The following is a 58085-nucleotide window of genomic DNA, read 5'->3' as shown; positions in this document are numbered from 1 at the left end:
AGGCAGCAGAATCGCTTGAACCTGGAGGCAGAGGTTAAAATGATCTGAGATCGCTCCACTCTACTCCAGCCTGGCGACAGAGCGAGCCTCCGTCTCAAAAAAACAAAACAAAAACAAAAATTAGCCAAGTGTGGTGGCGCATGCCTGTAATCCCAGCTACTCAGGAGGCTGAAGCTCGGGAATCACTTGAACCTGGGAGGCAGAGGTTGCGGTAAGCAGAGATCATACCACTGCACTCCTGCCTGGGTGACGGCGCGAGACTCTGCAAGCAAGAAAGGAAGGAAGGAAAGAAAAGAAAGAAAGGGAAAGAAAAGAAAAGTCCTGGGGTCTCTGGTCCTAGAATACTAGCAGGAATGTGGGAGACAGAGTGGTCTGCGGAGGTTCAGGCCAAGGTGGGGTCCAGAACCTCCCCAGGAAGAGGTCATGACCAGTTATTTTTCTGGGACCATGCCTAGGAGACACTCAACAGCTGGTGTCTGGGGGATAAAACCAAGCCTAAGGCAAATGAACAGAACATTTGACCCCCTCTTTGCACTACCATTTTCACACAAAAAATGGTTTCATTCCCAGGACACTTTGATTCCATTTTTATAAGCGCAGTGGGAAAAAAATAAATCCAACACATTTCTGTTGGAAAAGACTTTTCCATCAAACACTGCATTAAGCCAGTCAAATTCCTGGATCCCTTTTCTATACAGTGCAGTGAAACTGTTTCCAAAGTTTTTTGATTTTTGTTTTTATTTGATAGAAGTCATTTTTATCAGGAACATTTTGCGGGGTGTTTCTTACAGTAAACATTTGATGCACAAATCAGGCTGTTTTCATACAGTTTTTATGAACTGTTGATTTTACCATTGTGAAGTTTTCTTAGGATGAGTGTCATTTCTTTGGAATCAAACTTTGCGCATGGAAGTTTATTAGAAGACTCTTCTGCCAGGGTTTAGCCAGATTAATAACAAATTTTATGATCAATTTTTTTTTTCTGAGTTAAACTTTTTTTTTTTTTTGAGATGGAGTTTCATTATTGTTGCCCAGGCTGGAGTGCAATGGTGCATCTTGGCTCACTGCAACTTCCGCCTCCCGGGTTCAAGCGATTCTCCTGTCTCACCCTCCAGAGTAGCTGGGATTATAGGCGCATGCCACCACACCTGGCTAATTTTTGTATTTTTAGTAGAGATGGGGTTTCATCATATTGGTCAGGCTGGTCTTGAACTCCCGACCTCAGGTGATCCACCCACCTCAGCCTCCCAAAGTGCTGGGATTACAGGCGTGAGCCACTGCTCCTGGCTAACTTTTTTTTTTTTCTTTTTGAGATGGAATCTGCTGTGCAGGCTGGAGTGCAGTGTCGTGATCTCAGCTCTCTGCAACCTCCTCCTCCTGGGTTCAAGCGACTCTCCTGACTCAGCCTCCCGAGTAGCTGGGATTACAGGCGTGAGCCACTACGCCCGGCCCTGGCTTATTTCACTGAGCATATTGTCTTCAAGTTTCATCCATGTTGTAGCACATGTCAGAATTTCCCTCCTTCTTAGTTTGTTTTCGTTTTTTTTTGTTTTTGAGATGGAGTCTCGCTCTGTCACCCATGCTGGGTGCAGTGGCATGATCTCGGTTCACTGCAAGCTCCACCTCCCGTGTTCACTCCATTCTCCTGCCTCACCCTCCCGAGTAGCTGGGACTATAGGCACCCGCCACCATGCCCAGCTAATTTTTTTTTATTTTTAGTAGAGATGGAGTTTCACCGTGTTAGCCAGGATGGTCTCGATCTCCTGACCTTGTGGTCCGCCAGTCTCGGCCTTCCAAAGTGCTGGGATTACAGGCGTGAGCCACCACGCCTGGCCAGAATTTCCCTCCTTCTTATAGCTGAATAATATTCTATCATATGTATAAACCATGTTTGGTTCATTCATTCATCTGTAGATGGATATGTGGAGCAGTTTCCACCATTCGTTATTGTGAACAATGCCTCTGTGAACCTGGGCACACACAGATATCTGTTTGCATTTCTGTTTTCAGTTCTTTTGGGTAGATATCTAAAGTGGAATTGCTGGATCATATGATAATTCTATGTTTAGCTTTTTGGTTTTTTTTTTTAGACGAAGTCTCGTTCTTGTCCCCCAGGCTGGAGTGTGATGGCACAATCTCAGCTCACTGCAACCTCTGCCTCCTGGGTTCAAGCGATTCTCCTGCCTCGGCCCCCTGAGTAGCTGGGATTACAGGCGCCTGCCATCATGCCCGGCTAATTTTTGTATTTTTAGTAGAGACGGGGTTTCACCATGTTGGCCAGGCCGGTCTAGAACTCCTGACCTCGGGTGATCCACTGCCTGTCCTCCCAAAGTGCTGGGATTACAGGTATGAGCCACCATGCCTGGCCCTGTGTTTAGCTTTTTGAGGAAGCACCAGCCTGTTTTCTGCAGTAGCCACACCATTTTACATTCCTACCAATTAACGGGAGTTCCAGTTTCTTCACATCTTCTCCAAGAGTTTTTTTTTTTCTCGAAAAAAAAGTGTCTCGTTTTGTCACCCAGGCTGGAGTGCAGTGGTGCTATTACAGCTCACTGCAGCCTCGATCTCCCAGGCTCAGGAGATCCTCCTGCCTCAGCCTCCTGAGTAGCTGGGATTACAGGTGCCCACCAACACACCCAGCTAATTTTTTTTGTTTGTTTGTTTGTGAGACAGAGTCTTGTTCTGTCACCAGGCTGGAGTGCAGTGACATGATCTCCACTCATTGCAACCTCCGCCTCCCGGGTTCAAGTGATTCTCCTGCCTCAGCCTCCCGAGTATTTGGGACTACAGGTGTGCACCACCACCACGCCCAGCTAATTTCTGTATTTTTAGTAGAGATGGGGTTTCACCACGTTGGCCAGGATGGTCTCGATCTCTTGAACGCGTGATCCACCTGCCTCGGCCTCCCAAAATGCTGGGATTACAGGCGTGAGCCACCGTGCCCAGCAAAATTTTTGTATTTTTAATAGAGACAGGGTTTCACCATGTTACCCAGGCTGGTCTCGAGCTCCTGACCTCAGGTGATCTGCCAGCCTCAGCCTCCCAAAGTGCTGGGATTACAAACGGATTACACCATGCCCGGCCTGACTTTGTTTTTATTAAAGACTGTTTTGCTTTTTATTTTTCTTTCTTTTTTGAGACGGAGTTTCGCTCTTGTTGCCCAGGCTGGAGTGCAATGGCACGATCTCGGCTCACTGCAACCTCTCCTCCTGGGTCCTGCCTCAGCCTTCTGAGTAGCTGGGATTACAGGCGCCTGCCACCACGCCCAGCTAATTTTGTATTTTTAGTAGGACGGGATTTCTCCATGTTGGTCAGGCTAGTCTCGAACTCCTGATCTCAGGTGGTCTGCTCGCCTCAGCCTCCCAAAGTGCTGGGATTACAGGGGTAAGCCTTCGCACCTGGTCCCCATATACAGTCCTTACTATGTTGAAGTAGTCTTCTGAATGTGCACGTGTGGTCTCAGCTACTCAGGAGGCTGAGGTGGGAGGATTGCATGAGCCCAGGAGTTTGAGGCTCTGGCAAGCCATGATCATGCTACTGCACTCCAGCCTGGGTGAGTGAGACTCTGTCTAAAAAAAAAAAAAAAAAGAAAGGCCGGGCGTGGTGGCTTATGCCTATAATCCCAGCACTTTGGGAGGCTGAGGTGGGTGGATCATGAGATCAGGAGATGGAGATCATCCTGGCTAACACGGTGAAACCCCATCTCTACTAAAAATACAAAAAATTAGCCGTGTGTGGTGGCACACGCCTGTAGTCCAAAGAAAAAAAAAAGTCTCCTTTTTTTTTTGTAATTTTATTTTTAATTTATTTTTTGAGACAGAGTATCACTCTGTTTCCCAGGCTGGAGTGTAGTGAGGCGATCTTGGCTCACTGCAACCCCCACCTCCCAGGTTCAAGCAATTCTCCTGCCTCAGCCTCTCGAGTAGCTTGGATTACAGGCATGTGCCACCATGCCTGGCTAAGTTGTGTATTTTTAGTAGAGACGAGGTTTCACCATGTTGTTGAGGCTGGTCTCGAACTCCTGACATCAAGTGATCTGCCTGCCTCAGCCTCCCAAAGTTTTGAGATTACAGGCGTGAGCCACCACTCCTGTCCTTTATTTTATTTTTAGAGATGGGGGTCTTGCCCTGTTGCCCAGTCTGGTCTGAAACTCCTGGGTTCAGGCAATCATCCTGCACGTGGCTCCCAAAGTGCTGGGATTACAGGCTTGAGTCACTGCGCCCAGCCTTTGCTACGGTTTTATTGAGGATTTTTGCATCAATATTCATCAGGGATATTGATCTGTAGGGTTTTTTGTGTGTGTGTGTGTCTGTATCTGGCTTTGGTAACAGGATAATGCTGGCCTCGTAGGATGAGTTTGGAAGTGTTCCTTCTCTTCAATTTTTTGGAAGAGTTTGAGAAGGATTAGTGTTAATTCTTTAAATGTTTGGTAGAATTCACCATCTGGTCGTGGGCTTTTCTTTGTTGGAAGGCTTTCTTTTTTTTTTTTTTTTTTTCTCAGATGGAGTTTCACTCTTGTTGCCCAGGCTGGAGTGCAGTGGTGCGATCTTGGCTCTCTGCAGCCTCTGCCTCCAGGGTTCAAGTGATTCTCCTGCCTCAGCCTCAGTGCTGTTTTTGCTGCATCTCATAAGTTTTGGTGTGTTGTCTTTTCTCCCTTTTCCTCCCCTCCCCTCCCCTCGCCTCCCTCCTCCCCTCCCCTCCCTCCTCCCCTCCCCTCCCTCCTCCCCTCCCCTCCCTCCTCCCCTCCCCTCCCTCCTCCCCTCCCCTCCCCTTCCTTTCCATTTTCTCCCTCCCCTCCCCCTCCATCCCCCTCCCCTCCCCTCCCCTTCCTTTCCATTTTCTCCCTCCCCTCCCCTCCCCCTCCATCCCCCTCCCCTCCCCCTCCACCCCCTCCCCTCCCTCCCCCTCTATCCCCCTCCCCTCCCTCCACCCCTCCCCCCTCCATCCCCCTCCCCTCCCTCCACCCCCTCACCTCCCCTTCCTTTCCCTTTTCTCTGTTTCTCTTTCTTTCTTTTTCTTTTTCTCTTTCTCTGCCTCCCTCTTTCTCTCTTTCCCTCTCTCTTTCCCTCCCTTCCTTCCTTCCTTCTTTCCTTTCTTTTTTTTTTTGAGACAGAGCCTTGCTCTGTTACCTAGCCTGGAATGCATGATGCGATCATGGCTCACTGCAGCCTTGCCCTCCTGGGCTCAAGCAATCCTCTCACTTCAGCCTCCCGAGTAGCTGGGACCATAGGTGTGCACCATCATGCCTTGCTAATTTAAATATATATATTAAATTTAATATATATATTAATTTATATTAATATTAATTTAATATATATTAAATTTATATTATATATAATTATATATATTAAATAATAAATATTAATTTATATTAATATTAATTTAATATATATTAAATTAATATATATTTAAATTATATATATAAAATTAATATATATTTAAATTATATATATATTTAAATTATATATATTTAAATATATATAATTTAAATATATATATAAATCCCAGCCACATGAAATATCTTTTTCATCATTTCACTTTCAATCTGTTTGTATCTTTGCATCTAAAGTGAGTCTCTTGTAGACAAGACATAGATCATGTTTAGGCCGGGCGTGGTGGCTCATGCCTGTAATCCCAGCACTTTGGGAGGCCAAGGCAGGCGGATCACCTGAGGTCAGGAGTTCGAGACCACCCTGACCAACATGATGAAACCCCGCCTCTACTAAAAATATAAAAAATTAGCTGGGCGTGGTGGCAGGTGCCTGTAATCCCAGGTACTCGGGAGGCTGAGGCAGGAGAATCTCTTGAACCCAGGAGTCAGAGGTTACAGTGCATCACTCCATTGCACTCCAGCCTGGGCAATAAGAGTGAAACTCCCTCTCGAAAAAAAAAAAAGACACAGATCATGTTTTAAAAAATTATTCTGCCAATCTAGGCCGCACGCGGTGGCTCATTCCTGTAATTCCAGCACTTTGGGAGGCCGAGGTGGGCGGATCACGAGGTCAAGAGATCATGACCATCCTGGCCAACATGGTGAAACCCCGTCTCTACTAAAAATACAAAAAATTATCCAGGCATGGTGGCAGTCGCCTGTAATCCCAGCTGCTTGTGAGGCTGAGGCAGGAGAATTGCTTGAACCTGGGAGGCGGAGGTTGCAGTGAGCTGACATCACACCATTGCACTCCAGCCTGGGCAAAAAGAGGGAAACTCTGTCTCAAAAAAAAAAAAAAAAAAAATTATTCTGCCAAAATCTTTTTTTTTTTTTCTTTTTCTTTTTGAGACAGAGTCTCACTCTGTTGCCCAGGCTGGAGTTTAGTGGCGCAATCTTGGCTCACTGCAGCCTTTGCCTCCTGGGTTCAAGTGATTCTCCTGCCTCAGCCTCTCGAGTAGCTGGGACTGCAGGCGTGTGCCACCATGCCCAGCTAGTTTTTGTATTTTTAGTAGAGATGGGGTTTCTCCACGTTGGTCAGGTTGGTCTCGAACTCCTGATCTCAGGTCATCCTCCCGCCTTGGCCTCCCAAAGTGCTGGATTACAGGTGTGAGCCAATGCGCCTGGCCTGAAAGAGTTTTGAAAGATGTTGAATTATTGGTTGATTTTTTTTCTTTCAGCAATTTAAGTATGTCATCACACTGTCTTCTGGCCTTCATACTTTTTTTTCTTTTTCTTTTTTTTTGAGACAGGGTCTCACTCTGTCACTCAGGCTGGAGTGCAGTAGCGCAATCTCAGCTCACTGCAGCCTCCGCCTCTTGTGTTCAAGTGATTCTCCTCTCTCATCCTCCTGAGTAGCTGGGATTACAGGTGCCTGCCACAGTGACGGCTAATTTTTATATTTTCAGTAGAGATGAGGTTTCCCCACGTTGGCCAGGCTGGTCTCGAACTCCTGACCTCAAGTGATCCACCCAACTCAGCCTCCTAAAGTGCTGGGATTATAGGCGTGAGCCACCACGCCTGGCCATTTCTTTATTGATAGTCTCATTTTATTCATACATTGTTTCCCTGGTTTCCTTTAGATTTTTGTCCATGTTTTCCCTTAGCTCTTTGAGCATATTTAAGACAATTGTTTTAAAGTCTTTGTCTAGTAAGTCTCAGATCTGGACTTTCTCAGGAATAATTCCTGTCAATTTGCTATTTTTTTTGCCCTTTCAATGGGCCATAATTTCCTTTTTCTCTTTATACCTTGTGATTTTTCTTGTTAAAAACTGGACATTTGAATATTTGTAATGTGATAAATTTGGATGTCAGATTCTCCCACTGTCCCAGGGTTTGCTGGTTTGTTGTTTGTTTTATTGTTAAAAACCGTAGTAGTTTTGGCTTAATGACTTTGCAAAACTATTCTTGCAAAGACTATATTACTTGTCGCATGTGGTCACCGAAGTCTCTATTCCTTAGCTTGTGTTCAGCTAGTGTTTTGACAGATTTTCTTGAACACCAGGAGCTAAAAAAGCAAGCAAACCAACCAAACAAAAAATCTTTCCCTCGCTCAGTCTTTGCAGATTGGCCCTGTGCTGGAGCACTCTTTCAACATTTAACCCGGCTTGCCCTGAGCCTAGGGATCAGCTGAGCATAACTTAGGGTCTTCTCAGGTCTTTTCTGAGCATGCATCTTGCTGTTGGCATAACCCTGTGTTTATAAATCCCCCTATACATGCAGGTGCTTCTAATTTCCCCAGGAAAGTCTCCCCAGCTTTTGCTCCTGAGCCTTAGGCCGTCTATTGTGTGTTTTGATTGTAATCTTTGGAACAGACATCTGTGGTTTGTTAGTTTGGCTTGCAGTGTTTCTGAGCAGTGCCACCACTTTTCCAGCCTGAGTTCCGAGGCAGGAAAACCAGAGATGAGCACCTTGTCCTTCAGGTGGATCCCAGACAGCTTAGAGCGGACATACACTATCATCTACAAATAAAGTCTGCCCTGCTCCCTCTGGAAGGAGGAACGAGAGTCTCATGCTGGGAGTGTGGGCTTCCCTCTTCCCACTACTGCTGTCACACAAGGGAGGGCAGTGGCAAGTGGGGCAAAGGCAAGTCGAAATATCAAAAGCTTTTGATCGTTTTGAAGTTGTCTTTCTTCTTGATTCAGCATTCACTGGACTACCGTAAACCTTTGACTGTTTCCCAGAGTTCTGACAAAGTTGTATCTGACAGTTTCTGCTTGTTTTTTGATGTTTCTGTGGGGAACGCGGGCTTGGAACTGCCTACTTTGTCATTTTGCACTGATCTTGCCACTCTTAACCATCATGTGAACAAGCCAGAGGTAGCCTGAAAGGTGAGAGGCACATGGCTCAGTCACCCTCATGGCCTAAACTGTCAGCCGACCAACCTCCAGCTGTGAGTGAGGTTATCTGTTCCAGTTTCCTTTCTTCTTTTCTTTTTTCTTTCTTTCTTTCTTTTTTTTTTTTTCAGATGCAGCTTCTGTCTCATTGCCCAGGCTAGAGTGCCATGGTGTGGTCTTGGCTCAATGCCATCTCTGCCTCCCGGGTTCAAGCAATTCTCCTGCCTCAGCCTCCCAAGTAGCTGGGATTACAGGCTCACGCCACCACGCCTGGCTAATTTTTTGTATTTTTTTTTAGTAGAGATGGGGTTTCACCATGTTGGCCAGGCTGGTCTTGAATTCCTGACCTCAGGTGATCCACCTGTCTCAGCCTCCCAAAGTGCCGGGATTACAGTCATGAGCCACTGCACCCAGCCGTGTTCCAGTTTTCTATTGCTGTGTGAGAAACCATCCGAGAACTCAGTGGCATAAAACAGCAATCATTTTTAATATGCTCATGGTTTTTGTGGGTCTGAAGTTTGGACAGGGCATAGTGGGGATGGTTTGTCTCTGATCCATGACATCTAGGGCTTAAGGTGGGGAGACTTGAAGAGTGGGGGAGTGCCTCCAGTGGCTGGGAGCTGGTATCTGGCGGCTGGGATTATCAGGTAGCTTCTTCATTCACATGTCTGGTTCCTGGGCTGGGATGACTCAAATGATGGAAGTCTCTTGGGGGATCGATCTCTTTCTCTCTCTCTCTCCCTCTCCTCCTGTAGCTTCAGGGACTTTCCATGTGGTCTCTCCACATGACATCTCCATCACTGCAGTCTCAGGGTAGTTGAACTTTTTACATGTTGTCTCAAGGCTCTGGAAGTGAATCTTCCTGCAAACAAGACAGAAGCTTGCATGATGTGTTATGATCTAGCCTTGGAGGTTATATAATATCACTTCTGCTCTACTCTATTGGTTGAAGCAATCCAACCCTGCTCAGATTCAAGGGGAGGGGATAGTGAGTTTGCCTCTCAAGAAGAGCTTTGTTAAAGTATTTTCAGCTACATTTTCAAGTTGCCAAAGCATTCAAGAGTAGCCAGATTTAGCCAATCCATCAGCTGACCACAGATGCATAAATGAGCCCAGCTATACCCAGAAGAACTTTCCAGCTGAATCTGACCCAAATTGGTGAACCACACAATCATGTACCAAATAAATTATTAGCCCAAGCCATTAATTTTGGGAGCATTTTGTTATGCAGCAATAGCTAACTGATACATCCTTGTAGGTGTATGCCTACAAGCATACTCACTAAGCCTAATATTGGCTGACCACATCCAGGACCCCTACACAGTGATGCAAGCCAGCAGATTTATCCAGTGACTCTTCTATGTCTGTGTTCACCCCACAGTTTATCACCCCTGGTTTTACCTGTCATGACAATTACACCCATCCACTGCTCCTTGACTATTCTGTGAATAGAATTCCTGAACGTAATAAAAAATTGTTGAATTGAAGCAATCTCTAGCTATTCCACTCTAAGACCACATAGCTTACCCCATTGAATCTTTCATTTTACCAATATTAATTTATCACCTACTATATGCCATTCACTCTTTTTTCAGTTTGTTTTTTGAGACAGAGTCTCACTCTGTCACACAGGCTGGAGTGTAATGGCATGATCTCAGCTCACTGCAACCTCTGCCTCCTAGGTTCAAGTGATTCTTGTGTCTCAGCCTCCTGAGTAGCTGGGATTACAGGTGCACGCCACCATGTCTGGCTAATTTTTGTATTTTTAATAGAGACAGGGTTTCACCATGTTGCCCAGGCTGGTCTTGAACTCCTGACCTCAGGTGATCCACCTGCCTCAGCCTCCCAAAGTGCTGGGATTACAGGTGTGAGCCACTATGCCCAGCCTCCATTCACTCATTAAAACACTGGAGAAGTGATGGTTAACATGAACCAAAGTGTTCCTGCTCTAATAGAACTTATATATTTATATTCTGGTGGGGTGTAGTAAGTAGCTTCTGAAATGGTCCCCACCTCCTAGTATTCATGGCCTTCTGTGATCCTCTACTGGTGATTATCTTGCTTCTAACCAATAGAATACTTCATCATTGAGAAACTGTCACTTCTGAGATTATATTCCAAAATATTCTGACTTCTATCTTGCTAGCAGACTTTTCCCCTTGATGGCTTTGACGAAGCAAGTTGCTATGTTGGAGAACCCCATGTGGCAATAAGCTGAGGGTGTCCTCTGGCCAACAGCCAGCTAGGAACTGAGATAATTTGCCCAACAGCACAAAAGGAACTGATTCTGCCAACAGTCACATGAGTGAGCTAGGAAGTGAATCCTTCCCCAGTTGAGCCTTCACATGAAACCTTAATCCTGGCCATCTCCTTGATTGCAGTCTTATGAGATACCCCAGGCAAAGGATGCAGGCAAGTCATGCCCAGATTCCTGACCCATAAAAACTATAAAATAATAAATGTATGTTGTTTAAGCTGGGCCATTTGTGGCAATCAATAACTATTAGGTGTGGGGTGGGGGGAGGTGGAGTTGAAACAAACATAGTAATAATTTGGAAATTAATCACAGAGTGATACAAATCATCTGAAATAGGAAACCTGAACAGATTAGATATTATAGGAGCCCATCTGTGGTCAGCTTGCAGGCTGACTAGATCTGGCAACTTTGTGGATGCTTTGGCAATTTGAAAACAGCTGAAAAGAAGGTAATTAGAGATCTAGTAAGAAGAAAGGCACCAGGCCCAGATAGTTTTATGGGCTCACCCTGGTTGTCTCCATACCCTACCTTGTGGCCATTTAGTTTCTTTCTTTTTTCTTTTTTTTTTGAGACAGGGCCTCATGGTGTCACACAGGCTTGAGTACAGTGGCACAATCTTAGCTTGCTGCAACCTCCACCTCCCAGGCTCAAGTCATCCTTCCACCTCAGCCTCCTGAGTAGCTGGAACTACAGGCATGCACCACCATGCCTAGCTAATTTTTGTATTTTTAGTAGAGATGAGGTTTCACCATGTTCCCCAGACTGGTCTCAAACTCCCAAACTCAAGAGATCCACTCGCCTTGGCCTCCCAAAGTGCTGGGATTACAGGCATGAGCCGCTGCACCCAGCCATGGCCATTTAGTTTCTACAACCAGTTTGGACTTTCACTCTTGGCTGATTGGAACTTGGTTGGTTTCTCACTTAGTTCCTGCCTTGGCTCCTTCCTCTGACTTTGCTACCCAGTGTAGCCTCACTGACTCCAGCTCTGGAGAAACTTGAAAGACAGTCCAGCTGTGACTGTCCTTCCTTCTTGCCTTCCCAGTAGCAGGAGTGAATCTGGATAGTAAAGACTTGTAAATGACAGGCACATTTCGAGGTCAGGCAGAAGAGGAGCCCATGAAGGAGATGGAGAAGGAGCGGTCAGGCAGACAGGAGGAGAACCAGGAGGTGAGGCCATCAGGGAAGTCTTGGGAGAGAGGAGTTTCAAGGAGGAGGGAGGGAGTGGCCACCCCATTAATGAGTGGAAACAAGATAGAAACAAGTCTGGTTGGCTTTCACAAAGGAACGGTAGTTACTCTCCTTGGTCATTTCAGGAAAGTGGTGGCAGGTGAGGCAGCCATCAGAGGGTTAGAGGGAGCAGATGAAGGCAGAAGTGACAACCCTTTTTCTTTTTCTTTCTTTCTTTCTTTTTTTTTTTTTAAAGAGTAATGATGTGATTTTTTTTAAACTTTAAGTTCAGGGGTATATGTGTGGGATGTGCAGATTTGTTATACAGGTGAACATATGACATGTACAGATTATTAGTTACTTTTCCTGATCCTCTCCCTCCTCACTCTCCACCCTGCAATAGGCCCCAGTGTGTGTCGTTCCCCGTTATGTGTCCATGTGTTCTCATCATTTAACTCCCACTTATAAGTGAGAACATGCGGTATTTGGTTTTCTGTTCCTGCATCAGTTTGCTAAGGATAATGGCCTCCAGCTTTATCCATGTCCCTGCAAAGGACATGATCTTGTTCTTTTTTATGGCTGCATAGTACTCCATTGTATATATGTACCACATTTTCTTTATCCAGTCTATCATTGATGGGTTGATTCCATGTCTTTGCTAGACAGCCCTTTTTCTTTTATTTCTTTCCTTTTGTAGAGACTGAGGTCTCACTTTGTCACCCAGGCTGGAGTGCAGTGGTGTGATCATAGCTCACTGCAGCCTCAAACTCTTGGGCTCAAGTGATCCTCCCACCTCAGCCTCCCAAGTGGCTGGGACTACAGCCACCACTCCCAGCGTTGTATATGGGTTCAGAAGATGGAGGAAGTGTGTGAGCCCAAGGGGCCAGGCAACCCTGGTGAGGCTTCCCCACCCCTTCTGTGGGATGTTGACAGTGAAACAGAAAAGCACCTCACTGAGGGCTACCACCACTCCATAAAAAAACTTGCACCCACCCTCCAATCGGATCACCCGATTGGATCACATGGGATCCAATTTTTCCAGTTCACTAAGGCAAGAACCCTGGGAGAGAGAAAGTCGTCTGTCCTTGCAATAAGGCAGAGCATCTAACTGAGCTGATGAACATCAGCCAACTGCGGACGGCAAAACTGAAAGAGCACACTGTAACACATGCCCACGGGGCCCTCATGAGCTGTAAGCATTCACCCCTAGACGCTGCCGTGGGGTTGGAGTCCCACAACCTGCCTGTCTGCATGCTTCCCCTGGAGGTTTGAGCAGCGGGGCATGGAAGATGTGAGCCACACCCCCCGTCACACGCCCTGCAAGGGGGACAAGGGAACCTTTTCTGTTTCACTACCAACATCCCACGGAAGGGGTGGGGCAGCCTCACCAGGGTTGCCTGGCCCCTTGGGCTCGCACACTTCCTCCATCTTCTCCTCTCTACTCCCTTCTCTCTCCATCCCCTCTCTGGACTGTGGGTTTTTATAACCCCATGCATTGCAGCCCCTCCTCAGAATCACATCTCTCCAAGCCAGGAAGAAGAATAAGGAACAGGATGGAGACACACCCTTCCTGAAAAGTGGGGTGAGAGATGAAGCACCTGACACAGAGGAGAGTCATTTAGAGGGCGGGCAGAAACTATCCAGTAAATTCCAGTGCCAAAAGACTCTATCTGAACCCATATACAACGCTGATACCTTGAGCCTCACTTTTTGGGAGTCTCAGTTTCCTCAGCTGTGAAATGAGACAACTACATTGCCTCACACTGCTATTGTGAGTTTTATTTATTTTTTATTATTTGTTTATTTATTGAGATGGAGTCTCGCTCTGTCTCCCAGGCTGGAGTGCGGTGGTGTGATCTCAGCTCACGGCAACATCTGCCTCCCGGGTTCAAGTGATTCTCCTGCCTCAGCCTCCAGAGTAGCTGGGATTAAAGGCATGCACCACTATGCCTGGCTAATTTTTGTATTTTTAGTAGAGACGGGGTCTCACCATGTTGACCAGGATGGCCTTGAACTCCTGACCTCAGGTGGGTCCACCTGTTTCGGCCTCCCACAGTGCTGGGATTACAGGTGTGAGCCACCATGCCTGGCCATGTTACTATGAGTTTTAATACAGTGCACTAGTAATAGGTATAAATTGCCTATTTGAATGATGGATACTCAGTAATTACAGCACTTAAGATTTATCACGCTGGGCCCGGTGGCTCATGCCTGTAATCCCAGCACTTTGGGAGGCTGAGGTGGGCAGACCACTTGAAGTCAGGAGTTCGAGACCAGACTGGCCAAAATGGTGAAACCCTGTCTCTACTAAAAAATACAAGAACGAGGACTGGGAAAGCTGAGACACCGCCGGGTTGGAAGTGCTGCAGCCCCGGGAATGAGTATGTTCGAGTGAAAGGAGACCATGTGATTGGCATAGTGACAGCTAAATCTGGAGATAGATTCAGAGCTGATGTTGGAGGGAGTGAGCCAGCTTCTTTGTTTTACTTGGCGTTTGAAGGTGCAACTAAAAGAAACAGACCATATGTGCAGGTTGGAGATCTCATCTATGGCCACTTTGTGGTTGCTAATAAAGACACGGAACTAGAGATGGTGTGTATTGACAGCTGAGGACGAGCCAATGGAATGGGTGTCATTGGACAGGATGGTCTGCCTTTTTTTTTTTTTTGAGACGAAGTTTTGCTCTTGTTGCCCAGGCTGGAGTGCAATGGTGTGATCTCGGCTCACCGCAACCTCCGCCTCCCAGATTTAAGCAATTATCTTGCCTCAGCCTCCTGAGTAATTGGGATTACAGGCATGCGCCACTGCACCCAGCTAATTTTGTATTTTTAGTAGAGACGGGGTTTCTCCATGTTGGTCAGGCTGGTCTCGAACTCCCGACCTCAGATGATCTGCGTGCCTCTGCCTCCCAAAGTGCTGGGATTACAGGCGTGAGCCACCGTGCCTGGCCCTGATGGTCTGCTTTTTAAAGTAACTTTGGGCTTAGTTAGAAAGCTATTAACTCCAGGTTGTGGAATCATGCAGGAAGTGGGAAAACTTTATTCCCTGGAGATAGTATTTGGAATGAATGGAAGAATATGGGTCAAAACAAAAACCATCCATCAAACTTTAATTTTGGCAAACATTTTAGAAGCTTGTGAACACATGATGTCAGATCAAAGAAAACAAATCTTCTCCAGACTGGCAGAAAGTTGATACAGGTGGATTTTTTTGTTTTTTTTTTTTTTTTGAGACAGAGTTTTGCTCTTGTAGCTCAGGCTGAAGTGCAATGGTTTGATCTCGGCTCACTGCAACCTCTGCCTCCGGGTTCAAGCAATTCTCCTGTCTCTGCCTCCTGAGTAGCTGGGATTACAGGTGTGTGCCACCATGCCTGGCTAAATGTTGCATTTTTAGTAGAGATGGGGTTTCACCATGTTGGCCAGGCTGGTCTTGAACTCCTGACCTCAGGTGATCCACCTGCCTTGGCCTTCCAAAGTGTTGGGATTACAGGCATGAGCCACTGAGCCCCGCCTAGGTGGACTTGTTTTTTTTTTTTTTTTTTGAGACAGTCTTGCTCTGCCACCAGGCTGGAGTGCAGTGGCATGATCTTGGCTCACTACAATCTCCACTTCCTGGGTTCAAGCGATTCTTCTGCTTCAGCCTCCTGATTAGCTGGGGCTACAGGTGTATGCCACCACGCCCAGCTAATTTTTGTATTTTTAGTAGAGACGGGGTTTCACCATGTTGGCCAGGATGGTCTTAATCTCTTGACCTTGTGATCTGCCGGCCTTGGCCTCCCAAAGTTCTGGGATTACAGGTGTGAGCCACCGCACCTGGCCCTAGGTGGACTTTCCTAATGGCTCAGTTGAGCCAAGAAACTATGGGTTTCCTGGGGAAAACTTTTTTCAGGTGAACCTTTCCCCATTTAAATACTCAGAAGACAAGGTATGAATGTACATATTATCTTATTAGAGTCCTAAATAAAATATTTTTATAGGTAAGTTACTGGTTTTCACCCATGCTTTTGTGGGAGAGAAAATCATGCAGATTCATGATGTATTTTTTTTTTGTTCTGTACAACAAAGTTTGCTAAAACATTAAAAAAATAAAAAATACAAAAACTATCTGGGCATGGTGATGCATGCCTGTAATCTCAGCTACTGGGGAGGCTGAGGCAGGAGAATTGCTTGAACCCAGGAGTCAGAGGTTGCAGTGAGCAAACAGCCTGGGTGATAGAGTGAGTGAGACTCCATTTCGAAAAAAGATTTATCAGACATTGTTTTACATGCTCTACATAACTAGCTAGTTTAATCCTGAGAGGAGAAGAGTGGTCAAGAGCAGGCCTGAAGCTCACAGCTGGCTTTGGTGTTGCTAGGAGCTGCCCTGGCCTTCCTAGGTGGCCAGAGTGTTCTAGGAGCTGGTCTGGTCTTCCAGCTGATCATGGCATGGCTAGAACTTTACCCAGCACTTCCACCTAGGTTATGATGTTGTCCTCTTGAATATAAACAATTTCACAGAACATCAACATCAAGCAAAAACGTTTGTAGCTGTAAATGTGTACAGAGCAAGACAACAGTGAGATCACTCTGTAAGCATGTCTGAACACAGACAAAATGTGAGCACTGTCCAAACCAGACATAACCAAACATTCCTATATTCTGGCTAATTGGAACAACCTTTCTCTCTCAGTCTGTTGGGGCTGCTCTAATAAAACATCATAGGCTGGGTGGATTATAAACAGTAGAAATTTATTGCTCACACTTCTGGAGGCTAGAAAGAGCAAGTCTCGAAAAAAGATTTATCAGACATTGTTCTACATGCTCTACATAACATAGCTAGTTTAATCCCGAGAGGAGAAGAGTGGTCAAGAGCAGGCCTGAAGCTCACAGCTGGCTTTGCTGTTGCTAGGAGCTGCCCTGGCCTTCCTAGGTGACCATGGTGTTCTAGGAGCTGGTCTGGTCCTGCAGCTGATCATAGCATTGCTAGAACTTTGCCCAGCACTTCCAGCTATCAAGGTGCTGGTACATTTGGTGGCTGGCGAGAGCCTGCTTCCTGATTCATAGATGGGGCCTTCTTGCTGTGTTCTCACATGGTGGAAAGGGTGAAGGAAGCTTTCTAGGGTTTCTTTTATGAGGACACTAATGAAGGCTCTGACCTCATGACCTAATTACTAACCCCAAATTACCACCTCCTAATAACATCATCTTAGGGGTTAGGATTTCAACATATGAATTTCAGAGGTAATTAAACACTGAGCTCATAGCACTCTCTTTTATCAATCATGGCTTTAGCCTCAGTCTAGTCTTTACTCCTTGCATATAAGATTTATTTGTTCTTCAGTGGCTCACGTGTGTAATCCCAGCACTTCAGAAGGCCAAGGTGGGTGGATCACTTAAGGTCAGGAGTTTGAGACCAGCCTGGCCAACATGGTGAAACCCTGTCTCTACAAAAATACAAAAAATTACCTGGCCGTGGTGGCAGGAGCCTGTAATCCCAGCTACTTGGGGGGAGGAGGTTGCAATGAGCTGAGATTGCCTCACTGAACTCCATCCTCGGCAACAGAGCAAGACTCTGTCTCAAAAAAAAAATTAAATTAAAAGACTTATTAGAATGCCTAGTCATAAGATTACCCCCTCTTCCTGATAGCATCCAACCTAGAATCCTCCCCTAAAGAACTTAACACAAGCCCCAATCATATAATAAGTCATTTATTACACTCTCCTACTGAGATACCCCATGGTTATGAAACTAGCCCCATCGTCCCATAGAACTTATATTAATAGTTTCTTTCAATAAACATAGAATTGACTTGAGAAAGTTACATTTGTCTTATCTGAGTTCCTTTCCCAGGAAACGAACCATCAGGACTCCCAGATAGTATCAAGGAGCTGAAACTTAGCAGATCACACCTGGACAATGAGATGTCAGACCCCTCACCCATCATGATTGCCCAATTGACCATCTGCTTCCTGTTGACCAACTTCTCTTCCTTACCCCTACCTAACTGTTGTTTTCTCACATATTGTCACATTTCTTCCCTGCTATATAAACCCCTAATTTTTAATTAACTAATTTATTTTTGAGATGGAGTTTCGCTCTTGTTGCCCAGGCTGGAGTGTAATGGCACGACATCAGCTCATCGCAACCTCTGCCTCCCAGGTTCAAGCGATTCTCCTGCCTCAGCCTCCTGAGTAGTTGGGATTACAGGCATGTGCCACCACCCCTAGGCTAATTTTGTATTCTTAGTAGAGATGGGGTTTCTCCATGTTGGTCAGGCTGGTCTCGAACTCCTGACCTCAGGTGATCCGCCTGCCTTGGCCTCTCAAAGTGCTGGGATTACAGGCGTAAGTCACCACATCCAGCCTAAACTCCTAATTTCAATCAGTCAGGGAGATAGATCTGAGACTGATCTCCCATCTCCTCGGTTGCAGCACCTAATTAAAGCCTTCTTCACGGGCAATACTAGTGTCTCAGTGATTGGCTTTCTGTGTGGCAAGCAGCCGACTGAACTGGTGTTTCAGTAACAGCTACCCGTGGTGTGTATTCTCCTTTGCTGTGACAAGTAATACATTGAAATTTTTTCAACTGGCTGGGCATGGTGGCTCATGCCTGTAATTCCAGCACTTTGGGAGGCCGAGGCAGGCAGATCACTTGAGGTCAGGAGTTCAAGACCAGCCTGGCCAACATGGTGAAACGCTGTTTTTACTAAAAATACAAAAACTAGCCGGGCATGGTGGCACGCATCTGTAGTCCCAGCTACTCAGGAGGCTGAGGCAGGAGAATTGCTTGAACCTGGCAGGTGGAGGTTGCAGTGAGCTGGATTGCACCACTGCACTCCAGCCTGGGCAACAGAGCGAGACTCTGTCTCAAAGAAAAAGGAAAAGAGAGGGGAGGGGAGAGGATGGGAGGGGAGGGGAGGGGAGGCAAAGACATTTGTTCAACCACATGTGTGATTCTGGTGTTTTTTGACTGGGTGGGTGAGGGAGACACTAACAGTCTTCACAATAACACTACAAGAAAAGCACAGTTATTATCCTGCTTTACAGAGGAGAAAATTGAGACACAGAGAGGTTAACAATTGACCATGGTCACACAGCTTGTAAGTGGTAGGGCTAGGATTCGAACCTAGGCAAGTTGCCACAAGTCCATGCTTAATCAGTACACTAAGCAGACCCAAATTTGAGGACAAGAGGAATTTATATGGGAGGCAGTTGCGGAAAATGCCAGTGGTGGGAAGGGGTTCTTTATTTCTTCATGTGGACTTTTTTTTTTTTTTGAGACAGGGTCTCACTTTGTCGCCCAGACTGGAGGGCAGTGGTGCGATCTCAGCTCACGTCAACGGGGTTCAAGTGATTCTCCTACCTCAGCCTCCCAAGTAGCTGGGACTACAGGCACACGACACCACACCCAGCTAATTTTGTATTTTTTGGTAGAGATGGGGTTTCATCATGTTTAGCCAGGCTAGTCTCAAACTCCTGACCTCAGGTGGGCCTCGGCCTCTCAAAGTGCTGGGATTACAGGCAAGAGTCATCACGCCTGGCCTTTCATATGGATTTGAGTTACTGTCTAGTGTTCTTTCATTTCATCCTAAAGGATTCCCTTCATTTCCTCTATTGTAGTAAAATACACATAACATAAACTTTACCATTTAAAGCATACCTTTTAAAGTATACAATTCAGTGACATTTAGTACATTTACAATGTTGTGCAACCATCCCTACTACCTAGTTCCAGAACATTCTCATCTCCCCAAAAGGACACCCCATAGTTATTTATTTATGTATTTATTTATGTATTTATTTATTTATTTATTTATTTTGAGACGGAGTCTCACTCTGTCGCCCAGGCTGGAGGGCAGTGGTGCAATCTCGGCTCACTGCAAGCTCCGCCTCCCGGGTTCATGCCATTCTCCTGCCTCAGCCTCCTGAGTAGCTGGGACTACAGGCGCCCGCCACCATGCCTGGCTAATTTTTTTGTATTTTTGGTAGAGACGGGGTTTCACCGTGTTAGCCAGGAAGGTCTTGATCTCCTGACCTTGTGATCCACCCGCCTCGGCCTCCCAAAGTGCTGGGATTACAGGCGTGATCCACCACGCCCGGCCTATTTATTTTTGTTTTTGTTGAGAGAGGGTCTTCTTCTGTCACCCAGGGTGACTGCAGTGGCACAATCATGGTTGAGTGCAGCCTCACCCTCCTGGGCTCAAGCAATCTTCCCACCTCAGCCTCCTGAGTAGCTGGGGACGTGGGCATGTGCCACCATGGTCAGCTAATTTTCAAATGTTTTGTAGAGATGGGGCCTTGCTATGTTGCCTAGGCTGGTCTCAGACTCCTGGCCTCAAGTAATCTTCCTCCCTTGGCCTCCCAAGGTACTGGGATTACAGGCGTGAGCCACCATGCCCAGCCCCCCATACTTACTAAGCAGTCACTCCACATTCCTGCCTTCCTGCAGCCTTGGAAAACCCTAATCTGTTTTGGCCTCCCAAAGTGCTGGGATTACAGATGTGAGCCACTGTGCCCGGCTAACAAATTGTTTTCTGCCCATGCATTTATGTATTGTATGTGATGCATTTGTGCTAGAATAGCAGAGTTGCAGCAGAGAGCCCTCGAGGCCCAAAAATATTTACTATTTGGCCCTTTTCAAATGTTTGCCAACCTTTGGTCTAGAAGGTTACATTCTGGAGCAAACAGATCATAGACAGATAAAGAAAGGCAGATCCTAAAATTAGCCGGGCGTGGTGGCGGGCGCCTGTAGCCCCAGCTACTCGGGAGGCTGAGGCAGGAGAATGGTGTGAACCCGGGAGGTGGAGGTTGCAGTGAGCCGAGATCGCGCTACTGCACTCCACTGGGTGACAGAGCAAGACTCCGTCTCAAAAAAAAAAAAAAAAAAAAGAAAGAAAGAAAGAAAGAAAAGCAGATCCTGAATCTGGTCCCCTCCACTCACCCGCGCTTCCCAGTTATGAAAGGCAACACAATCTCCACATCTTCTTTCTGGGGTTTTGGGTTGGTTTGAGTTGGGGCCACGAAGGGAAGTGAAAATGATGTGGTCCTCATTGCTTTCACAGTTTCAAACCCAATTCCAGTGTTTATCAGCTGACGGGCTGTGGGCAGGTGACTCATCTCTGAGCCACTATGCTCATAGGTAAAATGAGAATGAGGGCGGCTGTGTTACCGGATTCTTTGAGGTCATGTCCAAAAAACACATAGCACAAAATAAATGCTCATGAGATGCAGAGGCCGGGTGTGGTGGCTTATGCCTGTGATCCCAGCACTTTGTTTTTCTGTTTGTTTGTTTTGTTTTGAGACAGAGTCTTGCTCTGTCACCCAGGCTGGGTGCAGTGGCACGATCTCGGCTCACTGCAAACTCCACCTCCCAGGTTCAAGCGATTCTGCTGCCTCAGGCTCCCAAGTAGCTGGGATTACGGGCTCCCGCCACCAAGCCCGGCTAATTTTTGTATTTTTAGTAGAGATGGGATTTTGCCATGTTGGCCAGGCTGGTCTCGAACTCCTGACCTCGGGTGATCCACCTGCCTCGGCCTCCCAATGTGCTGGGATTACAGGCGTGAGCCGCTGCACCCGGCCACTGTAATCCCAGCACGTTGGGAGGCCAAGGTGGGAGGATCACCCGAGGTCAGGAGTTCCAGACCAGCCCAGGAAACATAGTGAGACCCTGTCTTTACAGACAAAAAATTAGCTGGGCGTGGTGCCGTGAGCCTGTGGTCCCAGCTGCTCAGGAGCCTGAGGCAGGAGAATCCCTCAAGCCCAGCAGGTCGAGGCTGCAGTGAGCTGAGACTGCCAAAGATTGCGCCACTGCACTCCAGCCCAGGTGACAAAGCGAGACTCGGTCTCAAGAAAAAGAAAAAGAAAAGATACAAAAAAAAAAAAGAATAAACCCTATTGAATTGGAGGTACTGATGTGAATTCATGGTTTTCAAAATATAAAGATAAATATAGAAATAAGTTTGTGTGTGTGTGTGTGTTCCCATTTATCTACTAAGAGGACCTGGGAGCCACATACCCCAGTAACAATGGGCACACTTAACACCCAGATCATTTCTAACTGCCAATCTCCACCTAGCCCAGGGCTTTTTGGAAAAATGAGAGCAGCCTGGGCAACATAGCAAGACCCATTTCTACAAAAAATTTAAAAATTAGCCAGGCGTGGTGGCGTGCTCCTGTAGTCCTAGCTACTTGGGAGGCTGAGGCAGGGTTGGGGGGGAAAAAGGCCTAGAACATCTAGTTAGGCCAGAAAGGAAGAAAAAACGATCAGCAAAAAACCAATAGGAATATGTCAAAAGGACCCAGAAGCCAGAGAGAAAAGCTTTCACTGGCCAAATTAAAGATAATTTAAGCATCGAAGGGGAAAAAAAAGAACGTCAGCAAAATGGCAGAGTAAAATTTGCCTTTCTACAAAAGCAATGAAAAAAACTGGTAAAATTTGACAGAATCAACATTTTCACAACTCTGGAAATTAACCAAAAGCTTACGGTAATTTGCAGAGCATTTAATTTAAAAAAAAAAAACACATAAAAAACCAGCAAGCTCTGTAGAATTTTAACTCACTCTAGTCTTATTCCTGGCTCTCCAGCTCAGAGGGTAGCCTTGAAAAATAACAGCCCACAATCTTGATACCATACGGAAAAGAACAGAGGTGCGGCTCCTTCAAAATCTCATTCAGGATCATTCAAGAAGAGGTGTGTGTGTGTGTGTGTGTGTGTGTGTGTGTGTTTGAGACAGAGTCTCGCTCTGTCGCCCAGGCTGGAGTGCAGTGGCGTGATCTCGGCTCACTGCAACCTCCTTCTCCTGGGTTCAAGCGATTCTCCTGCCTCAGCCTCTGGAGTAGCTGGGATTACAGGTGCCCGCCACCATGCCTGACTCATTTTTGTGTTTTCAGCAGAGACAGGGTTTCACCATGTTGACCAGGCTAGTCTCAAACTGCTGACCTCAAGTGATCCACCCACCTCGGCCTCCCAAAGTACCGGGATTACAAGCGTGAGCCGCCGCACCCGGCCAAGAAGAGTCATTTATTGACCTATTTATTGGTACTCTGGAAGACCCTGCTCTGAAAGACCTGACCTCACTTGAACTTGCCCGATGCTAAACATTTCTCCCCAGGGGCTACTTGTTAAATGTTTTAACATCACAGCTGCCTGTGGCAATACTTAACAGTGGGGGAAATAATAGCCTAACTAAAAATCTTAGAAGGAAAAGCGCCAGGCGCGGTGGTTCACGCCTGTAATCCCAGCACTTTGGGAGGTCGAGGCGGGAGGATCACTTGAGGTCAGGAGATCGAGACCATCCTGGCTAACACGGTGAGACCCTGTCTCTACTGAAAATACAAAAAATTAGCCGGGTGTGGTGGCGGGCGCCTGTAGTCCGAGCCAGGAGAATGGTGTGAACCCGGGAGGCGGAGCCGGCAGTGAGCCGAGATCGCGCCACTGCACTCCAGCCTGAGCCACAGAGGGAGACTCCATCTCAAAAAAAAAAAAAAAAAAAAAAAAAATCTTAGAAGGAAAAATGAAGACATTAGATGTTCGGAGGGACTTTTGAAAAATTCTGACGTTTCTGGGGATATGGAAGGCCACATGCTTAGGAAAGACCTGAGACAGCCCTAAGCTCACACCGCTGGCTGACTTCGAGGCTCTGTGTAAGCAGGAAGTGAGAGCTAAAGCACAGTTGTAAATTTCCTGGGTGAATGTTGAAGGTGTGTCCCTAATAAGTACACAGAGCTCCCTGGCAAAGACTGGCAGACTTCCGATTCCAGACATTCAAGGAAATCTCTGTCCAACCATTAGCTAACCATGAAGCTAACTGAGCAAAGACTTCAGTAGCCATGACAGAGAATATAGACTTTACAGAAGTAGTTTAGAAAAGTCATTTAACAGGCCTGGCACAGTGGCTCACGCCTGTAATCCCAGCACTTTGGGAGGCTGAGACAGGTGGATCACCTGAGGTCAGGAGTTCGAAACCAGCCTGACCAACATGGTGAAACCCTGTCTCTACTAAAAATACAAAAATTAGCCAGGTTTGGTGGGGTGTGCCTGTAATCCCAGCTACTCAGGAGGCTGAGGCAGGAGAATCACTTGAACCTGGGAGGCGGAGGTTGCAGTGAGCCAAGATCGCGCCATTGCACTCCAGCATGGGTGAGAGAGCGAGACTTCGTTTCGAAAAAAAATCAAAACCAAAAACTATTTGTTTTTGTAAATAAATTATTACTATTATTATTTTTTTAGAGATGAGGTCTTGCTCTGTCACCCAAGCTGGAGTGCAGTGGTGCAATCATGGCTCACTGCAGCCTCAAGCTCCTGGGCTCCAGCAATCCTTCTGCCTCAGCCTGCTGAGTAGCTAGGAGTAAAGGTGCATGCCACCACACCTGGCTAATTTTTTTTTTTTGAGACAGAGTCTCACTCTGTTGCCCAGGCTGGAGTGCAGTGGTGCAGTCTCAGCTCACTGCAGCCTCCACCTCCCAGGCTCAAGCGATTCTCTGCTTCAGCCTCCCAAACAGCTGGGATTACAGGCACCTGTCACTACGCCTGGCTAATTTTTGTATTTTTAGTAGAGACAGGGTTTCACCATGTTGGCCAGGCTGGTTTCGAACTCCTGACCTAAAGTAATCCACCCGCCTTGGCCTCCCAAAGTGCTGGAATTACAGACACGAGCCACCGTGTCCAGCCAATTTTTAAATTTTTTTGTAGAGATAGGATCTTGCTATGTTGCCCAGGCTGGTCTCAAATTGCTGGCCTCAAGCGATCCTCTCCCCTTGACTTCTCAAAGTGCTGATACTAGAGGCATAAACTAATAAATGATTATTTGTAAATAAAGTTGTTTACAAAACTAGGGGCAGGCTGATCAAAGGGAGGAGATGGAACATGTTTTCTTCACTGCTGTATCCTCAGTGTCAAGAACAGCACCTGGCTCGTGGTAGGTTTTTGTTCTCCATCAATGTATGTTAAAGGAATAAATTGATAAATTAGTATTGCTTGTATGTTTGTGGTGGAGAAGTGGTTAACATGACCAGAGTAACCCATGCTGGTGGAATGGTTGAGCAGAGTGTGGGAGATCCACTTGGGTATAGGTGGCAGACCTTTTGGAGGAGACTTTATTTCTTTCTTTTCTTTCTTTCTTTTTTTTTTTTTTTTTGAGACAGAGTCTTGCCCTGTCACCCAGGCTGGAGTGCAGTGGCGTGATCTCGGCTCACTGCAAGCTCCACCTCCCGGGTTCACGCCATTCTCCTGCCTCAGCCTCCTGAGTAGCTGGGACTACAGGTGCCCACCACCACGCCTGGCTAATTTTTTTTGTATTTTTAGTAGAGGCGGGGTTTCACCGTGTTAGCCAGGATGGTCTCGATCTCCTGACCTCATCATCCACCCGCCTCGGCCTCCCAGGCTAATTTTTTTTTGTATTTTTAGTAGAGACGGGGTTTCACTGTGTCAGCCAGGATGGTCTCAATCTCCTGACCTCATGATCTGCCCGCCTCGGCCTCCCAAAGTGCTGGGATTACAGGCATGAGCCACCATGCCTGGCCTCATTTCCTTGCCTTTTCTAACTTCTAGAAGCTGCTGCTATTGTCTGAATGTTTGTGTCCATCCAGAATTCATACGTTGCAACCTAATCCCCACTTATGCTGTTAGGAGGTGGGGCCTTTGAGAAATGATTAATGCCCTTGTAAGAGAGGCCTAGAGAGCTGCCTTGCCCCTTCCATCAAGTGAGAACACAGTTAGAAGGCGTCATCCATGAACCAGGAAGCAGGCACTACTCACCAGACACCGAATCTGCCAGCACCTTGATCTTGGACTTCCCAGCCTCCAGAACCATGAGCAATAAATTCCCATTGTTTATACGCCACCTAGCCTATGATATTTTGTTATAGCAGCCCAAACAGACTGAGACAGCCACTGATGTCCTTGGCTCATGATTCCTTTCTCTGTCTTTAAAGCCATCGATGGTGGGTCAAGTCCTTCACACATCACATCACTCTGACATTCTGATTTCCTCCTGCCACCCTCACCCACTTTTCAGGACCTTTGCCATTCCATCAGGCCCATTGGGATTATCCAGGAAAATCTCCCCACCACCAGCCTTTGGATATGGTTTGACTGTGTCCCCACCCAAATCTCATCTTGAATTGTAGCTCCTATAATTTGCACGTGTTGTGGGAGGGAGCCGGTGGGAGGTAATTGAATCATGGGGGCAGGTCTTTCCCATGCTGTTCTCTTGATAGTGAATAAATCTCACGAGATCTGATGGTTTTATAAACGGGAGTTCCCCTGCACAAGCTCTCTTTGCCTGCCGCCCATGTAAGACATCCCTCTGTTCTTTCATCTTCTGCCATGATTGTGAGGCCTCCCCAGCCATGTGGAACTGTGAGTCCATTAAACCTCTTTTCTTTTTTGAGACAGAGTCTTGCTCTGTCACTCAGGCTGGAGTGCAGTGGCGTGATCTCGGCTCACTACAACTTTTGCCCCCCAGGTTCAAGCGATTCTCCTGCCTCAGCCTCCCAAGTAGCTGGGATTACAGGCACCCCCCCCCCACCACACCTGGCTGCTTTTTGTATTTTTAGTAGAGATGGGGTTTCATCATGTTGGCCAGGCTGGTCTCGAACTCCTGGCCTCAGGTGATCCGCCTGCCTTGGCCTCCCAAAGTGCTAGGATTACAGGCGTGAGCCACCGCACCTAGCCTAAACCTCTTTTCTTTATAAATTACCCAGTCTCGGATATGTCTTTATTAGCAGCATGAAAACACCCTTAATCACATTTGCAAAATCCCGTTGGCCATGTAAGGTGTAACATATTCACAGTTTGGAGGGATTAGCATGTGGACATCTTTTCCAGGTGAATTACAGGTATATTTCAGGTCTCATAGAGGCTCTCTCAGAGGTCTTGCGAACTCCAGGAAACAGGGTCTTTCTTGAGAATATACTTATCTATACTTATGAGTATATACTTATATGTACTTATGAGATGACTGAGCTTAGCCTAGGTCTGGGCTCTGTCCTATCAGGCTCTCAGGAAATGACACAGGGCTTCTCCAGGGACAGGCCACTTTCTGTATCACCTGTAAGCCTTTTTTTTTTTTTTTTTTGAGACAGGGTCTTGCTCTGTCACCCAGGCTGGAGTGCAGTGGCGTGACCTCAGCTCACTGAAACCTCTGCCCTCCAAGCTCAAGCCTCTCACCTTAGCCTCTTGAGTAGATGGGACCACAGGTGTGTGTGCGCCACCACGCCCAGTTAATTTTTTGTACTTTAGGCAGTGACAGGTTTTGCCATGCTGCCCAGGCTGGTCTCAAACTCCTGAGCTCAAGCAATCCACCTGCCTAGGCCTCCCAAAGTGCTGGGATTACAGGTGTGAGCCACCATACCTGGCCTTTTGTTTTGTTTTTTAAATAGAGACAAGGTCCTTTTCTGTCACCCAGCTGGACTGCAGTGTCGTGGTCATAGCTTACTGTAAGCTTTAACTCCTGGGCTCAAGTGACCCTCCTGCCTCAGCCTCCTGAACAGATAGGACTACAGGCATGTACCACCATGCCCAGCTCATTTTTAATTTATTTATTTTTTGAGACAGAGTCTTGCTCTGTCGCCCAGGCTGGAGTGCAGTGGTGCAATCTTGGCTCACTGCAGCTTCTGCCTCTTAGGGTTCAAGCAGTTCTCATGCCTCAGCCTCCCAAGTCACCAGGATTACAGGTATGTGCCACCATATCCACCTATTTTTTTTTTTTTTGATTTTTAGTAGAGATGGAGTTTCACCATGTTGGCTGGGCTGGTCTTGAACTCCTGGCCTCAAGTGATCCTCCCACCTCAGCCTCCCAAAATGCTGGGATTACTGGAGGAAGCCACCTTGCCTGGACAACTCATTTATTTAAAATTATTTTTGGCTGGGCGGGGTTGCTTACGCCTGTAATCCCAGCACTTTTAGGAGGCCGAGGGGGGTGGATCACCTGAGGTCAGGGGTTCGAGACCAGCCTGGCCAACATGGCAAAACCCTGTCTCTAATAAAAATACAGAAATTAGCCGATCGTGGTGGCTTATGCCTGTAATCCCAGCTACTCAAGAGGCTGAGGCAGGAGAATCGCTTGAACCCAGGAGGCAGAGGTTGCAGTAAGCCGAGATCGCGCCATTGCACTCCAGCCTGGGCGACAGAGCGAGACTCCACCTCAAAAAAAATTATTTTTATAGTGACAGGGTCTCACTATGTTGCCCAGGCTGAGCTTGAGCCCCTGGGCTCAAGTGATCCACTGACTTTAGCTTTCCAAAGTATTGGGATTACAGGCATGAGCCATCACACTCGGCCACCTGTTGGCGTTTAGAATAGTCTTTCTAGCAAGACCGATATTCCAGGACCATAAAAGCTGACTGAATATCTGTTCCAGGATGAGGGATAGGCTCCAGGGATTCCTTTCTTCCCAGGAAGGTTGACTCTTGTGTGTTGGGGAGTGGGGCAGGGGGGTGGGCTGGGGCCAAGGGGCCAGGGAGGACACTTCGGTCCTGACTCTCTTATTTGCGGTCTTTATGGATCTGCTCTAACACCGGCCAGTTAGAGCCAGGAGACTGCGAGGCGGGACCTGTGCATTGATCAGGTATGCCTGAGGCCAATGGTGAAGGGAGGATGGACCCTTTGAATCCAGTTATTTAGCTCTCTGGGCTCCTGCCCTGAGGTTCCCTCCAGCCCTGCTGCCCCAGCATCTAAGCCTGGAGTACCAGGGGCTCGAGGGCATGCGTGAGCCATGGACAGGATCCCGGGGAAGTTCCAACTTAACCTGGGGGCCTCTTCCTTCTGCCCCAGCCACAGCCAGTACTTACTCAGCTCCACCCCCAGGAAGAGACTCCTGGGCTTCTCGTGTCCACCTGTGCTTCCATTGTACATTTGTCACTACAACCTGGAAGAGGCTCTGCCGTTGAGGTTGTCAGTCAGACTGGAAGTCAATCCTGTCAGTTCGTCTCTGTTGCTGTTCAGTGAGTCAGAGATCTCCACTTGATCATCAGTAAGTTAGATTAGATCTGTCTGTGGATCTTCCAAACTGCCACTTAACCCAGCTCAGCAAGCAGTTAGGCCACCAGGTACGCATTTCGACTTCCATCCCCCACCTGGGAGTCTTTCTCAGCTAGTTACTCTTTGAGCTAGGATGCATGATGGCCTGCAAAGATATCCAAGTCCTGGCCAGGCATGGTGGCTCACACGTGTAATCCCAGCACTTTGGGAGGCTGAGGCGGGCAGATCACCTGAGGTCGGGAGTTCGAGACCGGCCTGACCAAGATGGTGAAACTCTGTCTCTACTAAAAATACAAAGTTAGCCAGGTGTGGTGGTGCATGTCTGTAATCTCAGCTACTCAGGAGGCTGAGACAGGAGAATCACTTGAACCTGGGAGGTGGAGGTTGCAGTGAGTTGAGATCATGCCGTTGCACTCCAACCTGGGCAACAAGAGTGAAACTCCTTCTCAAAAAAAAAAAAAAAAGATATCGAAGTCCTAATAATCCCTGGATCCTATGAATGTCACCTTATATGGCAAAAAGAGACTTTGCAGATATGATTGCGATTTTAAGACAGAAAGATATTGTGTGCTAAATAATCTGTCTGGTCACTACCTCTGGTTCCTGGCAGGGGGCGTCTAAACTCTTGGAATTTTCCAAGTAATAGAAGTGTCTTAATGGCCAACAAACATATGGAAAAATGCTCAACATCACTAATGATCAGGGAGATGCAAATCAAAACCACAATGTGATACCACCTTACTCCTGCAAGAATGGCCATAATCAAAGACTCAAAAAATAATAGATGTTGGCGTGGATGTGGCGAACAGGGAACACTTTTACACTGCTGGTGGCAATGTAAACTAGTACAACCACTATGGAAAACAGCGTGGAGATTCCTTAAAGAACTAAAAGTAAAACTACCATTTGAGCCAGCAATCCCACTACTGGGTATCTATCCAGAGGAAAAGAAGTCATTATACAAAAAAGATACTTATTCACACATGTTTATAGCAGCACAATTTGCAAGTGCAAAAATGTGGAACAAACCTAAATTTCCATCAATCAACGAATGGGTGAAGAAACTGTGGCATACATATAAAATGGAATACTACTCAGCCATGAAAAGGAATGAATTAATGGGATTTGCAGCAATCTGGATGGGACTGGAGACCATTATTCTAAGTGAAGGAACTCAGGAATAGAAAACCAAACATTGTATACTCTCACTCATAAGTGGGAGCTAAGCTATGAGGATGCAAAGGCATAAGAATGACACAGTGGATTTTGGGGGCTCAAGGGGAAAGGGTGGAAATCTGAGGGATAGAATACTACAAATTGGGTGCAGTGTATACTGCTTGGGAGATGGGTGCACCAAACTCTCATGAATCACCACTAAAGAACTTAATCATGTAACCAAATACCACATGTTCCCCCAAACCTATGGAAATAAAAAAAAAAGAAGTGTCTTTATTATTCATGGGGGCCCTGGACCATAATTGAGCTTATACCAAGGAGGTGACTCAGGATGGGGGCTGGTCATGCCAGAAACACCAACCACCAAGGTTGGGATTTTTAGCCACCTGACCTCCAGGAAGGGGAAGGGGCCGAAGGTGGGGTTCAATCATGTAGACAATGGTTGGATCAACCCCACCTACTTTTTAATCCTGCCTATTTTTAAATACAAAACTAGCCAGGCATGGTGACACACGCCTATAATCCCAGCTACTAGGGAGGCTGAGGCACGAGAATCCCTTGAACCTGGGAGGTGGAGGATGCAGTGAGCTGAGATTGTGCCACTGCACTCCAGCCTGGGTGACAGAGTGAGACTCCATCTAAAAAACAAATAAATGAGGCCGGGCGCGGTGGCTCATGCCTGTAATCCCAGCACTTTGGGAGGCTGAGGCGGGTGGATCACGAGGTCAGGAGATCAAGACCATCCTGGCTAACATGGTGAAACCCCGTCTCTACTAAAAATACAAAAAATTAGCTGGGCGTGCTGGTGGGCACCTGTAGTCCCAGCTGTTCCGGAGGCTGAGGCAGGAGAATGGCCTGAACCTGGGAGGTGGAGCTTGCAGTGAGCTGAGATCACGCCACTGCACTCCAGCCTGGGAGACAGCGAGACTGTCTCAAAAAAAATAAAATAAATAAAATAAATAAATAAAACAAAACAAAAAAGAAGAGCTCACCAGAGCCAGCAGCCTGAAACAAAAGTGCTGGTGGAAAGGTTTATGGGGTGCCAGTTTAGTCAGTCACCCCTGTGTAGGACACCTATGGAAAACTGTAGGGGGCCCTTAGGAGAATCATCTCCGCAAGCCATTAACTTCCCAGGCCAGAGGGCATGACCTGCTCTGCGGCTTTACACAGAATGCTCTGGGCTGAAACACTCCCTTGAAGTGTTGGAACGTGACCAGACATCCTAGCTCCTTGTAAAACCGGCCCCCACCAGCTGCAGCCCGATAAGTTAAAGCCTGTCTTAGCAGTTAGACATATGCTTTTAGCTTAAAGGAAATTCATATAACCACCACTGCTGTACATCTTTCCAATGACGTACGCTCCCCCTCCTTCACCGTTTCATCCCAGCTGCTTCTTAGATCAAAAGATTGTGCTCAATAAATTGTCAGGCAACCAGAACTCTGGGCGTTTTGCAGCCTTCACTCTAGCAACTGGCCCCCTGGGCCTGCTTTAAAATCTTAACTTGTCTTTTCTCATTCCTTTGTCGCCACCGGACTTCAGGTACCCACGGGTAGTGTTGAGGCTGGACCCCACCATTTGGCGCCCAACGTGGTATCTCCAAAACAACTGGGTGAAGGAATGCTGGAGCGTCGAAAATGAAGGACCGACAGATGGAGAACTCCCAAGGATGAAAAGTTTTTTTTTAATTTTTACTTATTTATTTATTTATTTATTTTTGAGACGGAGTCTCGCTCTGTCACCCAGGCTGGAGTGCAGTGGCTCGATCTCGGCTCACTGCAAGCTCCGCCTCCCGGGTTCACGCCCTTCTCCTGCCTCAGCTCCCAAGTAGCTGGGACTACAGGTGCCTGCCACCACGCCCGGCTAATTTTTTGTATTTTTAGTAGAGACGGGGTTTCACCATGTTAGCTATGATGGTCTTGATCTCCTGACCTTGTGATCCGCCCGCCTCGGCCTCCCAAAGTGCTGGGATTACAGGCATGAGCCACCGCGCCGGCCAACGAAAAGACTTTTAAACTCTGCAGGTAAGCGGGGCGCTCGGAGAATTCCAGGGTAACAACAGGAAATTATGGGTCAGGCTGAGAGTAGACATAATAATTATTTGAGTTTGGTGCAGCAGTTATTGTGGCACTGTGGTGTAAACGTGAGCACCCAAAATCTTCTGTCCCTGTTTCAGCTAATAGAACAATATTCTCCTTGGTTCCCTGAACACAGCTCCATGGATTTGAAAGACTGGGAGAAAATAGGGGCTGACTTCAAACAGGCACAAAAAGAGGGTCAAGAAATTCCTTTCTCCGCTTGGTCTGTGTGGGCGGCAGTGAAAACAGCACGTGAGCCTTTCCAGACTGAGGAGGAACCAGCATTTGGAAATGAAGGAGACGAGTTTGACGGTCAGGAGAGTGCACCATCTAGCTCCAGTTTAAAAAAGGGGGAGAATCAGGAGGTTGTATATGCTAACCAAACACATATGAAAGAGACCGTCCAACCTACCGCACCCTCAGGGGAAGCTCCGGAATGGCCACCCGCGCCTAAGCCTTGTGAATTGCGGGCATGGAAGCCTGAGACGCGGTTCGCCGCGCCCATTGTTGCAAAACCTGCCGTTAATTACGGTAAAGGGATGATTCAGGCTCAGCCACCAGTTAATTAAAATTCAGGCTCGCCCTGCCATTCATTACGGTGAAGGAGCAATTTCCCTTAAAAATGGATGACCCAGCGCCCTGTCTGGGTCGAACAGTGGCCGCTCCCTAAGGAAAAATTGGGGGCGCTTTATGAAATAGTTAAAGAATTACTAGAAAAAGGACATGTTTCACCCACTTTTTCTCCTTGGAATTCCCCAGTATTTGTAATTAAGAAAAAGTCCGGCAGATGGCGCATGCTGACCGATTTACTAGCGGTCAACGCTGTAATTCAACCGATGGGAGCTTTACAACCAGGGCTCCCATCCCCCATTATAATCCCTAAAGACTGGCCGCTTGTTATTATAGATTTAAAAGATTGCTTTTTTTTTTTTTTTTTTACAATTCCTTTAGCAGAGGCAGATTTCGAAAAATTTGGCTTTACCATCCCTGCCGTTAATAATAAAGAACATGCAACCAGATATCATTGGAAGGTTTTACCTCGGGGTATGTTAAACAGTCTCACAATTTGTCAGACTTTTGTAGGCAGAACTATCCAGTCTGTTAGAGATCAATTTCCAGATTTGTGCAGCAAAAAATAGAGGCCAACTTATTCAATGTTATTCATCTTTGCAAAAGGCAATTACAAACGCTGGATTGCTTAAAGCATCTGACAAAATTCAAACAACCACTCCTTTTCAGTATTTGGGAATGCAAGTACAGGATAGAGCATTAAGCCTCAAAAGGTTCAAATTAGAAAAGCTTCTTTAAAAACCTTAAATGGGCGGGCGCAGTGGCTCATGCCTGTAATCCCAGCACTTTGGGATGCTGAGGCGGGCAGATCACAAGATCAGGAGATCGAGACCATCCTGGCTAACACAGTGAAACCCCGTCTTTACTAAAAATACAAAAAATTAGCCGGGCGTGGTGGTGGGCACCTGTAGTCCCAGCTACTCGGGAGGCTGAGGCAGGAGAATGGCGTGAACCCGGGAGGCGGAGCTTGCAGTGAGCCGAGATCAAGCCACTGCACTCCAGCCTGGGGGACAGAGCAAGATTCCGTCTCAAAAACAAAAACAAAAACCAAATAAACCTTAAATGATTTTCAAAAATTGTTAGGCGATATTAATTGGATTCGGCCCACCTTAGGAATTCCTACTTATGCTATGTCTAATCTCTTCTCAATACTGAGGGGAGACTCCAGTTTACACAGTAAAAGAGAACTAACACCCGAGGCCATTAAAGATCTAAGAGTAATTGGAGAAAAAATTCCGCAAGCCCAGGTCAGTAGGATTGACCCAGACTTGCCTTTACAATTCATTGTTTCCCTACTTCACACTCCCCAACGGGGATTATTGTTCAAAATAATGATTTAGTTGAATAGTCCTTTTTGCCACGTAATACCATAAAAACACTTACAGTATATTTAGATCAGATGGCAATTTTAATTGGACAGGTTCGTATGTGAGTTGTTAAATTTTGTGGTACTGAACCTAATAAGATTATAGTTCCTATAAATAAAAATCAGGTTAAACAGGCATTTATTAATTCAGTTACATGGCAAGTTTATTTAGCAGAATTTGTTGGATGTATTGATAATCATTATCCTAAAAATAAAACTTTCCAGTTCTTAAAATTAACTACATGGGTTCCTCCAAAAATTACTCGTGATGCCCCTTTGGAAGGAGCTGTGACTGTTTTTTTGTTTGTTTGTTTTTGTTTTTTGAAACGGAGTCTCACTGTGTCGCCCAGGCTGGAGTGCAGTGGCGCTATCTCGGCTCACTGCAAGCTGTGCCTTCCCGGTTCACGCCATTCTCCTGCCTCAGCCTCCCCAGTAGCTGGGACTACAGGCGCCTGCCACCACGCCCTGCTAATTTTTTTTGTATTTTTAGTAGAGACGGGGTTTCACCGTGGTCTCAATCTCCTGACCTCGTGATCCGCCCGCCTCGGCCTCCCAAAGTGCTGGGATTACAGGCATGAGCCACCGCACCCGGCGGGAGCTGTGACTGTTTTTACTGATGGGTCTGGTAAACATGGAAAAGCGGCAGTCTGGTGGAGACCACGTAATCCAATCACTGGATCTAAATTTACTAGCATTCGGAGAGCTGAGGCTATTCTGTTTATTTATTAAATAACTTTTACAGCCTTAAGTTCGCTCTGGAGCCCACTCCGTGTGCCTCTTTTTCTTCAACTTCAGCAATTGCTGGACCAAGGTACACATCCTATTTTTATTACACACGTTTGAGCCCACAGATCTCTGCCTGGCCCATTGGCTTTTGGCAATATCGAGCAGACCTTCAGGTTATGACATCACTGCTTGACCAAGCCACCCAATCACATTAATTTTTCCACCAAAATTGGAGAAACTTATCTAAACAATTTCAACTAGCCCAGAGACTGGCTAAACAAATTATCCTGCAATGCCCAGATTACCAGCTCACAGGCACGTTTCCTCCTTAAGCAGGTGTTAACCCTAGAGGATTGGAACCTAATCAGTTGTGGCGAACAGATGTTAAACACATCCCTAAATTTTGGAAACTAAGATATGTACATATATCCATTGTTACCAACACTCATCTAATTATTGTACATTAGAAAGAGAAATAGAAAAAAGTAAGAGAGAGACTAGAAGAGACAGAAATCAGAGAAAGATGCAAGAAGAAAGACTAAGGAAAGAAACGAAGTAGGAAGAAGGGAGAGGAAATATTAAGAAAGTTATAAAAATGTACCTTTAGTAAGGAAAGTTATAAAACATAGAAAGTTAAGGCATGTTGGCTGGGCGCGGTGGCCCACGCCTGTAGTCCCAGCACTTTGGGAGGCCGAGACGGGCGGATCACAAGGTCAGGAGATAGAGACCATCCTGGCTAACATGGTGAAACCCCGTCTCTACTAAAACTACACAAAATTAGCCGGGCGTGGTGGCTGGCGCTTGCAGTCCCAGCTACTCAGGAGGCTGAGGCAGGAGAATGGCGTGAACCCGGGAGGCGGAGTTTGCAGTGAGCCGAGTTCGTGCCACTGCACTCCAGTCTGGGTGACAGAGCAAGACTCCGTCTCAAAAAGAAAAAAAAAAAAGAAGAAAGTTAAGGCATGTTGAAGATTGTCTGTGAAAGTCATGAAAAATGTTATAAAAAGGAATTTGTGCAAGAAAGGTTGTATAATGTTTGTTTTGAAGGTCTAAGCGAGTTTTAAAATGATAATTGTAAAAAATTGTGTGTAAACATTTGCTAAAGTTAAAAAGGTATCATCCAGTTTTTCTATAAACTAAACATTAAAATAAAGCACAAGTTTTTCTTAAAACACTAACCTGCTCTTTAAAGATTGTAAAAAGTCTCTCAGCACAGGCACCACGCCTAGAATTTCCAGTACCAGCCTGAAGACTACGTCCTCATCAAAGGACGGAAAGAAGAAAAAATTCGAGCCAGCCTAAGAAAGATCCTACAGGAACTGTAGCCTCAAAAATGCGGCTTCCACAAACAACATAGGCCCCAGACATTGTGCTGAAGAAGCGAAGACTAAGCCAAATAATCCATTCATTTTTAATTTTCTCACTTTGCCTACTACCTATACCTACTACACTCTATTAAGCTCATATCTTAAATCCACCTTTTTCCTTCCCTGTTACTTTAACAACCCCCCACCCCTCAGCTTCTAATAACATAACTGCTTAGCTAAAATAAATTAACATACCCCCAGTGGGGTTCCTCATTAATAACGTATAGTAAACTAAGATGCCAAGTAACACTACGGGTCACTCTTTGACTGGAAAAAAAAATGTTGCTAATTATACTCAGGTTTGTCTTCTGTTATTTACTGATCCTGGGATGCAAAGCTGGAATAAGAGCAGTGACCTCCTCGCCTGACAAACCTGTGGCTGCATATATCTACGCCCTGCAACCAAAAAACCGTAACACAGAAAACAAAAAAGGGGGAGAAGTTGGGATTCACTCATGATGGTGGCTATAATTGCAGTAATTGCTATGGTGGTAAGTCTCCATGGGGCTACAGCAGCACAAAATTATACCTATTGGGCATATGGCCCATTCCCGCCTTTAATTAGGCCTGTCACTTGGTTGGAACCCCCGGTTGAGATTTATGTTAATGATAGTGTTTGGACGCCTGGACCAACTGATAACCAAGGCCCTATTCATCCAGAGGAGGAAGGAATGTTAATAAATGCATCCATTGGTTATCGCTGTCCTCCTGTATGTCTGGGGCCTGCAGCAGGATGTTTAGATTATGACAAACAAAGCTGGATGGTTTATGTCCCTGCGCATAATGGATCAGAGGCCTCTATTCATATAGTTAGTGGAAAGAGCTTTCAATCTAAAACTAAAGTCATATCCTCAGGAAATTCCTATCGTGTAGCTAATATTCTTACTAATCAATTTAGACCAAGAAAGAAAAAATGCCCAGAACAATTGACAGTATGGTCTAAGGAAGCTGAGGAGCTGGCCTGGGAAGATTGCATTGCAAATAGTGCCGTGGTGATGGAAAATAACTCCTATGGAATCGTCATTGACTGGACCCATAAGGGGCGATTTGCAGTAAATTGTACTGGACGGCCCAAGGGATGTCAAGAGCGCGGCTTCCCAGTTGACTATTCCGAAGAGGCACCTACCCAAAAGTATAGAATAAAAGGCAACTTTCCTATCTTCTAGGAAGGCAGCAGTATGGCTCCTCCACGCCCTAAAATGATTGATCCAACAGTAAGCCCAGAACACCCAGAACTGTGGAAAATAATGATGGTCCAAACCCAGTACAGATTTGGAAAGGAGAATATAAAACATAAACCCGGCCAGGCGCAGTGGCTCATGCCTGTAATCCCAGCACTTTGGGAGGCCAAGGCGGGCGGATCACGAGGTCAGGAGATCGAGACCATCCTGGCTGACACGGTGAAACCACGTCTCTACTAAATATACAACAACAACAACAAAAATTAGCCGGGCATGGTGGCGGGTGCCTGTAGTCCCAGCTACTCAGGAGGCTGAGGCAGGAGAATGGCGTGAACCCGGGAGGTGGAGCTTGCAGTGAGCTGAGATTGCGCCACTGCACTCCAGCCTGGGCGACAGAGCGAGACTCTCTCAAAAATAAATAAATTAATTTAAAAAAAAATAAACCCCTAGTAAAAAATTTCAATTTATTGTAGCTTTGACCTCCAATCGGACAACCCCATTACAGGGTTGTGTTAAACCTCCTTTTATGTTGGTAGTAGGACAAATCAATATTCTACCTGATTCTCAAACTATGTCATGTCTTGACTGTTGTCTTTTCACTTGCATTGATTCTACAATTGATAAGAATAATAGTATCTTGCTTGTCAGAGGCCGAGAGGGAGTTTGGATACCTGCTTCCCTTAATAGACCTTGGGAAGCCTCCCCTTCTATACACATAGTAACTGAAATTCTAAAGGGAATGTTAAACAGAACAAAGAGATTTATTTTTACTCTTATAGCAATAATCGTGGGCATTATTGCTGTTACCGCCATGGCTGCAGCCGCAGGTGTTGCTTTACATTCTTCTGTTCAAATTGCTGATTATGTTAACCAGTAGCAAAAGAATTCTTCCAAGCTTTGGAATACACAGATGCAAATTGATCAAAAATTAGCTAATCAAATTAACGAACTTTGTCAAACAGTACTGTGGATGGGGGATCGAATTATGAACTTGGAGCATAGAATACAAATGCAGGGTGATTGGAATACTTCTGATTTTTGCATTACTCCTCAATCTTATAATGCCTCTGTGCCTCATTGGGATAAGGTTAAACACCATTTAGAGGGAAAGGTGCCTCACGCCTGTAATCCCAGCACTTTGGGAGGCCGAGGCGGGCGGATCACTAGGTCAGGAGATTGAGACCATCCTGGCTAACACGGTGAAACCCAGTCTCTACTAAAAATACAAAAAATTAGCCAGGTGTGGTGGCAGGCACCTGTAGTCCCAGCTAGTCGGGAAGCTGAGGCAGGAGAATGGCGTGAACCCAGGAGGCGGAGCTTGCAGTGAGCCGAGATTGCGCCACTGCACTCCAGCCTGGGCAACAGAGAGAGACTCCGTCTCAAAAAAAAAAAAAAAAAAAAAAAAGGAAAATTTAACACTGGATATAGCAAAATTAAAGGAACAAGTTTTTGAGGCACCTCAAGCCCACTTAACTTTCTTACCTGGTGCTGATGTCTTTAATGGAACCGTTGATGGGCTCTCTGACCTGAATCCTCTGAAATGGATTAAAACCATTGGGGGATCAACTGCTGCAAACTTTGCTTTAATTTGTGTTTGTCTATGCTGTTTATTTTTAGTCTACAGGTGAGGAAGACACCTTGGGAGAGAAGCCAGACACTGTGAGCAAGCCATGATAGCAATGGCAGTTATTAATAAAAAAAGGAGGGGGGCAAGTGCTGGTGGAAAGGTTTATGGGGTGCCAGTTTAGTCAGTCATCCCTGTGTAGGACACCTATGGAAAACTGTAGGGTGTGGGCAGCAAGCCACCCAGGTGCCAAGGCAAGAGACCGAGGGCACGAGCTGTTTCAGTGTAATAAAATATATAAAATATCAAGAGTTATACTAGATACAGATCATAGATACGTATATAAGTATCACTAATCATTAGTTTGTAGTAATTACTCTTTATTCCAATATTATAATAATCTTCACTCTACAATCATAACCTAGGAAAAACCAGGCCATACAGAGATAGGAGCTGAAGGGACATGGTGAGAAGTGACCAGAAGACAAGAGCATGAGCCTTCTGTTATGCCCAGACAGGGCTACCAGAGGGCTCCTTGGTCTAGCAGTAATGCTAGCATCTGGGAAGATGCCCTGTTGCCAAGCAGACCGTGGTCTACTGGTAGCATCAGTGCCAAGGAAAAAGCACCTGCTACTGAGCAGACCAGGAAAGGGAGTCTCCCTTTCCCCGGGGGAGTTTAGAGAAGACTCTACTCCACCACCTCTTTTGGGGAGTCTGACATCAGTCAGGCCCGCCTGCAGTTATCCAGAGGCTTAACCGTCTCCCTGTGATGCTGTGCTTCAGCGGTCACACTCCTAGTCCGCTTCCCTGTTCCATCCTGTACACCTGGCTCTGCCTTCTAGATAGCAGTAGCAAAATTAGTGAAAGTACTAAAAGTCTCTGATATGCAGAAATAATGGCGTAAGCTGTCTCCTCTCTCTCTCTCTCTCTCCCTCCCTTCACCTCGGCTGCCAAACAGGGAAGGGCCACCTGTCCAGTGGACATGTGACTCGCATGACATCACCTATCATTGGAGATGGCTCACACTCCTTACCCTACCCCCTTGTCTTGTATCCAATAAATAATAGCACAGCCTGGCATTCGGGGCCACTACCAGTCTCCGTGTCTTGGTGGTAGTGGTCCCCTGGGCCCAGCTGTCTTTTCTTTTATCTCTTTGTCTTGTGTCTTTATTTTTACAATCTCTCATCTCCACACATGGGGAGAAAAACCCACCGACCCTGTGGGGCTGGTCCCTACAGTAGGGGGCCCTTGAGGAGAATGATCTCCCCAAGCCATTAAGTTCCCTGGCCAGAGAGCATGACCTGCTCTGCGGCTTTACACAGAATGCTCTGGGCTGAAAAACTCCCTTGAAGCATTTGAATGTGACCAGACATCCTGGCTCCTTGTAAAACCAGTCCCCACCAGCTGCAGCCTGATAAGTTGAAGATTATCTTCATAGTTAGACATATGCTTTTAGCTTAAAGGAAATTCATGTAACTGCTACTGCTACAGATCTTTCCAATGACGTACACTCCCCCTCCTTCACCGTTTCATCCCATACCAGCCGCTTCTTAGATCAAAAGACCGTTCTCAATAAATTATCAGGCAACCAGAGCTCTGGGTGTTTTGCAGCCTTCACTCTGGCAACTGGCCCCCTGGACCAGCTTTAAAATCTTTTTTTTTGAGACAGAGTCTCACTCTGTCGCCCAGGCTAGAGTGCAGTGGTGCAATCTCGGCTCACTGCAAGCTCCGCCTCCCGAGTTCATGCCATTCTCCTGCCTCAGCCTCCCGAGTAGCTGGGACTACAGGCGCCCGCCACCACGCCTGGCTAATTTTTTGTATTTTTAGTAGAGACGGGGTTTCACCGTGTTAATCCAGGATGGTCTCAATCTCCTGACCTCGTGATCCACCCGCCTTGGCCTCCCAAAGTGCTGGGATTACAGGCGTGAGCCACCATGCCCGGCCTAAAATCTTAACTTGTCTTTTCTCATTCTTTGTCACCACTGGACTTTGGGTACCTACGGGTAGTGTTGAGGCTGGACCCCAACAAAAAGTGGCTCCCCCATGCCCATCATCTGCCCGCTCCATGCACGGATCATGTTCCTGTGCCCAGCTAGACCAGAATGTGGAGGTCCTGGGGATAAGGACTGGGTTTGACCCATTCCTGTGTCCCCAGCACCCTCTGAACCACACTCTGTGCCAGGGGGCTGGGAATTTTAACAGTGCTGAGTGGACAACTGCCCCTACCTTCAAGCCCTCCTGGCCTAGTGCAGGTTACCCACTGGGTTTGGAAGCATCATAGGACTATGAGGTCACTTAGAGAGATCAGGGGTCACTCACAAGGTTCACACCAGGGCTTCTGGGATGAAGCTTAGAAGAGCTCACCAGAGGGCCGGGCGTGGTGGTTCACACCTGTAATCCCAGCACTTTGGGAGGCTGAGGTGGGTGGATCGATTGAGCTCAGGAGTTTGAGACCAACATGGGGAACATGGCGAAACCCCATCTCTATAAAAAATACAAAATTGAGCCAGGTGGGGTCGTGCATGCCTCTAATCCCAGCTACTTGGGAGGCTGAGGCAGACAGATCACTTGAGTCCAGGAGTTCGAGACCAGCCTGGGCAACACGGTGAAATCCTGTCTCTGCTAAAAAATAAAAAGTTAGCCAGGCATGGTGACACACGCCTGTAATCCCAGGTGCTTGGGAGGCTGAGGCACGAGAATCCCTTGAACCTGGGAGGCGGAGGTTACAGTGAGCTGAGATTGTGCCACTGCACTCCAGCCTGGGTGACAGAGTGAGACTCCATCTCTGAATAAATAAATAAATAAATACATACATACATAAATAAATAAGAGCTCACCAGAGCCAGGAGCCTGGATCCATTTCTCAAACCTTTATTGATGTTCCCCCAGGCTGCAAAGAGAGCTTTGCAGGAAGTACCATTTTCCCCTTTGCAGGAAAACCAAATAGCTCCATTCCTCAGTTGCCTGACCTTGGCTAGGAGGAGAGGTGGGGTCAGACCACTGGGATCCAGAAATGGAGATTTTGGAGCCAGTGAAGGTTAGGTTAGGTCTGCATAAGGTCAGAGCAGAGGTCCCAGAGTGCAGGCACTGGACAGGGCTGGGCCTGGCGGACTGGTTCTCAGCAGTGGTGGATGGGGAAAAGAAAATCCTTGGCAGTGGGTTCCAGGAGCCGGGATGGTGCACAGCACCCCTTTGGGCACTGGGCATGGCTCTGGGGCACCGGGCAGGGTCAGCACCGTGCCTCTGCTCACAGATCCGGCCAGCCTTCTCATCACGTGGTGGGTCGATCCACAGCCCCATGCCCAGAATCATGACACAGGCCTCGCACCCCCAAAATTCATTGCGTTCCCCCTGTAACCAGTGGCTGCAGTGGTTGAATGGCCGGGCGGGGGGTGATGCTGGGAATCTAAGCTAATGATGGACCCGGGGCCCCCACTTCCTTCCCAGGCTCTAGCCTGTTTATTGCTTGGGTCGACGCTAGACACCCCAAGTGTCTAACCTGAGTATACACCTGGGATATAACTTACTAACGCCCAGAATTTAACCCAAGGACACTTCCTAGGGTCCAGCCTGCCCATCCCTAAGCATGGAGCCCCAGCCAAGGGGTCCCTGAGATCTGGCCAAAGCACGTCTTTTTTTTTTTTTTTTTTTTTTTTTTTGAGATGGAGTCTCACTCTGTCTCCCAGGCTGGAGTGCAGTGGCGCAATCTCGGCTCACTGCAACCTCTGCCTCCTGGGTTCAAGCGATTCTCGTGCCTCAGCATCCCGGGTTAGCTGGGATTACAGGCGTGTGCCACCACGCACGGCTAATTTTTTGTATTTTTAGTAGAGACGGGGTTTCGCCACGTTTCCCATGCTGGTCTTGAACTCCTGACCTCAGGTGATCCGCCCACCTCGGCCTCAAAACATGTCCTCTAGAGTCTAACCTGTGGCCCCCAGGTTTCACCAGAAGCCCTTCCCCTACCTGAAGCTGAGTGGGACTCCGTCCACCCACGAGTAGCCCTGAACCTTGCACAGGTGTTGCACGGCCCTGCGGCCGATCCAGTATTCAAGGGCACTAGTGTCACGACTCAGGAAGTCCTAGAAAGGAGGAGACACCTGAGCCTGCAGAGTCAGACCCATCCTGCCCCCTCCCCCGGCGCCACCCCACCGCCCGGCCACGCCCCCTCGGGTGAACGCCGCCTCCTCCTGCGCACCTGCTCCCCCAGGCCCCCTACATCACCAGATGTGCGCTGGCATCGGCGCAGTGGCCCTGCGCCTCTGCCCACGTGGTCTTCGGCACAGAGAAATAGTAGCAGGAGCCCCCGAAGGGCAGCCACGACGTAGGGCACGGCTCACAGGAACCTGCAGGGTGGCGAGGGTCAGAGAGGTCGAGTGCTTCCAGGGAGAGCGCACCAAGAGGATGCAGGGGGTAGGGGTTTGGCCCCACGGGCTCAGGGGTGGAGCCACAGGACCAGGCCAAGGTCAAAGAGGGGGTCCGGCGACGCACACGGGCAGGGTCTACTTACACCGCACCCCCTCCTACCCCCCCTCACCCTCACTGTTCTGCAGCCTCACGGCCTCCAGCGCCCGGTACAGCTCAGTGCTGACGTCCTCGCGGTCCCTGCCGGCTTCAGCCAAGCCATGGGTCACTGCGGGGTCAAGGGAATGGGGATTTTGGTTGGGCTCAAGGTCAGGACTAGCTAAAGGTCAGGACCCCTGTCCGTGGTCATTGTACCCTCGGTGTCAGCCACCAGGATGGCACAGGGTCAAGGACGGTTACAACTGGGCAGGGTCCGGGTGTGGCCGGCGCTAGGAGTGGCAGTCAAGGTCAGAGTGCAGCGTCAGGGTCAGGACGGGGTGCATGATCAGTGTCAGGGGTCAGCACTCAGGACGGGGTCGGGGTCGGGGGACGCGGCCAGGGCTCAGGGCTGGGGTCGCGTCGGGCCCTCACCGCGCTCACGCAGTTCCCGCAGGGCGCTCTCCTGCTCCATCAGCTTCTCCTGCGCCTCCCCAAGCTCCGCGCTCGTGGTCTGCAGCAGCGCCTGCGTCCCCGAGCCTGGGAGCCGCTGGGTGAGAGGGGCGAGGGCGGCGAGGATGGGGCGGGACTTCGGAGACCAGCCCCCGCCACGCCCCACCCGCCGCAGGCCTCGCCCCCGGTCCCCCTCCCATCCCGGCCACAAGACCCGGTCCCTGCGCCCATAGTCTGGGCCGCGCCCCCTCACAGCAGCTGTGGCAGGCTCCCACCTCCTCCTCCAGGGCACCCAGCGCCGCCGTCTGCTTCGAGGCTGGAACGACCCCCATCCCAAAACGCATGCCCGCCGGGTCACTTGGGAGGACTCAGGGGACTCCCTTCCCCACCCCGGGGCCAGCCTCAGGGACCACAGGGCCCCCACGCACCCAGGACTCCATCTCTGGGGTCTCAGACGCTCCCGCCGCACACGCCCCGGGGGCCCAGGCGCCCGGCTCTGCACACACCGTTTGTCCTCAGCGGGTCCTGGCAGCCGAGCAGCGCCGCGCGCTCCGTGGAGGCTGCGGAGAGGCTCCTGCAGGCAAGGCCAGGGACTCGGAAATCCTTCCCTTGCCCGGGGGGTGCGGGGTCCCCCGACTCGGGACCACAGAGCGGGCGGGCAGGCAGGCATATAGCGCACACGATATGCACACACGCCTATGGGAGACAAACGCGCGGGGACTCGCACACATACGTGCACGCCATGTGCACACGCGTGACTGCAAACGGCCCAAAGATGTACACACACTCTGCTCACGCTCAGACGCGAGCAGGACGCCAGGGCGCAGTTGGTACGCCATGCAATGGGGGTTTTGTGTCCCCAGGGGGGCCGGACGCAACCCCTTCCCATTGAGGGTCACTCACCCTTGGACAATAGCATACTCAGAATCACAGCCCACAGTACTGGCGACCAGGACAGCCATGGCCAGGAAGAGGGGTCTCGGGCTCCAGTGCACCCAGCGTCCCCAGTGCCCTGGCAGAACAAGGACGGCATGCTGGGTCCCCCAGGACTGAGCCCTAGAGGCCTGGGTTCCTCCCAGGAAACTGAGTTTCAGAGAGGTTAAGTAACTTGCCTATGGTCACACAGCTTCTAAGTGGCAGAGTTGGAATTGGCCCATGGTCCAACTGGCTCTGTGGTGTTTTTTTTGCACCCATGACTCTGGCCCGTCTTGGCTCTTCCCTCCCCTCCCCCATCAAACCCCAGACACTGGGGCAGGGAGGGGGCAGTCTCCTTGCTCATACCTCCGGGGACCTCCTCGGAGCTCCCGCCCCAGTTGCTGTACCTGGTGGTGTCTATGGCGGTGCAGGCACCGAGACCTGGGCAGAGATATAAATTTCACCCTCGTCCTCACTGGACCTACGCACTCCCTTCCTTCCTTCTCATTTTCTTGGCCTGGATTCCTGGCAACAGGGACCCAAGGACAAATCACAGGGTTGGACCAATCACAGGGTTGGGCCCTTTCTGGGCTGCGCTGGGCTGAGCTGGGCTCGGGGTGAGGTAGTTCCAGCCTCCCGGTCCTCGTCACTGCAGCTCCATCCCCAGGCTGGTGCTGGAGGCTTCTCTTTGGAGCTTGGACTCCTCTCTTATGGGCCTGGGGCTGGGTTTCCGCCTGAGAGGGACACACTGAAACCCGACCAAATTGTAACCCCTGCTGGCTCCTGAGAAAGCCCCCGAGGCGTAGCTCCCCAGGCCAGTTCAGGTCCCTCCTTAGAGGCTGGGTCTGAACCTGACCTTGATTCACTCCCTCTGTGCCGGAAGAGAGCAAACAGAGGTTTTGTTGAGGAGGTGGTCTGCTGAGCTGCAGGACTCTACCACTGGGTGGGTGGCGGATGCGGGTGTGCAGTGTGTAGCTTCAGGAAGCCTCAACTTTCTTTTTCTTTTTTTCTTTTGAGGCAGAGTCTCCCTCTGTTGTCCAGGCTGGAGTGCAGTGGTGCAATCTCGGCTCACTGCAACGTCCGCCTCCCAAGTTCAAGCGATTCTCCTGCCTCAGCCTCCCAAGTAGCTGGGATTACAGGTGCGTGCCACCACGCTTGGCTACTTTTTGTATTTTTAGTAGAGATGGGGTTTCATCGTGTTGGACAGGCTGGTCTCGAATTCCCGACCTCAGGTGATCCGCCTTCCTTGACCTCCCAAAGTGCTGGGATTACAGGTGTGAGCCACGGCGGCCAGCCTAGAAGCCCCAGTTTTCTTTTACCAACCCTGAAAAGAGTACAGTGACGGGGCTTCTCTCAAAGAAAAACCGAGAAACAATGAAGTTACGCATGTCTACCCAGAACCATCTCAGGTTCATCAAAAACTCAATGTTCATGCATTCTTTCAACAAACATTGAATACCTGCCATGTGCCAGGTATTTTAAAATATTATTATCACCAGCCGGGCGCGGTGGCTGACGCCTGTAATCCCAGCACTTTGGGAGGCTGAGGTGGGCGGATCACGAGGTCAGGAGATCGAGACCATCCTGGCTAACACGGTGAAACCCTGTCTCTACTAAAAATACAAAATATTAGCCGGGCATGGTGGCGGGCGACTGTAGTCCCAGCTACACGGGAAGCTGAGGCAGGAGAACGGCGTGAACCCGGGAGGCGGAGCTTGCAGTGAGCCAAGATCGCGCCACTGCACTCCAGCCTCGGGGACAGAGCGAGACTCCGCCTCAAAAAAAAAAAAAAAAAAAAATTATCACCTACATAGAGGAATAAATGTAAAGATTGCAACTATGAAGAGCATTTGCACAGAGTGATTATATTACTAAAATTAATAGAAACAACAAACTAGAAAGTTAATGAAAAATAAAGCCTCTAAAATAGCAACTCAAATTATCGTGTATCTAAGAATCAATAAAGAATGCACCAGAGGCCAGGTGCAGTGGCTCATGCCTGTAATCCCGGCCTTTTGGGAGGCTGACGCGGGTAGATCGCTTAGGCCCAAGAGTTCAAGACCAGCCTGGGCAACATGGTGAGGCCCTCCTCTCTACAAAAAATACAAAAATTAGTCAAATGTAGTGGCATGTGCCTGTAGTCCCAGCTACTCTGAAGACTGAGGTGGGAGGATCACTTGAGCCCAGGAGTTCGAGGCTCCAGGCTGTAGTGAGCTATGATAGTGCCACTGCACTCTAGCTTGGGTAACAGAGGAAGACTCTGTAAAATAAAATAAAATAAAAATGCACAAGACATATTTGCAGAGAAAAAAATTTAAATCCAATTAGAGAATACTGTAAAAAGGATTTGGATAAAGATAGCTAATGTTTCCAGAGGTCAGAAGAATTAACATAAAAGGGCCAGCCAGGCGCAGTGGCCCACACGTGTAATCCCAGCACTTTGGGAGGCCGAGGCAGGTGGATCACCTGAGGTCAGGAGTTCGAGACCAGCCTGGCCAACATGGTGAAACTCCGTCTCTACTAAAAATACAAATTAGCCAGGCGTGGTGGGCGCCTGTAATCTCAGCTACCCTGGAGGCTGAGGCAGGAGAATTGCTTGAACCGGGAGGCAGAGGTTGGTTGCAGTGAGCTGAGATTGTGCCACTGCACTCCAGCCTGGGTGACAGAGCGAGACTCCATCTCAAAGTAAACAAACAAACAAAAACAAAAACAAAAAAATCCATAAAGGTACCAATCCTTCACAATTTAATCTACAAATTAACTACAAACTAAATATAAATTCCATCTCAATTTCTTTGAGGACCTTAACAAACTTATCCTAAAATTTATGTGGAGGAATAAATTTTTTATGACTTGCAAGCCACTTTAGGGAAAAAAGTTAATATAGGAAGACTCGCCCTACCAGATTGTAAATCATATTTTTATAAGACATTAATTTAAAAAATAGTGTGGTGTTCATGTAGAAGGAGGCAACTAGATTAAATGGAAAGAATATAATACAACTGGATTATGTAGAATAAGATTTTGAGAAAACTGGTTCGGTATATGGAGAAAAATCTCCTCCTTTACAACATATACAAATCTGGAATTCAGCAGCATCTCAGAGCTAATGATAAAAGACAAAACTGTTAGGCTAATTGAAGAAAAAGTAGGCACTTGTCTTTGTGGCCTAGAGTTCAGAAAAACTTCTTGAAGTTGATCCCATAGCAAAGGAGAAGAAAAGATACATTTGACTATATCAAAATTAAGAATCTCTGTGAAACCAAGGACATAGTACATAGAATTAATAGGTGAGTAGCAGACACGGGGAGATAATTGCTGCTTACAAAATAAAAAAGCAATTTATTCCAGGAATATGCAAAAATACTTCTGCAAATTAAAAAAAAAAAAAAGACAGCCAAGCATGGTGGCACATGCCTGTAATCCCACCACTTTGGGAGGCTGGTGCGGGTGGATCACGTGAAGTCAGGAGTTCAGGATCAGCCTGGCCAACATGGTGGAACCTCATCTCTACTAAAAATACAAAAATTAGCCAGGTGTGGTGGGACACACTTGTAATCCCAGCTACTCAGGAGACTGAGGCTGGAGAATCGCTTGAATTTGGGAGGAGGAGGTTGCAGTGAGCTGAGATTGTGCCACTGCACTCCAGCCTGGGTGACAGAGCAAGACTCTGTCTCAAGAAACAAAACAAAAAACAAAACAAAACAAACAAAGAAACACCCACACACAAAAATCAATAGAAAAATTGGCCAGGGGAATGAAAAGGCAATTCATAGAAGAAGCCAAAGATTGAGCACATATTTCAGGAAAGTTTAATGTCTACTTAATTGTAGAAAAAATAATGAGGTACAACCTTATACCAATTAAAATGCAACCATTAAAAAGATGCATAGTATTAAGTGTTGGTGAAGATGTGAGGAAGTGGGAACTGTTGCTCACTGCTGGTGGAAGTATAAATTAGTTCAGTAATTTGGAAAACAGTCTGGAAGTATCTAGTGAAATACAGATGGCATATACCCTCTGATATTTTAGAAAGAGATACTTTTTAGAGAAGGTTTCTCCAAGGGCATTTACAAGGATGTTCAACACAGTGTTGTTTACAGTAGCAGAGTTGGGGGTAACCTACAAGACCCTGAGCAGGCAAAGAGTAAGTAAAGTGTAGTGAGTACACACATGAAACAAATTGTAATCAACTCGTTGTACAGGCAGCAGCAGTCCAGACTCTTAGTAGCCTAGAGCTGGGAGAAGCAGAAGTGATTTGATTCAATAACACACACACACACACACACACACACACACACACACTCCAAGTATGTATAAACATTAAGGATATGACTTCACTACTATGAAATCTATGCATGCAACAAAATTACACCTGTACCCCACAAATTTATAGCAATAAGAAAGGCAAATGTAAGCATATTTTCCTTAAAAAACTAATGTAAGGGCATGTATCAAACACATCAGAATGGATGTCTATGGTACAGAGGGAGGAGGAAGGGTTAAACATTGAAAGTTAGCAGTGCTTAGGAGACGCTGAAGGGTTAACAAAATTTAGCTTCCTAGACTCTTCTTTCTAGAAGTTCCCTTGTTCCCAAACCATCTGACTCATCTTGCTTTCATCATCAGAAATGGAGCGCTGAAAGCTGACTTAGCAGCAGGCTTAACCATAGGGCAGGAACTTTTTGGAGGGCACGCCCTCTTCATTCTGAGGCTTTTAGGGACAGGTGCTCAAAGGGAGGAAATCAGAAAAACTGCAAGGATTGCACAATCTCTGTCCAGGGCAACCATAGGAACGTGTTCTGGGGAAAGGATTTAGATGGCAGTGTTTCATCAGACCTTATGGAGGAGATAGGGGCTCTGCTGGATACCCCTGTGGCTGAAGCTGCCTTGGCGAGCCAGGGCGGAGCTGTCCAGCTTAGTGAGGAAGCCAGAAGGCTGCCCATCAATGTCCTGTGCCCAGACCTTGCTGCGGGGTAACTGAGAGTGGAAGAGAGGTCCTAGAAGGAGGCAGCAGACTTCCACCTCTATCCCTGGCCCAGGACAAGGAAGGGAGGCCTGTTTCTCAGGCGAGTGGGGATCATGTAACCACGGAATTTGAAGAGAATATAATGAGCTTGGGAAGTACAGGAGACTGTGAGGACCACTGGAGACACTGGCTGAGCCTGGAGGATCCGAGAGCGCTTCCTGGAGGAGGTGATGCTTGAGGAGGGACTCAGAATTATTCCAGAGGAGATAAATAACATTAAAGAATGTTCTCAATACGGTATCAGCACATGCAAGAATAGAGGATAAGGGAACAGGTTGGAGAAGCTGAGACTAATTCAGGGGCAGTCATCTGGGGCTAGGGTGTCAGCTGGGTCACATCATACAAGGACCTGAAGAGCAGGGACAAGAGGTTTGGATGAATGTGGGAAGAAGGTGAAAGTCACAAGATTCAGCTCCAAGGCCATGACCACTCTGGTTTCCATTCTCTGCAGAGATGAGAGGGTTGCTGTAACCAGGGAAGCCAGCCCACTGCAAAGGGCATGTGGCACATTGGTTGTCGCTCTGAATTTTGGCTTTGCTTTTTTATTATGAAGCATGCAAAGAGGTATGTAGAAACAAATATAAACGCTATGCCTTTCACTCGGCTTTTTCAAGTTTTGACATCTTCATGTATTTCAGATCACCTTAAAAGTAAAGCATCATTACGTAACAAATCATAACAAATAGAGTGGAGGTCCCTTGTACCCCACCCTGCTCCTATTCCCCTCCCCAAGGTAACTGCCCTCCCAAACTTGGTGTTTATCCTATTTAAAATAATTATGCATGTACCCAAGGACAATATTTTGGATTTTTTTTTTTTTTTGAGAAGAAGTCTCACTCTGTTACCCAGGCTGGAGTGCAGTGGTACGATCTCGGCTCATTGCAACCTCTGCCTCCCAGGTTCAAGCAATTCTTCTGTCTCAGCCTCCTGAATAGCTGGGACCACAGGCACACTCCCCCACACCTGGCTAATTTTTGTATTTTTAGTAGAGACGGGGTTTCACCATATTGGTCAGGCTGATCTTGAACTCCTGACCTCAGGTGATCCACCCACCTCAGCCTCCCAAAGTGTTGGGATTACAGGCATGAGCTGCCATGCCTGACCTATGCTGGTTTGTTTTGCACATCTGAAAACTTTACAGGAGTGTTACCACATGGTCTATATCCTTCCATAACTTGTTTTTGTCCTCTCTACATTACATTTATGAGATATATCTATTCAATACCCATTATTTATTTAAAAATGAAGACAGGCACAAAAACTAAATGCTTAATAAAGAGAGAACAGAATAAAGCTTTCTTAATTTGAGAAGTGGTAATTTCTGGGATCCTACAGAAATATCTTACATAACACTAAAATATGAGAAACATTTTAGGTAAAATGAAGAACAAATAAAGATGTCCGTGGTTTAGTGGGTTGATTTATAGCTCCCAAAAAGACATGCTGAATGCCTAACCTCTGGTATCTGTGAATGTGACCTTTAAAATTGGGAAATACGGTCTTTTTTTTTTTTTTTGAGATGGAGTTTCACTCTGTTGCCCAGGCTGGAGTGCAGTGGTGAGACCTCGACTCATTGCAACCTCTGCCTCCCGGGTTCAAGTGATTCTGCTGCCTCAGCCTCTTGAGTAGCTGGGACTACAGGCGTGTGCCACCATGCCCAGCTAATTTTGTATTTTTAGTAGAGACACGGTTTCTCCATGTTGGTCAGGCTGGTCTCGAACTCCTGACCTCAGGTGATCCATCTGCCTCAGCCTCCCAAAGTGCTGGGATTACAGACATGAGCCACCGTGCCCAGCCGAGAAATAGGGTCTTTGCTGATGTAACTACATTATGGTGAGGTCATGAGAGTGGTCCCTAATCCAGTATCACTATGTCCTTATATGAGGAGGAGAAAGGTACAGAGAGAAGATTATGTAAAAGGGCAAGAGGGAAGAAAACCAAGTGACAAAAGAGGCAGAGAGTCAAGCAAAGGGTCTGCAAGCCAAGGAATGCCAAAGATTGTCGGCAACTGTCACTGACCTTGATCCCGGTTGCAGTGAACAGGGGATGATAAATGCAGGAATAAAGATAAAGACAAAAAAGTATATTTGGAAAAAGGGGTCAGGGGGCTTCTTGCTTCTACTGAACAAGGGCCCTGAGCTTTAAAGCCCTTCACATTTTATTGGGTAAATAAAAGTAAATAAAAGTCCTGGCGTTTTTTTCCACTGAGGGGGGTACTGCATTATAAGGTCTTTTCTGTCCTGAGATCTGGCGGCATTCTTTTTTAAAATGTCCAGTTTTTCCACAATTATAACATTTTCCCACTTTAGGGCTTAATCCTTGGCTCCTTTTAGATTTGTCAACTACTAAATCAGCCATTGCTTCCGCTAACATTGCAGAGCGATGAAGCTCAATTCCTACATCCTGACAAGCTCTGGGAAAATTTCCCAAGTGTTTAGTACACCTCACGGGTGCCAGTGCACGTTTACAATCTGCGTCTGCATTCTCAGAAGCTAAAGTTAAGGTTAGCGCTTCTGCGGCAGTGGCATGAGGAATTTGACACTTCACTGCCTCTCGTAATCTTGCAAGAAATTGTGCAGAGGTCTCCTGTGACCCTTCCATGATACGTAAAAAGGATTGTACTGGGACTCCCTCTTCAGGAATTGTGGCCCAGGCGCGTTTAGTTGCATTCGATGTTCCAAGTCTGAATAAGGGCCATTACCCAATAGCATATCCTCTGCGATGTCTCCGTGTCCAGCAGCACGATTCTCTCTAGCCTGGTCTGTACACATTTCTTGCCCATTTAAATTCCATGTCAGATATGCACTAGCAGACAAGCAAGTTCGAGCCCAGTGTTTTACATCAAAGGGTAGAAGGCGCATAGCACCAAATGCAGATTCTGGCAATCCTAAAGTGAATGGGCTCTGTACCCCGATATTAACTACACTGGTTTTTAATTCATGCAACAACTTAAACTCTAGTGGGGTGTGTTCATGAATAAACTGCTGTGGATTATTTGAATCGGGCCTTACGGAAATAGGAAAAGCACAAGGTCCTAAGGGCTCTCCAGCTATGGCAGCAGAGCGTAAAATTCTTTGTATTGGGGTCTCTATTCCTGCTACCGAAGGAGGCGGCACAGATGTTTCTGCAACTGGAGGAGGCAGTATAGGCCAATTTTTATCCTCCCTCTCCTGTTTTTTATTTTCAGTTGAAGCTGTGGGTGGGACAACAGATTCTTTCAGATTTTTAGACTCAGCCTGCTGTCCCGCAGAATAATAAGGAGATAACGGCAGAAGTACAGTACGAATTAGACTGCAAGTACAGAAAACAGAAGAATCAACTTTAAGACCTTTTTGATGAGCATGTTTCAATCCTTCTCTCGCTCTGTTCCAATTTTCCACATCGAGAGTGCCTGCCTGTGGAGACCATGGGTTATGCGTTAATAACCATTTGTGGCTTCTGCAGGAGGTTGGTTAGTGTCTGCGAATTAACCTGAGCTCCAGACTGTCTCAACAGAACTTTAAGCAACTGCACATGTTTTTCTTCAACAGACAAATTCTGCCCCATGTTACCCTGATTCAGAAAACTTCCCGTTCCCAGTACTTCTTTAGAGCACTGACCTTATATCGCTCCGAGTACCTCTTTAGGGCACTGATCAGTACCCCTTTAGGGCACTGACCTTATATCCGCTGCTGGCAGACTTGTCCCGGGGTCCCCATTCATCTTGTCATTTTCGGTTCCTCTGCTCCAGCCGACCTTCTTCGTTCACGTCCTCAGGTCTCTGTGTTCAGACGCCACTTTGCAACGTCCTCAAGTCCCTGTTCTGGGTCGCCACTTTGCCACGGATTCCATCCCTGTTGGACTGAGCAAAGGATGATGAATGTGGGAATAAAGATAAAGACAAAAGAGTATATTTGGAAGAAGGGGTCGGGGGGCTCCTTGCTTCTTTCTAGTGAACAAGTACCTTGAGCTTTAGACCCCTTTGCATTTTATTGGGTAAAGGAGATGGGGGCGGGGGGTGGTTGTCAGTCAGCGGCTTGATTTACAGCAGGCTTGCAAGGCTGCATTCTTCGAGCAATAGGCTCTAGATGTCCCAGTAGATAACCCCAGTGAGCGTGGTGCCAGGGAGTGATTGCCCTCAGCAAACCTTCTGGCGGTAGGCGCAGTCGTGAGTTTGCCCACATCCTGCGTTCATGATAAACACTTTGCTGTTTGATCATACAGCCTCCAGTGGAATGCTGAGTTGGTCACGATCCCTTTGGCCTTTTCGGCTCCCAACAGGCAATCACCAGAATCTAGGGAGAGGCAGGGAAGGATTCTCCCCTACATGATTCAGATGGAACATGGCCCTGCTGACACCTTGATTCCAGACTTCTGGCCTCCAGGACTGTGAGATAATAAATTAGCATTGTTTGGAGCCTCCCAATTCATGGTAGTTGCTTACAACAGCCCCTAGCTGCCTGATACTGGTGGGATAAGGGGCAATTTCCACAATCCTACAGAAACTCCTTAATAATTAAATATGAGAACTGCATTTGGTTAAGTCAAGAACAAAATAAAGATGGCCCTCTTGCTGATTTCCCAATGCAGGAAGAAAATAAAAAGAAGCCCAGGCACAGTGGCTCACGTCTGTGAATCCCAGCACTTTGGAAGGTCAAGGTGGGAGGACTGCTTGAGCCCAGGAGTTCAAGACAAGCCTCCACAACATAGGGAGACCCCGTTTCTACAAAAAATACAAAAATTAGCCGAGTGTGGTGGTGCACATCTGTAGTTCCAGCTACTTGGGAGGCTGAAGTGGGAGGATTTGAGCCTGGGGGTTTGGGGCTGCAGTGAGCCATGACTGTGCCACTGCACTCCAGTCTGGGCAACAGAGTGAGACCTTGTCTCAAAAAAAAAAAAAAAAAAAAAAGACCGGGCGTGGTGGCTCACACCTGTAATCCCAGCACTTTGGGAGGCTGAGGCGGGTGGATCACGAGGTCAGGAGATTGAGACCATCCTGGCTAACACGGTGAAACCCCGTCTCTACTAAAAATACAAAAATAATTAGCCGGGTGTGGTGGCGGGCACCTGTAGTCCCAGCTACTTGGGAGGCTGAGGCAGGAGAATGGTGTGAACCTGGGAGGTGGAGGTTGCAGTGAGCCTTGATCGTGCCACTGTACTCCAGCCTGGGAGACAGAGCGAGACTCCATCTCAAAAAAAAAAAAAAAAAAAAAAAAAGAGAGAGAGAAATAAATAAATAAATAAATAAGACCTATAAATATTGAAAGCAAGAGTCAAAGCTGACTGTAGTTTGAAGCCATAATCACGTATCTAGGAAGTTCTAGAGGCTTAACTTCAGGAGTAATTAGAGCTCACAGCAAGATTTCTCTATAAAAGGAGCAGCTTTGTTTGGTTGAAGTAACGAGTATTTGCAAACGCAGGAGAAAACAAACCCTGTTCACAGGGCAAGAAAAGCTTTTAAACATTAAAGAATAGTCGTAAGAAGAATATGGGTAAAGCTCTCATGCTTAACTAAGATCTGAATAAAGAAAGACACAGGATGAGTTTCCCCCCAAAACACTCAGTATTTCAGAAAGGCTATTTCTTCCAAAATGAATTTATAAATCGAATGCTGTAGTGAATTCCTCTAATTTGTGTTGCATCAGCCCCTTTCTGAATATGTTTGACTCTCCTTCCAAAAACAGGGCTCAGTCAGCCTTGACACAGTTTCCAGTTCCGCACCTGCTCCTAGTTCCTCAATGTGGTTGATCCAGATCTGCTTTATCCAACTTCCCCCCGATGACCACCTGCCTATGGGGCAGCTGGACACAGCCTATTGATTGGCTCTGCAGGCCCCCACACCACCCATCCACATCTTACACGGACTGCAGATATGGTGCAGTGACCACCTCTCAGTCACAGCCTGACCTCCTGAGACTCACGCCTGCTTCCATGAAACCCACCAATTAGAACTCCCTGAGGGAAACCTGTGTGGATAACACGCTGGACCTAATCATGGCATTGTCACACTGGTTGCTTCCCCTCTGTCTCCCTGCAAAAGCTCTCCCTGACCTGTGTGTGTGTGTGTGTATATGTGTGTTTGTGGCCTCTGGAAGTGCCATGCCCTCCCTCCCCAGGATCCCTAAGTAATACAACCTTTATTTCCACCTCTTGTCTCTCCTAATCATTGAATGGGTTTCCTCCATCCTAAAAATCCTAGAGTAGGCCAGGCACAGTGGCTCACGCCTGTAATCCCAGCACTTTGGGAGGCGGAGGCAGGCAGGGATCACCTAAGGTTGGGAGTTTGAGACCAGCCCGACCAACATGGAGAAACCCCATCTCTACTAAAAGTATAAGGGAGGCAGAGGTTGTGGTGAGCCAAGATCCTGCCATAGCACTCCAGCCTGGGCAACAAGAGTGAAATTCCGTCTCAAAAAAAAAAAAAATCCTAGAGTAAAACAAATGCTCATCCCAATAAAAATCCTAAATAGATTTTTTGATAGAGCTTTTTAAAAATTGTGGTAAATGATATATAACATAACATTGACCATTTGTAAGTGTACAGTTCGGTGGGATTAAGCTCATTCACATTGTTGTACAACCATCACCACCATCCATCTCCAGGATTTTTCAACTTTCCAAATTAAAACACTGTCCCTATGAAACGCTAAGTCCTATTCCTTTTCCTCCCCAGTCCCTGGTAATCACCATTCTGCTTTCTTTTTCTTTTTCTTTTCTTTCTTCTTCTTCTTTTTTTTTTTTTTTTTGAGATGGAGTCTCATCCTGTCACCCAGGCTGGAGTGCAATGGCACGATCTCGGCTCACTGCAACCTCCACCTCCTGGGTTCAAACAATTCTCCTGCCTCAGCCTCCCGAGTTGCTGGGATTACAGATGCCTGCCACCACACCCAGCTAAGTTTTGTATTTTTAGTAGAGACGGGATTTCACCATGTTGGCCAGGATGGTCTCGAACTCCTGATCTCGTGATCCACCCACTTCGGCTTCCCAAAGTGCTGGGATTATAGGCATGAGCCACCGCGCCTGGCCTCTACTTTCTTTCATTATAAATTTCTCTGGGCAGCTCATATAAGTGGAATCCTAAAGAGTGGAATCCTAAATAGGTTTATTGAGTCTTTTTTCAAACTTTTTACTTTGCAATCGTTTTAGATTACAGATAAGTTGCAAAGATAGTACAGAGCCTTCTCTATATCTTTTGCCCAGCTTCCTTTAATGTGAACATCTTTTTGTTTTTTGTTTTTTTTTTTTTTTTGAAGCAGAGTCTTGCTCTGTCGCCCAGGCTGGAGTGCAATGGCGTGATCTTGGCTCACTGCAACATCTGCCTCCCGGGTTCAAGCAATTCTCCTGCCTCAGCCTCCTGAGTAGCTGAGATTACAGGCGGGTGCCACCATGCCTGGCTAATGTTTGTATTTTTAGTAGAGACGGGGTTTCACCATATTGACCAGGCTGGTCTCAAACTCCTGACCTCAGGTGATCCACCTACCTTGGCCTCCCAAAGTGCTGGGATTATGGGCGTGAGCCACCACAACCAGCCAATGTTAACATCTTGCATTACCATTGTACATATGTCAAAATGAAGAAATTAATATTGGTGCAATACTCTGAACTAGAAACTACAGACCTCGTTCGGATTTCACTAGTTTTTCCATGGGTGTCCTTTTTCTGTGGCAAGATCCCATCCAGGATCCCACACTGCATTCAGGCAGTGATGGAGTTTGCCTGGCTGCAGTAACTGAGCACCACTGGCTGGGGAGAGGGGAGCTTAAATAACAGAAATCCATTCTGTCCCAGTTCTAGAGGCTGGAAGTCCAGGATCAACGTGTCGGCAGAGTTGCTTCCTTCTGGGCTGTGGGGGAAGGATCCACTGCAGGTGTCTCTTCATGGTTTATATCTGGTTCCCTCTTCCCTGTGTCTTCAGCTGTCTTCCTCTGTATGTGTCTGTGTCCATATTTCCCCGTTTTAGAAGGACAGTTCATCATAGACCAGGCGCAGTGCCTCATACCTGTAATCCCAGTACTTTGGGAGGCCGAGGCGGCAGGATCACTTGAGATCAGGAGATTGAGATCAACATGTACTAAAAAATGCAAAAATTAGCTGGGCATGGTGGTGCACGCCTGTAATCCCAGCTACTCGGGAGGCTGAGGTAGGAAAATCGCTTGAACTCTGGAGGTGGAGTTTGCAGCGAGCTGAGACTGCGCCACCGTACTCTAGTCTGGGCGCCAGAGCAAGACCCTGACTCAAAAAAAAAAAAAAAAAAAAAAAAAAAGGACACCAGTCATATTGGGTTAGAATCCACTCTCATGACCTCATTTTAACTTAGTCATCTCTACAAAGACCCTATTTCCAAATACAAGTACATTTTGAGGTACTGGGGGTTAGGACTTCAATGTATGAAGTTGTTGGGAGACAAAATTCAGCTCGTATCAGTCATCACTTCTCCTGCATCTCCTGCAAATGCTGACAGGTTTCTTGTCTTTCACAATATTGACAGATTTGAAGAGTATTCATCAGGCATGTATTGAATGGTCCTTGATTTGGATTTTT

The 58085-nt window shown here is 47.2% G+C and overlaps 1 pseudogene; it reads right to left on the bottom strand.

The window, feature by feature from the left end:
* Window positions 1-6313: 6313 nt before the first annotated feature.
* Window positions 6314-49989, bottom strand: LOC100978086 (C-type lectin domain family 4 member G-like; annotated as a pseudogene).
* Between the last annotated feature and the right edge of the window lie 8096 nt (window positions 49990-58085).

The sequence above is a fragment of the Pan paniscus genome, chromosome 20 (genome assembly GCF_029289425.2).
Source record: "Pan paniscus chromosome 20, NHGRI_mPanPan1-v2.0_pri, whole genome shotgun sequence".
NCBI lineage: Eukaryota > Metazoa > Chordata > Mammalia > Primates > Hominidae > Pan > Pan paniscus.
This window is presented reverse-complemented; position numbering and strand designations above follow the sequence as displayed.